General features: G+C 44.9%; 1 protein-coding gene across 1 annotated transcript; it reads left to right on the forward strand.

Moving 5' to 3' along the window:
* Positions 1-21,705: 21,705 nt before the first annotated feature.
* LOC147738000 (uncharacterized) lies at positions 21,706-23,178 on the forward strand. The gene has a single exon (XM_086925012.1). It carries the CDS (start codon positions 21,706-21,708, stop codon positions 23,176-23,178), a length of 1,473 nt encoding a protein of 490 aa, XP_086781138.1.
* Positions 23,179-72,089: the final 48,911 nt, after the last annotated feature.

Here is a 72,089-nt window from a genome sequence, read left to right on the forward strand (position 1 = left end):
TTGTTTAATGTACCCTGGAAGGCTTTTGTGAGCTTCGTCAAGATAAAGGGTGGAACATGCGAGAATGTAGAGGGGAAGTGGGAACTCCTTTCTGCCCCGAAATGCTTGCTTGGGAGCTGGCCAGTCTTAGTAAGATTCCTTTGGCATGGGCGGGGGGGACTCTTGAACCTTCTAGTGTGTGTTTTGAGACTATAAAGCTGAGGTTTGTTGACAGTTGAGTTGGGAGCTCACTTACAGAGTAGACGTACTGTTATAAGACCAACAGAACTTGACTCCCGGTTGAGAGTCCGAGCCATGTATGAACGGGCCCCCCAGCGAGAATTGGCAGCGAGTGAACGATCGGTGAGGTGATTTGTTTCTGAACACTGCCATTGTGATGCCTGGTTCCGGTGGCTGTGGTCATTTGAGGTGTTTGAGCTTTGATTATTGCCATTGTGATGTGTGGCCACTGGCTTTGAGCATTTGTGGTGTTTTGTTTGTGATATGTGAATGAGTGAGGTGCACATCCAAAGTAAAATTTTGATGTATTCAGTGTATATATCTTTCTGATTATTGTTTTGAGGACGTCCATTATATCTGCTTGAGTTTTATCTCATATTATTTGCTGCTTGTTTATTCATGCTAGTATTCATGCATTTAACTGTTTCATTTACCAAGTGTGTTATTATTGCTCGCATATAAATATATATAAATATATATATCCATATGTAGTTGAATGTTGTGCATTTGGCATCTGGGAATGTCTTTCTGTTAGAGAGCATTGTGTAAAATAAAACCTCAAGCCTTATTCTAAAAAGAGAGTCTTTGCATTCTGTAAAATAAAACGCTTTTCTAAAGGTGTTGTGTTTTATGTCTCCTGCTTCACTGGTGGTTTGAGCCACCGTGTTGGATATTCTGTATTATCTGAAAGGCAAAGCAAGGTGCTCTAAGTGTGATAAAAGTCAAAGTCAAAGAATCTTGTAAAGCGCACATTTCACCGTTAGGTCTCAGGGCGCGTGCAGACAGCTCAACAACCAAGATCTATAACACATCATTTGGAAAACAGCCATGTTTTTAGTTCTCTGCGAAAGTGCAAGTTGTATGAAATAGATGAGATGTATGACGGAAGCTTATTCCAGAGATGGGGGGCAAGATAGGAAAAAGAGCGGCCGCCATTTCGCAAAGTGCGCACTCGCAGAGGCGTTAAAAGAAGTTTAGAACTGAATCTCAGCGTTCTAGTGGGCTGGTATTTTTTCAGTTTCTTTCCTAGATAGCCAGGGCCCATAGCATGGATGCTTTTGTGTGAGAGGCACAAAATATTGTATTGTCCTCCCAACCTGATTGGCAACCAATGAAGGGTTTTTAAGTTGGGACGTGACGGTAATCTTGAGGGTAGGTCCAGATTTAATCTGGCCGCGGTGTTCTGCAGGGTCTGTAATTTGGAGAAAACGTCTTCGTTTATAGAGGCCAATAGAGCGTGGTCGTAATCCATACGACTAACAATTAGGCCCTGTACAAGTGGCTTCCGGGTTTCAATTGGTAGCCATTTGAAGATCTTCCGCAGTTTCCGCAGAATTCCATAGCAGGTGCCTAGTACACGGTTCACATGCGCTCTCATCGAGAGCTCATTGTGGATGGTAATCTCCAGATTGCAGATGGTTTGTTTAGGAGAAGGACAGGGGCCCAGTGTCCGGGGCCACTAGTCGCTAGACCAATAGTCTTTGGCCCTGCCGAACAGAATGATTTTGGTTTTGCTGTTATTCAACTGTAGTTTATTTTTCCCCATCCAGCTGTTGATGTGGGTTGTACAGTTTCTAAACCGGATCATAGTCTCTGCAGGGTCCTGGCCAAAGGTAATCAGCAACTGGGTATTGTCGGCATACGATACTGTGTCAAACCCGTAAGACCTGATTATCTTAGCCAGAGGGGTGACATAGAGATTAAAGAGCATAGGGCTCAAAATAGACCCCTGCGGTACTCCCATACATACTGGCCTGCTGTACGCCACCATCCAACCTAGGTGCACTGTAGTGAACCGATCATTTAGATAATTGTTAAACCAGTCCAGGGCCTTCCCTTGAACCCCCATCGCCCAGAGCCGCTTGATTCCTTTTTATCTAAGGCACACCTGATGTTGTCTACCATTTCAACTACCGTTGTTTCGGTACTGTGTGCTGCTCGGTACCCAGATTGAGAAGAGTCAAGGAGTTTGTGGCTTTCTAGATGGCTGGTGAGTTGTTTATTTACCAGGGCTTTGAGGACTTCCCGAAATAAGGCAGCAGCGAGATGGGACGGTAGTTAACTGGCTCACTGGCATCTAGGGTGGACTTCTTAAGAATGGGCCTAACTTGCGCTTTCTTCCAGCTGACTGGTATAACTGCTTGGTCCAAAGAGAGATTAAAAATCACTGTTAACTTTGGTATCAGCTGGGATGCTAATTTCCCAAAGATCCGAGGAGGAAGGGGATCTGAAAGGGAGCCGGATTTAATCTTGACAATAACTTCTGACACCTTATCCCAAGTTACTGATTGAAATGTAATCAATGGAGGGATCAATGGTTGGCTATTCCTAACTAACTGTACACCAGTCTCTTTCTCTTGCGGAAAGGAACTATAAATAGCTTTTATTTTATCATCGAAGAGAAGAGATATTTTGTCAACCCAGTCTTGTGTAGTGACAACAGAGGATTGAATAGCTTCCGGGATGGTAAACACTTTCAAGATTTTATATAACTCTTTACTGGAGTTGGCTGCATTCTAGATCCTTCCTGTTAGGTGCATGTTTTTTGTCTTTTTGATATTATTTAAATATGAGTGATGGCTTTCTTTGTATTTAGCTCGGTCCCTGGCAGTTTTTCTCCAGAGACGTTCAGCCTCTCTATTAGACAGCTTCTCCTTTTTAAGTGCTGTAGTAAACCAGGGACAAGGTTTCCTCTTGATTTTTACTATTGAAAAAGGCGCTATTATATACAGGGTTGATATTATTGCCTGTTCAAACTCCACGATTGCTTCCTCTACGTTGTTGGTGTTCAATACCTCATCAAGACTGAAGTGGTCAGAAAAAGAGGTGGGCGTAACTTTGCGCCACGGTCTGATAATGGCGCTTTCTTTATCACGACTGGTTATGGGATCATTTATACAGAAACTGAAATTTATTAAATAATAATCCGTCCAAAGAAGCGGTAAGGGTTGTCCAACTACCAGCTTGGTAGAGTTCGTGAACAAGAGGTCAAGAGTGTGACCAGCCTGGTGTGTTGGCCCAACTACCAATTCCTCCAACCCTAGGGACTGCATAGATGTAATGAGTTGGTTGGTGTCAGGGTCAAGTGCTAGATCAGCATGATAATTAAAATCCCCAATAAGAATAAAATTATCTGCACTCAAGACACAAGGCGCAATAAGTTCTACTAGCCAATTTACAAAATTGGCTTTGTATCCAGGAGGTCTATAAACTAAGGCTCCTGTTCATATTTTAGAAGATTGCAGCACAAGTTTAAAAATCAGAATTTCTGCTTTGTCTGAGTGCAAAGAATCCACAAAGGGTGGCTCTAATATGCCTGTTGTGGCAATTGCTAAACCCCCTCCTCTCCCAACGGCTCTGTCCAACCTTACCAGCTTATATGATGGTGGAAAGGCAATGGCTATATCAGGATATGCCTGTTCATGAAGCCACGTTTCAGTTATGAAACAGACATCTGGTTTCTCTTGATCTAGGAGAGCCCATATTTCCAATGCATGCTTTGGAATTGACCGAGCATTAAAGTACATAACATTCAGATATTTAAAGGCAGCTACTGGGGTCTTCGCCCTTGTAGGGCTCAGAAGAAGTGTTTCAAATGAGGGCTGCACTCGAGAGGGAATGGGCTTGTTGCCAAGAGATATGTGCAAGGGTTCATCCATGAGAGGGGACTTATTTAAAGCAACAAGCTCTACTCTAGAGTAATATATTTTAGACATTGTGAAAGTGTTGAAATCCTTAAGTTACAAATAACAATACGTTAGTGGAGGACCTGAGGGATATTTATAGACCAGCCTAGGTTGTACCCCTCTTCAGAGCTAAATAAACAACAAGGAAACCTAGGGGTCTCTACAGGAAAATATCTTGGAAATTCCTTATTAACTACCCTGATGTCTAACATAGTACATCAAGATAGCGTCACGACTAGATAGTTCTGACAGAAGACAAGAAATGTTCAGCAGAGGGCCACCTGTGATTGTAGATGAAAACTCTTGTAGGATTCCCATCAAAGACTTGTAATGATCAATGTTATTATTTGGTCATCCTTAGGGATCATTGAGACATAGATCGTACCCTATGGTGGAATAGGGTTCCGACCCACAATCACTGTTGGACCATGTGGTATTGATCTGATGGAATCAAGTGCAGTGCAAAAAATAATAAAGGTGGTGAATTAAAATAGGATAGAGGACCAAAATAGGAACTTTATATTAGAGAAGGCCTCTTCCTGTTAAAACCAAGAACAGCGCAAAATTATATATCATAGCAGTTTAACCAAATATCTGCATGGGAGCCAACATGTTTCAGCCTGATGGGAAAAAGGGACCCAGGCTTTCTTCAGGGCCTCTGTTCTCATTAATAATGCTGCTGCATATAGTGCAAACAATGTACCAACACAAAATGTAATAATACGAAAGTGAATATAAATCTGTAACAGCAAAGGATATATTTTCCGTTGTCTGTTAAATCTCCTCGGTGACACCTGGTGTGTTTGTTACATCTACAATGGAAAAATCACACGGTGATCCCGCTGTAAAAACTAATTGTCTAAGATAACATGTCCAAAGTATTACAATGTAAAGGACAGTACCTAGTACCTACTCACCCAGAATGCCCGGGTACCAGACCTCACCTCTCCTGGACCTGGCTCAGGAACTGTGAGACCCCGCTCTGTGGAAGTAAGACTACCTGACCTTAAATACAGCAGAGAGAATAAGCCTATCCTGCTCTGTCATGTATATGCCTAGCCCAGGCTATCACGCAGCTTACTCCCAGAGCCAACTTCCTATCATAGTCCTGTCTATCCACCAAGACACAGCACACTTCCCCTCCAGTGTAGCAGCTTGTAACTGTCTTTTACAAGCCAATATTAAAAACCACACATAGTGGGAAAACAAATGAATTGCTTACCTGTCCGTCGTTGCCTCTGGCCGGTACTGAGTCAGGGGGAGGTAACGAACAGGACAGGTACAGCCTTTAAGAATGTTCAGGAACATTCATGGTCGGCCAATCAGCGTGGGTTGCATATCGAAAAAATCCTTCGTTTTTTATGATGATAAAAAGGAAGGTGTTATAAAATGAGCAAGCCCTACCTGATATTTCATATAATATGCCCACGCGCCTGGAAAGTATTTCAATTGATACGAAAGAAAACAAACAAACAAACAGAGCCGGTATCTCAGGCCCTCGAAAGAACGCACAGCATGTTCGTTTATGCCAATGCGTAAAACCTCCTCAGTAGTTCAAAGCTATTTGCGTATAGCGAGTGGTCACCGCATCTAGAACAAAATATTGGCTCTCGCTTGGCGTCTACAAAAAACTACAGAATGACGTCACGGATGAAGTTATTGTAGTCCTAAAACTGCGGCGAAGATATGTGCCGACAATAAATCATAGGAAACACGCTCTATAGAGAGTAGAGCTTAGTAAAGAGGAAGGCACTAGTCATGCCCAGTAACAGAGGCCCTGAAGAAAGCCTGGGTCCCTTTTTCTCATTAGGCTGAAACATGTTGGCCCCCATGCAGATATTTGGTTAAACTGCTATGATATATAATTTTGCGCTGTTGTTGGTTTTAACAGGAAGAGGCCTTCTCTAATAAAAAGTTCCTATTTTGGTCCTCTATCCTATTTTAATTCACCACCTTTATTATTTTTTGCACTGCACTTGATTCCATCAGATCAATACCACACGGTCCAATAGTGATTGTGGGTCGGAACCCTATTCCACCATAGGGTACGATCTACCAACATCTACCCTACTATTACACCCCCCTGGAGTTAGAATAGTAATTTTAACCCCTACACCATCCAAAACTTACCCTACTATAACACCCCCCTATTAAATTTAATGTAATTAATATTAATTTAATTTCATTGTAAATTAATTATAATGTTTAAATTAATTATATATATTTTTTTTAATTAGTTTAATTACATTTAAATATATTTTATTAAATTAAAACCATACACTCATTTCAATAAAAAAATACTTCTCGGTCGGGACAAAAGTTACATTCCCTAAAGCTACATGAATAGCTGCTCACTTTTAACATTTAATACGTATTCTATTTTATTTGAGGACAAATTTCCATTATCTCATGATAATCTCACGCAAAAGATTTGAAATGAAGGAATCCTACTCTTTATCGAACCATTAATTCAGTGGTCTTCTCTGTAATATGCTGCAAGAATGCTTCTGCATCCTCCACCCGTCTAAACATGTGCATTTTATTTTTAAACATCACTTTCAAAGTGGCTGGAAATTTAAGTTGTGCGGTTGCTCCCGACTGAATAAATGGTTCTAATAGCTTACCCAGCTCCCACTGTTTAGAAGCAGTTATAGAGGAGACAAAATCCTTCTGTACTCAATGTATTCAATGTTAAAGCCTTACTTAAAATCTCAACTTTTAAGTTGTAATTCAAGAAATGAATCAAGATTTTCCTAGGTCTCTTCTTGGTCGGGTTAAGCCTAAAAGGATCTCTATGGACTCTTTGAATGTCAGCACTTAGAGCTTGTTCTGAGCATTCTATGTTAGTCGTTTGCTTAATTAGCTTAACTACAAACTCTTTTATATTTTCTCCTTCAGATCCCTCCGGCACTTTAAGTAGACGTAAATTATTCCTTCTTTGAGAATTTTCGATGGATTCTAGCTTGTCTTGGAAGACGCTCTACTGTTCTTTTGTTTTAGCGATGTCTCTCACATTTTTATCCACCTTTCTTGTTAACTCAACCACCGTCGTTTCTAATGCTTCTGCTCTAGCTGTTAATGAGTCCAACTTATTTTCCTTTTTTTCGCAGAAGACTTTAATTTCAGCCTGGTTTTTCTCTGAGACCTGAAACCTGTTCCTCATTTTGTCGGTAAGAGCATGGAGGAGATCTAAAGTTCTTTGAGTGTTAAAATCACTAGCTCCTTTGCTTGATGTCTCCTGTGGTTTGTTCTCCTTCTCTTTTCTCCCTTTTTCAGAAACAACTGAAAGGGTCCCATCCTTTCCCAAATCTGATGTAACATCTTGGTTTGTAACTTTTGTCCCGACCGAGGGGTAGACTCAAAGGCCAGGGTAGGGCCATTAGAGAGAAATAGTGGGGGGTTTCCAGGGGAGCACAGGGGTGGGAGGCGGGATCAGGGAAGGGCACTAGGTGAGGAGCATAGGGTAAAAAAAACCACCATTTTTTGTCCAAGTCGTCATGAAAAATCTTTTGAAAGGCCATCATTCAGTTTAATGATTAATGACACAGGTCTTAGGTGATCAAGCTGGTTATCTGAAGATGTTGACGTGGAATGTAAATGGGTTAAGGGTAAAATATAGGATGGAAAGGATATTCCAGTATTTCAAAGATGCCCCAGAACAAATTTTAATATTGCAAGAAGCACACTTAGTGGAGGAAGAGATGAGGTCTATATGCTAAACCAAAAATTGAATCAAGGAGGTTATTTGTACCTCACAGCATATCACAATGAAGGACGTTGCAATAATTTTAAAGAAACATCCTGCTTTAACAGGTGAAGGGTCGATAAACTGGGAAGATGGGCCATAGTAAATATAAAGTTCTACTCTCATAAATTTACGATAGCAGAATACTATGGTCCTAATTTGGATGATATAGTCCCTCTGAAGAATCTTTGTGTACAGCTGCTTCCTTTCCAAGATCCATTATTGCTTGCAGGAGACTTTATTTTAGTCTTGGATCCTGTAATGGATAGATCTCGAAACAGCAGGGCATCACTAAATTGCAGAATGAGGTCCTTATTGAAAAGTACGATGAAGCAATTAGGCTGGACGGATATATGGAGAGAGAGAAAAGGATGTAGTAGAGGCTACACGTTTCACAATAAGAAGCATGGCCATAGATCCAGGCTAGACTTTTTTTTCATTAGCGAGACCCTTAGAACTTGGGTGACAGAAGTGAAACATTTAGGAGGCCATTTATCTGACCATATTGCTGAAACCTAAACCTAAACTCTGAGACTTCCTAGCAAACCAAGAAGTAAAAGATGGACGTTAGATCGAGCTATTTTGTGCGAGGTGGAAATAGTAGAAAGATTGGTGGGAGAGACGAATGCCTTTTTCTCACAAAATATTGGTAGTGCCCCTATAGAAATTATATGGGACGTCTATAAGGCTTTCTTAAGAGGCTGTATTACTTCTATCCAGTATGCTAGGCAAAGGAAATATAAAGCAGAGATAAAAGAGATAGAAGATAAAATTCAAGAGTTAGAACAAACCTGTATGGCAAAGGGGAAAGCATTGATAGATAGACTACTATCCTACAGATTGAATTTGGCAGGGGTACTTGATGCTAGATTGAAGAAGAAGTGGGAGGCCAGTAAAATGGCGCACTTCAAATACGGGGAAGGCTCCGGCAAACTAAGCAAGAATTAGTAAGAAACAATATAAGAGAAGTAATGTGTAACGTTACGGGAAACGTGTGCCAGGATTCAGTAGACATTGAAGAAGCTTTTCGGAGCATTTTGAGAAGTTTATAGAGAGGAACTTATGCCTCAGGACAGCACATTAGAAGCTAGGCTACAGAGTTATCCTATAGAAACAGCAAGTGATGAGGCCTCCAGTAATATAAGTAAATCAATATCTCAGGCTGAGATTAGGAAGGCAATAGTGTCGGGTAAGAAAGGTAAGGGGCCAGGGCCAGAGGGCCTTCCGGCTGAGCTTTATAAATCTCTGGTTGAAGTTTTGATTCCAATAATGTGAAATTTGTTCTCCCATATTTTTGATAAGGATGGGAACATGCCTCCCTCATGGAATGAGGCCACGCTAGTTTTGATTTTAAAGCCAACTAAGCCTGCGTACCAGAGTGATTCGTATAGACCAATCTCTCTGCTTAACCTTGACTACAAGATCTTTGTTAAGGTTTTTGCAGAGAGATTGAATAGTATTATGAGTAGTTTGTTACATCAGGACCAAAAGGGCTTTGTCAGAGGAAGAGGTATTCAAGATCTAACCTATAATTTGATTGGCGCTATCGATCTTGCAACAGTTTACAAGATACGCTTGGCCGTTATCACGCTGGATGCCACCAAGGCATTTGATTGGGTCAATTGGATCTACTTGAGTAAAGTATTAGAGAAATCAAAGTTGGGGGAAAAATTTTGTAGGGTTATTTCAGCCATCTATCATGCCCCAGTAGTCAGGATTTTGATCAATGGTAATCTTTCTTCTTCAATACAAGTTCAAAGAGGCACAAGGCAAGGGTGTCCCCTCTCACCATTATTATTTAATTTATACATAGAGTCCTTTGCAGAAAGTATAAGGAGGCACGATCATATTTTGCCATTTAGATTTGGCATTTGGGTGAAAAAGGTCTCGCTATATGCCGACAATATCATGATATATACAGCAGATCTCGAGAAAACCATTCCTATTATATACAGTTTAGCTGAGAAGTTTGGTAATATCTCTGGATATGAGATAAACCAATCAAAAACTGAATGTATGGTCTGGAATTACACAGTCTGTTCTCTTCAACCAAAGAAAGCAATGAGATATTTAGGTATAAAAATCACCCTGTATATTAATGATATACAGATTACAAATCTACGAATAATAGAGAAAGAAATTGCTGACTCTTTAAAAAGTTGGACATACTTACCTTTAACGTTAATAGGGAGAGTGAATTTAGTAAAAATGATGCTCTTACCCAAATTGATTTTTATCTTTCAAAATATACCGTTAGCCTTCAAAGAAGAAAGCTTGAGGAAAATTTAATCAAAAATTAACTCTTTCATATGGGCCTACAACGGAACTAGAACTTCCTGGAAGAAACTTTGGAGAATGAAAAGTAAGGGAGGTTTAAATACATTGTACATAATTATTTATGCATGGATCTTCTTAATGAAGGCGGGTAAGATGCTGATGGATGAGCCCAATCTTTCAGATATAGGAATAATGTATAGGAAAATGCTGCAGAACCCAAAAGGAGTGGAATTTGCATATCTTTATAAATTTGGAGATCCTCGTTACTTCAAGAAAGTCTGATTAAAAACGTTAAGGGACATAACAACTATTTTGAGCAAAATCAGAAAGCTTTTAAAAATCACCTATTACAGCGCTAAGGCGTCTATATGGGACACACCGGGCTCACCTGAGTGGACCAAAGACTCATTAGCAATCCCGTTAAAATTGTCTGGTGTAAACCGCTGTGAACAACTTATTCCAGAGTGCACTTTGCTATCCTGGCAAGACTTAAAGTCTATAACAGATAATCGATTAGCAAAATTTTTATATTTACAGATAAAAAGCTGGTCCCAAGTGGTTGGTATTGCAGCTGGTGCCGCAAATGAGTTTGAGAATGTTTTAAGATTTACACAACGGAACAAGAAAGAAATCACAAATCTTTACTGGCTTCTGATGGAATTGGCAGATGGGGAATTCATCCTGCCAGTACAACTATGTGGCGAGTGCTTGCCTGGCGCAAGTATAGAAGATACATGGCAAGTATCTTTTGAACTATTATGCTCTACAGTCCAAGCTGCCAATTTAAGGAGGAACCACCTTTTTTCTCTTCACAGAGTATATTGGTCTCTCCTTAAATTATCAAAGTTTGCAAAAGGCACAATTCCATGCTGTCAAAAATGCCGGATGGGTAAAGAGGATGATGAGCATATGTTCGCAAGCTGCCCTAGTTAACAGCAATTTTGGGGACTGGTAATAAAAGGTATGGAAGATATATTTGGGTTCGATATTCAGGTGAGCATTATCTTAATATTTTTTGGCATCTTCCCGAACTATAATCTGTTGTCATTGGATACCAATAAGCTGTGTGCGCGCAGAGAAATTTGTAAATGTTGGATTAAATGTACCCCTCCGATCTAATTAGATTGGCTTAACTCTCTAAAATATGTAATGAAATTGGATATAGCCACACGTAAAGAAAGCAATAAGAAGAGGGCCTTTTGGACTCCATGTATAGAATGGCTGGATGGATAAAGTGGATAAAGAGGGGTTTGTTTGTCCAATGATTATGCCTCTACATGGAATTACTCCACCCCTCGGGTCAGTTCTGGGGCTCACAGATAGAAGTAAAGAAAGACAAATTACGAGAGGTTCTGTGTAAAGTGCAAACCATTAAATGAGAGCTCTTGCGCTGGTTCCAGTAGACAGCTGACAAAATTAAGCTGGCTCTGTTAATATTTAATGACGTATGAGGACAAGAATTTTCTTTTTATAAATAAATACTTACCAATACTTACGTTGGAATGGTATGCGTTGTAATAGCACCTGCGTTGTAATGGCATGCGTTGTAATAGCATGCGTTGTAATGGATTTGGTTTTGTAAAAGTTTTGTTGCAATGGTATGCGTTGTGAATGTATGCGTTGTAACATCATACATTCCACTTAAATACTGACTTTAGGGGCATTAAGGGGAATGAAGTTTAGTAGACAATGGGCTACTTACCCTTGGGATCACTACACCCCCATATGAACACTTCCTGTGGAGAGAGGCAGAATGCTTTTTCAGAGTTCCTAATTCCACCAAAAACAAGATGGTGGAATCCTTCTTTTGTGGAGCACATCAGGTAGTCCTCCTTAGGGGTGCGACTAGCCTTGTGATGCATCACAAGACTAGTCTACTTGATATGCTAAATCACTAGCCATCCTTCTGGGTGAGGCTTGAACACCTTCCTCAAGAGCAGCCATTGTTTCTGGCCACAGAGCGTGGATTCTCACCTTCAGGGGGTCAGAAGCTTGTCTGTGGTGGCAGGCTGGACAGGAGCAGTAAGTGGGGCACCCTAGAGGACTAATAGGTTTCAGGGAGCACCTCTAAGGTACCCTCTGACTGAATGTCATAATAAATCCAATAATGGAATCAGTATGGATTTAATAAGACACGATGTTTGATACCAAATGTAGGATAGTGCCCCATTTTCTCATGGTCACCCCCACTCTTTTTTATATTGGTACTGATGTTTTTCAACTGATGTGCACTGAGTCCTTGCTAACCAGCCCCAGTGCCAGTGCTCTTTCCCTAAAACCAGGTAAAATGTTCTACTTGGCCCACAATTTTCCCCCCACTGTAAGTCCATGGTAAGTGGTACCCCTGGTACCTAGGTCATGGGTACCAAAGAGGGCCCCTAAGGGCTGCAGCATTCATTATCACACCATAAAAGTCACATGCAGTCTCTTTATCTGCGGATGACATGATTGTCTATGTTCGAGACCTCGAAATGGTTTTTACACCAGTCTCCAGCATACGTCACATGTTTGGCACCATTTTACACTAAATCACACGCCTTCCCTTTCCGTAACAGTTTGCGCCTAAACTCAATCTCCCTAGGCGACCAGAGACCAGACCATACTGGTGGCACACTACATATTTAAATATCTAGGGAATCGGGTTGACACATCGCACGTGAACTTACTTGTTCGGAATTTGCTTAAGGTCGTCTTAGCACTTCATGCACAAGTGCAGTTCTGTATCACATCACCCATCTCATTGACTGGCGGGTTGGCCCTCTCCAAAATGGCAATCTTGCCCAGTATATTATTTTATGAATCTACCAATAATTATCCCTCAATAGGTTTTTAAGACGTTGGATTCCCTATTACTAGACCTTACCTGGGGCACCGGTTGGCGGCGGTAGTCTCCTTAAAATGCAACAACCAGCAGAGAGCGGAGGACTTGAAGCCCCCTTCTTCAGATCCTACTGCATCACTGCCGAATTATAATGGCTCTCTTACTGGTTAGCAGGGATACATTTACAGGAAATTAGTTACACGCAAGGGAGAGGTGTGGCGCCGCGGCCAGGGCGACTGACGCTGGAATCTGCGGATCACGGTTCGATCGCCGGTGGTATATTTGCCCAGCACCTTGTGACTCTGTGCAATAGCTTGCTTAATCTTCCCGACGGCCCCCAGCGCCTGGAGACCCTTACAGGTGATTGTTTGCGCTTTACAAATGTGGATTATTATTATTATGCTACGTGCCAGTGGTTTATGTAAATTGTTACTGCTGGGAACAGTATGACCCAATAAACTCCCTCTACTTTTACACAATGCCATAACATATTGGAGACATGATCTCCATTACACACACCACACAAAGCCTTATGCCCCAAACATTAGTTTGTGTAGAACACCTACCCCAATGGGTACACTCCCGTCCTCCAGCTTGGCACCCTGGGAAATAGCGGAATCACCATTATCGGCGAATTCTTCGATAATGGGAAACTATTGCCCTGCCAAGACTTATTGCAGGTGCTTGGGTTGTGTGGAGCCCACTTTGTCACACATACCATTATCTCAAAATGCACCTGTCTGCACTGGTCACCGCTGGTCTCAGACCTGTACGCATGCATCCGTTCAGGCAACATATGTATGTTAACTGGAAGACACTTGTGGTAGAGTGAACTGAACAACTGCCGTAGTCATATCAGATATCCCATCCATCATATTACAAGTGCCATAGGCTGTATGCACTTGTGGTAGAATGAACGGGGCATCTGCCATGATCGTGACAGATATCTCATCCATCGTATTACAAATGTCATAGGCTGTATGCACTTGTAGTAGAATGAATGGGACATCCGCCATGGTCGTGACAGATATCTCATCCATTGTATTACAAGTGTCATAGGCTGTATGCACTTGTAGTAGGATAAATGGGACATTTGCCATGGTCGTGACAGATATCCCATCCATCGTATTACAAGTTCCATAGGCTGTATGCACTTGTGGTAGAGTGAACGGGACATATGCCGTGGTTGTGACAGATATCCCATCCGTCGTATTACAAGTGCCATAGACTGTATGCACTTGTGGTAGCATGAACAGGACATCTCCCATGGTCATGTCAGGTATCCCATCCATCGTATTACCAGTTCCATAGGCTGTATGCACTTGTGGTAGAGTGAACGGGACATATGCCGTGGTTGTGACAGATATCCCATCCTTTGTATTACAAGTTCCGTAGGCTGTATGCACTTGTGGTAGAATGAATGGGACCTCTGCCATGGTTGTGACAGATATCCCATCCATTGTATAACAACTGCCATACACTACCACTTGTGGTAGAATAAACGGGACATCTGCCATGGTTGTGACAGATATCCCATCCATTCTATTACAAGTGCCAAATGCTACCACTTGTGGTAGAATGAACGGGACATCTGCCATGGTCATGACAGATATCCCATCCTTTGTATTACAAGTTCCGTAGGCTGTATGCACTTGTGGTAGAATCAACGGGACATCTGCCATGGTCATGACAGATATGCCATCTGTAGTTTTACAAGAGCCATAGGCTACCACTTGTAGTAGAATGAACGGGACATCTGCCATTTCGTGACAGATATTTCATCCGTCGTATTACAAGTGCCATACGCTATCACTTGTGGTAGAATGAACAGGACGTTTGCCATGGTTGTGACAGATATCCCATCTGTCGTATTACAAGTTCCGTAGGCTGTATGCACTTGTGTTAGAATGAACGAGACATCTGCCTTGGTTGTGTCCCATCCGCCAGATTTAAAAATCCACCCAATCCGGCCTCATTATACTGAATGAGTCCAAAGCATATTCACCATTGCCACTTAACTGAACCATGTTCAGTAAGCGGCATTTTTGATTTCACTCCTTGTGCTCGGAATTTTCCATGCATTGTCGCGGAGTAAAGTTACTCACGGTCACCTTTTCTTGTGGAAACAGCATGGATTGTGAAAAATGTACTAGAGAGAGACATTACCAGTGGAGAAATGCCTAAAAGGCCTTGATCAGTTTGTTTTCTTAGAGCACTTGTACAGCCCATAAGGCACAGCAGAAAGTTTTTGATGCCATTAACAGGGCCAGAGCTGAGTTGGGCATTTTGACCCTTTTACATGTTAACAAAAAATGTTTATAACTGTGGATGCCAGTGCAACTGGGATCAGGTCAATGCTCTCCCATCTCCAAGGCAGCAAAGAAAATAGTGTTAACATGGCCTCTCGCTCGTTCATGAAAATAAAAAGGAATTATTAATTTATCAAGAGAGAAGTATTGATGGCAGCCTGGGGAACTGAGTATTTCAAAACATATATTTGGAGTGCCAGGATGATTTTTCGGGCGGACACAGCTCCGAGCCCTGAAACATGTTGGTGCAGACTATAGTTCTGCTAGGCGGGTTTGGTATGCAGCCACATTACAACATTTCACCTATTAAGTCCTATCTAGTGGGATAGAGCAGGGGTTGAAAATGGATGAGATGTGTTTGACTTGGCATCTTTTGGCGTGTTTCCCCCGAGTTTTTGCTTTCTGCCCTCCCTTTTTTGACTCTGTTGTTACTGTTATAACATTTCTGCGTGCTTTTCGCACTGCTGATCTGTGGTAAAGTGCTGGTGCTCCTGTGGTAAATTGTGTTATGATTGGATGTATGACTTACTTTTCAGTTCCCAGTAAAGGGCACTGCGGGTGCTGGGGCTTGTGAGTCAACCGCTTCTCGTGAGCCTGCAGCACGGATTGTGCAACCCACATATGTAGCCTGAAAAAGCTATAAGTGAATGAAGTTTGGTATGCCTGAACTCAGCATCTAATGACGCAGCCTTTAGCTATGGTGCCCTTTTGATTCTGAGTTCATAGAGGCCACTTTTAGAAAGTGGGTATTATTGTGCTTGGTCATCCCGTGTGCCTCTGCTGGACTGTGGTTTGCCTGTCTGGTTTTTGGACAGCAGATGGCTAGGAAGCAGGATGGCTCCCAATATTCTAGGTAGGTCAGAAAAGGGCTAAACAGACCTGGGTTACAATGGGGGGAAGAGGGTAGAGATTTCCTTGCACCTCAAAGGGCCTGGTCTGCCTCTGACAAATCCGTCTCCACCTCCTGCCAGGAATTCACACCAGAGAAGGCCCAACTGGTTCTGGCCGTACACCGACACCCTCTGCCTGGAAGATCAAAGTAGTTTTGTGTACAAATACTGGGTCCCAGGCACCTGAACTTTAGAACTCATCTGGATCAAGAAGAAGAGCCGATTTTCATTCATTTTTGGTCTTGTTTTAATTATATTTAAAAAAAATATATTTTTCTAAACTTGTGTGGTTTCCTTTTGTGATGCATACACTGTCTTACTGTTGGTTATGTTCAAATGATTTACACACTGCCTCTAAGATTAGCCTACACAATTCCCAAAGGGATACTCCCCAAACTCAGTCAAAAATAACGGGGCAGTGAAGGCACAGAACTCGGGACCACCAGTCTCCTGAAGCCTCCTTATTCACACAATCGCATAATGAGGAAAAAAAAGTTTTAAAAAATTACTGATTCGGTATTTATCGATTCGGTAATTGCCATTGCCTCAAGGCCCATAGGAATGAATGTCAATTACCGAATCAGTAAATACGGATATGGTAAAATAGGGAAAGAGTCAAGGGTGACAGGGTGACACCCTGTTCCACCCCTGATTAGTCTAAGGGCATGTATGTCTGCTATATGGCACAGTTGAAAATGCATTGATTTGCATTTTCAAAGGTATTCCTTATTTACCACCAACTAATAGTTGGTGGTAAATAATGAATCCTTAAAGCACATGAGCACTGTTTAAAGTGCTTCCTACATGTCATTCACCGATTCAGTAAATGCCGAATCGGTAAATGATGATTCGGTAAATACCAAATCGGTAAATACCGCTTCGGTATTTACCAAATCTGTAAATTGCCCCCCTACATCACAAAAGCCTATTACCGGTCGGTAACGGACGATTTCGTCCGTTACCGACCGGTAATACCCTTCCTACATCTGGCCCATAGTCCCTTGTTACAAGTTGCACAGTACTGGGGTGGCAGAAAAATCTCACGTAATAGTTTTCTGTTACTTTGTGATAGGTTTGTCCAGTAACGTACAGTTGCAAGGTTGACGCCATGGAATGGGATTTTTCTGGTCGTCAAACCACACGCAATTTGCCATTTCATAGGGTTTTTCTTGCTAATATTTTCCACCTGTTTCCAGCAGGTGGTCGATATATTCATGTAGTTGGTTTGGGGTTGGCAAGAGTAGGTGCGGGAAGGGGAATCTTTTTCTAACAGGGCGAAGCATTGTGTGTTCCCCCAGTTAGAAAAAAAGACAGCACAAGTCTTGGCTGCTACTGCTGCAGACAAAGTCTTATGCAGCTTTTCCATCAAATGTTTCCGTCTTGAAAAATTGTGTCAGAAAAACGTAACAACTGATAATGAGCTGGAATGAAATTAACAAATGAAAGTACGCTTTAATGCTTCATGCAGCCCTTGCATCTGGTATCCAGAAACACTGGAGAGAAGGGCTATCGAAACCGCAGACGTCCTTGACGTGCCAATATGTTGTAATGGCAGCGGGAACTGTGAAGGCGGATGGTGAAATGAAAGGAAATGAAATTAATGAAATGAAAAGGGGTTTTATTGAGCGCGACTGCTGCCCTTAGGTGTCAAAGCGCTAGGAAAGAAGGGATCGTCCCTCAAGAAGCACCAGCTTGGAGAAGAGTTCAGTTGGTGAAAAGGAAGGTTTTAAGCTGTTTGCGGAAGGATAGCAGATTGGAATTCGATCTTAGATGTACAGGGAGTGAATTCCACAACTTAGCCGTGTTGAGCGTAAAGGATCTTCCTCCTGCTCTTGACCTATTGATCCGGGGGACTACAGCTAAAAAAGCGTGAGTAGAACGAAGTTGTTTGCTGGGGCAGTAAGGGGAGAGGAGGGAATGGTTGATCTTGGGACCGGTTCTCCAAAAGGCTTGATGGGACACGCACAGGGCTTTGAATTTTATTCTCTCCCTAACGGGGAGCCAATGTAGAGTTCTCAACCCGGATTCTATTGATGCTGTACGTGGAATCTGAAGCAGCGTGCGTGCAGCACAATTCTGGACCCGCTGGAGTTTTTGCAGCACATATTCCGGTGCCCCCAAGTACAGGGCGTTGCTGAAATCGAGTCGGGATTGTATTAGGCCCTGTATCACAATCTGTTTGGCTTCAAAAGGCAAGAGTGGAAGGATTTTTTTGAGCATCCTGATGAGCCCGAAGCAGATTGCAGATGTTTTAGTTGCTTGGGTGTTGAGAGTTAGAGATTTGTCCAGCCAAACCCCTAGACTTTTTATGTTATCTTTCGGGGTAGGCGGTGTGCCCAAGCTGGTGGGCCATAAGCGATCGATAGTGAGCAGCGTTGGGGGACCGAGTAGCATAAGCTCGGTTTTATCCCGGTTGAGCTTAAGAGAGGATGTAGTCATCCATCTCCTGACCTATTCCATGCATGCCACCAGGTTGGTCTGTGCCAGCTCACTGTTCTTCTGTGCAAGGGATACCACTAACTGAGTATCGTCCGCATATGTAATGATCTTAATGTCATATGGGCGGACGATCTCAGCCAGTGGTCCCATGTACACATTGAACAGCGTGTGGCTCAGCGACGAGCCCTGTGGTACCCCACAGTCCAAAGGCTTGCTTGTGGAGGTGGAATCTCCCTCAAAGACTTGCAAGGTCCTTCCACTCAGAAAGGATCCCAGCCAGGCCAAAGCATCCCCGGACACTCCTAAATTGGAGAGTCGACACAGCAGAGTTTTGTGACATACCGTGTCGAATGCGGCACTCAGATCGAGGAGGATGACTGCCACTGATCCTCCTTGATCCAGAATCTGCCTGGTTTCTTCTGTCATGGCTAACAAGGCCGTTTCCGTCCCATGTTTGGGACGGAACCCTGTCTGCGAGGCATCAAGTAGATGGTTGCACTTGAGAAACCTTGTTAGGTGGAGGTTGATGTGTTTGGTGATGGAGGGTACGGCAGCCATTGACTAGGTTGCGTGAAAGGTGGGAGACGGACTTGGGTAAGGAGATACCTGAAACGACCTGGAATAGGATTGTGGAAAGGGCGTGGAGGGGAACAAGGAATGCCAGATTCCAACTCATTCATTTTTACATTCTACACGGCCTATTTAACCCCAGACTGTATAACTTAATATTTCCATGTGGACTCGGCGTGTTACCCAAGATGTAACACGAGGGCAGCGGACTTCCAACATATGATTTGGAGTTGCCCACAGCTAGGAACATAATGGGAGGAGGTGGTCCAGGTGCTATGTGGAGTAACAGACAGGCAGATAGAGCAGGGCATGCATACTGCACTGGTTTCCGCATTCAGCGCACACTAAGATCATAAGCAAATTTATTGGTTTGGGGCTGTTGTTGGCCAAACGAGAACTAACAAGACAGTGGAAATCTCAACTGGGGCCCAGCATGGCGAGATGGAGGGTGGAATTCAAGAAATGGGCGGCTAGTGGGAGTATGGCCAGGTTCCAACAGGCCAGGAGAGCGAATAACGAAAAGGCAATGGAAACTGCACGGGCATGGGTAGCATTGGTAGCGCTAATGAGACACCCGGAGTCGGATTCAGACACTGATTAACTGAAGGAGCCTTTGGAATGTCATGGGGTATGCAGAGCATGGATAAGGTGAGGTGAAATGAGGGAGTATAGGAGTAGAAGGGGAGGCAGCAGATGAGGGAGGAGAGATCACATGTAATGGGAAACCCGCACACCCTAGCACAATGTTGATGATTGGTTATCCTAGTTTATAGTGCATGGAGCACACCAGTGGGGGAGTTAATGGGGGGGGAGGGAGAGGTTAGTATGTATGAGGGGCACCAAGTTTCGAGATCAATGTGATGCGGGATGATTTGGCATGGCTACACTGAAGACGGTACGAGCGGGTGCTGAACAGGATTACTAGCTTCATGCAGATCTGCCTAAGATACGAATGTTAATTTGAAGATGGACAGCTAATATAAATGCAATGTAACAAGGAATGTACCCCATGTATAAATGAGTCGTGTATCGGGGGGGGGGGGGGGGGGCTTGTGTGTGTTTAAAAAATAATTAAAATATTTTACGCAAAAAAAATGAAAGTACACTTTAATTACTTTGCGCTTGAGTTAGTTGAGGGATAGATCTAGGCAAAGGGCCAAATATCAAAAGTCAGGATACCAGATACATGCAGTTGGCAACTCGACAGGGGAAAACGCCCGTTGTCAATGTAGGGTACATTCCCATCCCAGAAATTCACATTACAAACGAATGAATATTATTTTTCTTTAAATAGATGTTTTGTGCCAGTCCATATAACTCTGGGATACTGCGTTACAACTCCACAGAGTACATGTAAGTTATGCGAGTCTATTGAAATTTTACAAATTCTCACTCTTACATCCGAGTGCTCTCAGTTTACAAATCTTTGCTCTGCTGTGTCAGAAAACAGCTAAAAAATTTCAAAATTCTACAAATCTGCATTCATTTGACTTGTAATTTATATTTTTGGAAATTTACTTCTATTAACTGTTTAATTTTAAATCTACAGGTGATTGAAATTACGTGCAAAGAATGCAAGGTTTAGTGCTAGGCAACTGAATGTCAGTGCCATAAGGAGGATTATTTTGAAAAAAATGGAAGGACATCCAGCATTTTAAGTTTGAAGAATTTCTAAAATCTAGGTGTGGCGCGGACTGGGAGCTGAAAAAAGTACTATACCTGTAAGTGAAGTCTCTAACTTTGCATTTCATTAACCCTGAGCAAAGTCATATCCGTGCACACAGCATCAGAAATAATGTTGAAAGACCACTTCATCATCCTCATCTGAAATATTTTCAGAAAGACGAGTAGCCTCAGCATGACAGAAGAACATTCATCTAAAGCCTCATCTAATTCCTGAGAGGAAGCACACACTGCATAAAAGAAAGTTATTGCAAAAGGTTTCTTATGCAGACCAACAAAGAAAAGACGCTGAAAGAAGACTTTGAAGCCGACACATCCGACAGAAAAAAGCACTGAGATTAAAAATCACTCTTGCTCAACAACCGTTTTTAACCAGTGAAAACTTCAAGACTATCTGCCTCTGGATATAACACCTCAAACCGCTCGCCTCTCTTTTGCAATTCCCTTAAAGATACACCACTTCATTGTGTCCATGACCATCTCAAATAAATGTTTCCTTTTTATTGTGTACTGTTCTGTGATGAATTCTATGTAAATTGGCTTAGCATTATCTGTTGTGCAGGAGTATATGTAGAAGTGTTAAATATAAAAACTGATTAAGTGAACACTGGGGAGCTATATCTAATGTGAATCCCTGTCATCAGAACTACAAACTTTGCTCAATGTATAAGAAGGTTAAAAGGAACTGATGTTCTGCGACTGGTGATCCACAATAGTACTGTGCACGTTCTAACGCCCTCAGTTACTGCCATTACGTCAGTGCAAAATGGAACTTAACATTTAATCATTAAATATCCAACTAACACCTTTATCACTGCTTTGCTAAGAACCTATACAAATGAATGTGAGAAAAACATTATTCACATAATAAGTTGCTGCCGGAGAGGCCATAACCTGAAGACCATTATCTGCAAGAAACCTTTCAACAGGTTTATATAGGGCAGCTTCCAGACAAATTTTGCTCAATTCAAGTGTTAAGGAGATTGCCCATGATTTTTTTCAGAGATTAATGCTGACCATTTTCTAAACAAGCCGGACTCTAGGAAGGATCTGGTTCACTCCTAGCATGGCATATGAGCAAAAGAAAAACAAACTTGGTGATATTAGCTCTAGAAATAAATCTTGTAAAAACACAGACTATGAGAACAAATTCAGTGTTCAAACCAACCTCACTCAACACAAAATAACACAAGCTGGGGAAGAAAGATTCAGCCATAAATCTCATGTCACTGAACATGTGAGATTGCTCACTAGGGATAAACCCTATCAGTGTTCTGAATGCCAAAAATGTTTCCGCAATAAATCACATCTAATTGAACATGTGAGAATCCACACAGGGGAAAAACCTTTTCAGCGTTCTGAATGCCAGCAAAGATTCTGTAGCAAATTGAGACTTTCTCGACATGCAAGAACCCACTCTGGGGAAAAACCTTATCAGTGTTCTGAATGCCAAAAATGTTTCTGCGATAAATCATATCTAACTGAACATGTGAGAATCCACACAGAGGAAAAACCTTATCAGTGTTCTGAATGCCAGCAAAGATTTTGTAACAAATCGAGTCTTTCTCGACATGCAAGAACACACTCTGGGGAAAAACCTTATCAGTGCTCTGAGTGCCAGAAATGTTTCAGTGGCCAAAGCACTCTCACTCGGCATACAAGAACCCACACTGGGGAAAAACCTTATCAGTGCACGGAATGCCAGAAATGTTTCATTGACAAAAACACTCTCACTTGGCATACAATAACCCACACTGGAGAGAAACCTTATCAGTGCCCTGAATGCCAGAAATGTTTCAGTTACAACAGCAGACTCACTGAACATACAAGAACCCACACTGGGGAAAAACCTTATCAGTGTTCTAAATGCCAGCAAAGGTTTTGTAACAAACCGAGTCTTTCTCGACATGCCATAACACACTCTTTGGTAAAACCTAATCAGTGCTCTGAATGCCAGATATGTTTTACTGTAAAAAGCAGTCTCACTCGGCACGTAAGAATCCACACTGGGGAAAAACCTTATCAGTGCTCTGAATTCCAGAAATGTTTCAGTGAAAAAAGCAATCTCACTAATCATACAAGAACCCACACTGGGGAAAAACCTTATCAGTGCTCTGAATGCCAGCAAAGGTTTCGTAACAAACCGAGTCTTACTCGACATGCAATAACCCACTCTTTGGAAAAACCTTATCCGTGCTCCGAATGTCAGAAATGTTTCTGTGAAAAAAGAAGACTCACTGAACATACAAGAACCCACACTGGGGAAAAACCTCATCAGTGCTCTGAATGCCAGCAAAGGTTTCGTAACAAATCGAGACTTACTCGACATGCAATAACCCATTCTTTGGAAAAACCTTATTTGTGCCCCGAATGCCAGAAATGTTTCAGTGAAAAAAGAAGACTTACTATACATACAAGAACCCACACTGGGCAATACCGCTATCAGTGCTCTGAATGCCCAAAACGTTTCAGCCGTAAATCTTTTCTTACTGAACATGTGAGAATCCACACTGGGGCAAAACCGTTATCAGTGCAATGAATTCTCAAAACGTTTCAGCCGTAAATCTTTTCTTACTGAACATGTGAGAATCCACACTGGGGAAAAACCTTATCTGTGCTCTAAGTGCCAGAAACGTTTCAGAGGTAGAGACTGTTACAAGCGCCATAAGTAAACACACACCGTCCAAAATAATTTTCAGTGCTCTGATTGCCAGAAAAGATTCAATTTTAAACGCAGTTTCACACTACATGAGCAAACACACCCAGGAATAAAACTTTACAAGTGCTCTGAATGGCAGAAATGCCTCTTTGATAGGTACAGCCTCACTAACCATGAGAGACTCCACACTGGGAAAAACCATATGAGTGCTCCGAATGGAAGAAAAACTTCAGAGAAAAACGCTTCCTCACTCAGCATGAGAAACTCCACACTGGAGAAAATCCTTATGCCGGAAAAGCTTTTATCTGAAAGACACTGTTACATGTCATGAGAGATCCCATACTGGGGAAAAACCTTATGAGTGCTTGTAATGCAAGCAAATCTTTGGTTACAAACTGCTTTTCATTCGACATGAGTGTACTCACACGGGGGGAAAAAGCCTTAGGGTGTTCTGAATGTCAGAAAAGGTTTATTGACAAATACAATCTAATTCAACATGAGAGAACCCACACTGGACTAAAGCCTTATATGTGCTCTGAATGCAAGAAATATTTTAGTCATAATAGAAAGTCAGTCTCACTAAACATGAGAAATGCATCCACACCAGGGGAATAGGAACCCAAATCAATCCTGAGTTGCAGAAAAGCTTCTAATGCAACCTGACTTTACATAAAAGAGCAAAAATTGTAGTTGCAATAGGATTTATCAAAAAAATCTTGCAGTATAACGAGGCTGCTGGTGTGCAACCTCCAAAGAAATTTGTGGGATTGAAAATAGTCAACAAATTGCCAAAAAATGAGCAGTTTGAGTACCTGAAAGTTACAAAACTCTCAAGGTCACTACTCGACTCAGAGAAAGTCAACTAATTGCCACAAAATTCACAATATGAATGTCTTAAATGTACTAGACCCAAAAGGTTTCTTTGCACCCTTGTTTGTTAGCATGTGATTGAAATATATATTTTGGGTGCAGTGTTTTGTACACTTTGTTAACTTTATTGAATACAGAATTTTCTTGATAAGATACAACAGCAGTAAAAGTAATGAACAAGTTACTTACCTTTGGTAACGCTGTTTCTGGTGAATACTCCTTTACCTGCTAATTCCTCACCTTGGGAATATTCCCCAGGTGTCAGACTGGATCCTGAAACTTTAAAGCAGTATTGCTGCACGCCGGTAGGAGACATCGCGCAGCTCAGTGTCAAAGTCTTTCTGCTCCAGAGTGACGAGCAGAGCTGCATATGAGCTCTAACCATTCTCATTGTGAACAAACTCAGGGGTTCGTGGGTTCATTATCTCACAGGAATGTATCACATATGCAGGCCATGTGTAGAGGTTAATTCACCTTTTTTGAATGAATAAAATTCAGATGAGTCCTTTTCCATTACCAAAAATTAAAATTGTATTCTCAGCAACAAATGTATATATACATTTCTGAGTGATATCAGCGCAGTGCTCAAGCTGAAAGTGATACAATGATAAAACAATCAGATCCATATATTATACACAGAAACAGGACTGTGAATTACTTTTGTACAATACAAGTTAAGCAAAGCTGATTCTCAGGAGACATATTTCATGTGAAACAGTCCCTGCATAGTCGATATTTCGACTGTTTTAGTTAATTATCATGGTCTAACCAGGACAGTACATCGCTGCCTCTTCCGTATACTTATCACTCTGTATCCTGTACACCTTAGTAAGGAATCTTCTGTTTCACAGGCCAGCGTACTCAGTAGGAAGGCAAATTCAACTAAGCAGTTACAGAGCCCCATTCGCCTGACCAAACACCTGCAGCCAGTGAATGCTCTGCTCGCTGTCAAAAGAGTTCAAGTCCTGATGAGGCCCTCATAATTGACTGTGTTGTCCGTGAGAAGCTGCACCAGCCCTCTTCTGTTGGTAACTCCAACAGATTGATGTGGAGTCGCGCCTCTGACGGTGACGAGGGTTCCCTAATATCCATCTCTCCCATATGGCCTCTCCAACCCAGAAGGGATACATTCGTCTCCACTGTTAAGTCTGGGTAGAGTAAGGAGAGGGGTCTGCTACTAACACAATCTATGTCGCTGGAGGAAATGTTGGATCATTCCTCGAACAGGGTGACTCAGTGTCCGAAAGTACACAATAAAGAAGCATTGCAGCTGCGCCAGCTCTAGTAGCAGATGACTCAGTGGCATGTTGTCCCCAGTGTCTTTGTGTGTCATGCCATGAAAGAACTGGAAGACATCTTGGGTTTGCAGCGGGGTCTGGCGTTGGCAGTATTGAAAAGTACTCCCGTAGCCACAGAGGGGACAACATTTTTGATGAAGTTGCCTAGCGGAGGTGGACGGACTGAAGGAATGTGCTATGGCTCTGCTTTCTGTCTGGGTTGAGTCTTTTTTGATTGCTTATGAGGCGAGAGCCATCGCATGGCATGTCCATTAACAATGCTTGGATATATGTAGAGATCGTCCATAGACTTAATCCAGGCGCTGCACCAAAGTGCCACAGTTGTGTTATCCACTGACCCAGTGTCGAGCCACAACGAATTCCAAACTTTGCAGCAACACATCCATCCTGAATAGCTTTTGTTACAGACACCGGCAGAGTTTAGGCCACTGTATCCCACAGAGCATGATTATATTGGGGAGCATACCATTCAGATCCTCTAGGATTTAGTGATATGGAAAAATACATCATTAAATCACCAGTTTTGTAAGAAGCCTGCGCTTTTTACAAAAATACCAGTGAATGTGATCTCCTTGTTGTATTGGTTCAGCACTCGCAAATAATAGGAGGGGTCTGAGCAGCAGGCAGGTGAGGTGTTCTTTGTTTATTTACTCCTCACCTTCCTGGCTGCAGCACAGACTCTTCTACAGCCAGAGGAGAGAACCGACTGCACATCTGAAAGCAAGGCACTAAAAAGATCAGGTAGGTTATCCTGGCCTGTTGCAGCAGTGTGCATCGGTCTTCTCCAGTCCTACAGCTTGCATGTGCTTCCCGTACCTCGCCTAGGGTGGCAAAAAAATAGTTACATTGGGCCCAAAGGGTATGTGGTGGCCCCTGGGGGGGCCAGTATATTAATTCAGGGGTCTGCCTCCCACAGAGGGACCATGAGCAAGGCAAGATTTTAATGCAGGGGCACGCCATCCACGGGCACACACAGCAGGCCCAAGGGGCCCACAGGTCACGTGGCGGTCCCAAAGGGGCAATATTTTACCTTAGGTCTGTAAAATATTTTACTTTAGGTCAGGTCCACTCAAAGCACCAGTGCCCGCTCCACTGCTTAAAAACACAGGTTGAGCCAGCTGGCACCAGGCCCTTTAGTGGCTCCCACTCTCCCCTTTTCATCTAGCTGTCCCTCGCCAGTGTTTTGGGGGTCAAGATACAGTAGTGAGGGTAGAGGCTGGTGTTTGGCAGGAGAGTCAGTGATAACATGGGGTTCAGTTTGTTGGGTGGGTGTGGCAGAATAGAGGGCAGTGTTATGGCAGAAGTATACAGGGTAGCCGTGTGTTGTTTTGAGGGTAAGTGGCAATGTGGGGGTAGTTTTATGGCAGGTGGAAAGGGCCAGTGTTTTGTGGTAACGCAGGGCAGCAGTGTTTTGGGGAAAGGGGTTATAGTTTTTAGAGTTAGTGTGGTGGGTGGGGTAGGTGGGGTAGGTGGCAGTGCTCCAGGTTAGGGTGGCATGGAAAAGGACTAGTCTGTTCTAACTCCTTTTTGTTCTTGTGTATAGTCTTGGAGGGTAGATTCTGCTGGTTCTAGAGCTCTTGAACTGTCTGGTAACTATATGCTTGATGCTTTAAGGCTCCGGTCAGTCTGGGGTTCAGTACACTTCTGGGTAGATAGTACATACGATAAAACTCAGAACCTTGTGGGCTGAATCCATTAATTTGAAGTCCCACTTGCAAAGAGTGGAGGTAACATGGTGCCCCTCCCCGTCCCAGTTTGCATCATGCCTACCCTATCTATCTTGCAGTCCTTGCAAGTGTTACAAGCATTGGCATAGCCAATAGGTCTCTCCTTTGGAACCTTATAAGTATTTAGCCATGCAGCACATTATCTTGGGTGCTACAACATCCACTGTTACTTCACGTGTCACTGGTGATTGGCCATGCTGTGGCTAGAAGCACTGCATCTCTCGCAATGGCAAACTATTTAGTGCTAAATATTATCATTAGCCGGAACAAGAAAGGAATCAACATAATGAAATATTCTACTGTTTTTACATTATTTACTCTTTGTTTAGTCATAGTTGTCACACCACTTACTTGATATCAAAAGTGAAATGCTTGCATATATTCTGAAGTAGATCGCATTGAAATAAAGTCTTGTGATATACTGGTCCAGATTTCTCTGTGTTTTATGAAAAAAGGTGCAGAGACACCACTTAAATACATGTGTCTCTGGTAAAGTTCATTGACGAGTATTTCCGGCTCCCACTGGTGGGTTAGGTGTCGTCTACTGCTGACGTAGTATTACCAAGCCCAGAGCCCCAGCAGCCTAGGGTAGCCCTAATTTACCCAAAACAGATAACAGCTCTCCAATCACTTTAGAGGGCCCTTTGGTTAACTAAGCGCTTTGTCTGGTGCTAGGATTACGGAATTACAAAACATAGTGGTAGGAAACGTTGGCAGGCAAAGCTGGTGTCTGGGCATACATTACTAACTCGCCTTCCTTGAGTGCCATCCTATCCACCACAGGGTAATGTGAGAGCAGCCTGAAGGTCTTTACACCACGTGGAGCCAAACAGCAAATTCTTCAAGGCTAGAAGCCCAATAAAGACGGAATAGCACAAAAACCTGCTGTTCCATGCAAAGTGCTATCAATTTAAGAAGCGTGACCGGGCTCCACACGAATATAAGGCCCAATCAGCTCTCTCTTTCTCCTTTCGCTCTCCGACTCCTCTCTCTGTCTTCTCCATTGAAGTGGGGAGGTGTTGAGTGCTTTCGGGAAGCAGGGCAGTAAGTTGGGAACTCGACTCCGGGAGCTACTGAGGCTCGATGGGGCAAGGAAGGATCGGGAGGGAGGTCGGCGGCAGAGAAAAGGAGGAAGTAGAGAAAGGGGTGCAAAAACTTCACAAAATGAGGGAACGTCCTTCTAATTACTGCTCTCTGCGGATTCCACGCTGAAGAAAGTGAAAGCGACAAATTATCGAATTATCTGCAAAAAAAAGTCAGCATGGGGTCTTCAACCCACTTTGTTGCTCGCACCCAGTGCCAGAGTCACTGAAACCGAAGGCCAGACACACCACAGCATGATTGACACATTGTATCAGTTTTGATTTGCACCTCTGATCCATTGACGGGACCATGAAAGGTTTCTCTACTGCTGTAAACACTGAAATGCCCACAAAATTAAATAATTTGAAAAACACAAAAAGATACAGAACTCAACCACAGAACGAAGCGTTTCCGTTGTGCTGCTTCTGTGAAAGGGGGCCCGTTTTTAGGTCGAGCCTAGCGCTGCTCTAGGAGATAACCTTTAGAAATTGGTCAGTTCTTTTCCACACATTCGTGCACCTTGCGGGAGTGAGCAGCGGTGCGCAGGGGCCATCTGTTTGTAATTAGCGCGGCTTGTTTACATTTGCCTGCTCGTGGTCGTTTAGCTATGCATTTAAATCATGAGTCATTATAATAGTGAGGCCACTTTCCCAGGAGATGATGTGATTGTAATGAGACAATTATCTAAGCACTCCGTGAGTCCAGACTCTCCTGAGAAAGCAAATCTTGTGCTATATTCAGTACATCTAACATGAGCATGCATTGAATTCACGTTTATAACTTAATTGCTGGTTATGAAAAGATATGATGTTGAACCCTATGAGGTGGTTCCTCTCCAGAAAGTTTCATGACAGTAATCAAAAGTCAAATAACGCTGATGAAGTCAAAAAGCCTCCTTGAATATTCTAATTGAATATGAATTACAACATAAAATGTTTGTTTACGATATTTCTTAGTATTTAAATTTTTGTACTATATTGCGTAAGATAAATTATTAGTATTTGTTTTTCTATATGTAGGAAGCATTACGTAAATGAAATCCCTGTACCCCACCTTCTTTCTTTTCTTTCCTTTCTTCTCTTCATGAACATTTCCATTGTTGAACTTTTCAGGTTGCCTGATATTAAGAATTTTGCTCTTCATAACTATGCTGTGTTACAGAATGCTATATTACAATATGTTGAATTGTATGTACCACATTTGTCTATAATATGTATGGCAGCTCGTGTTTAGTTAGGCTTTATTAATTAGCTTATGTTTATTAGGTTTGATTATTCAATAAAATGTTTCAAACGTACAAAATGAAAAGTGATATGTATTTACAACTGCAGCATTTTTTTATTGTATCGGTGTTCTCAAACATTTTCCCAGGGGCCAAAAATATGGTCTGCGGGATGACAGAGGGCCACATTGGCATCAGTAGGGAGGGTCGGGCATGGGATTTGAGGTATACATAAGGTTGGAAGTAGAGGGAACAAAGCATGCACATTGTGTGGACTGTGACCAATGGAGGTTTTGAGGGCACACCATACGTTTGTCAAAAATAATCCCCTACTGTTTAGAAGAAACGTGGATTTGACAGTGCTCTGTTGTGCTGTATCTCAGCTGCTATCTTTATACTGTATCCTGAAGTAAGTCTTTTCTGTCTGCTAGTGCTACGTTTGGTGAATTAAGGAATGAATTACACAAGGAACTGATGGACTACATTCACCTTCTTGAATAGAACGTTGTTCATTTTGAGAGTGCATGGGTGAACCCTCAAACACTGAGGATCTAGGCCTAATTTAGCTGTTTTAGAAGCATTTCCTGAAGGTTGTAAATTCTGATAATCTATTGGTGAACCCTCAAAAGCTGAAATTCTTATAGATACATCCAACTGCTGATTTCTCACCTTTAGAATATTCCTCAACATCAGACTTCATCTTGAAAATCTTCAGCAGCACCTCAGCTTCCCTGTAGGTGCCACTGTGCAGCTCTGCACCAATGTTGTTCTACTCCCGAGGTGTCATAATAGTAAGGAGTAGGTGAATGGAAGGATGCTAGGTGGGGGAAAACATGGCGGCCGGCTAATCAGCGGGTCGCGGGTGTTTGGAGGTGTGGCGGTGTAAGCTACCGTAGGCGAGCATAGGCGGCGGCTTTCGGAGCGATTTTGCTCTTTTCTTAGTTCAGGGTGCGGGTACGGAGACGCTGAGGTCCCGGCGGCTGGAGTTTCTAAGTCGGTGGAGGCGGCGTCCGTGGCAGCGTTTACTGTGGCGTTCCTACTGCAGAGAGGGAGCGCGCTGCCACGGATCTGTGTGGCGGCAGGAGAGACTGCAGATAGCGGTCTCTCAATCAGGCTCAGAGGCGCGGAGGCTTGGAGAAGCAAAAACACAAGCGGAGGCAGCCTCGGAAGTGTCTCCGCCCGTTTTTTCCCAAAGTGCCTGAAATCTCCAGACTTTCAGCGGAGTTGTATGGCGGCAGAGGGCTCAGATAGCCCTCGATGTGAGGACAGCCTGGGTGTGTTGGAGGAAGCAGTGGAGGAGCGTGGTGTGGGTTCGGTCGAGCCCACGAAGGTAGCTGGGTGCTGGGGGAGAGCAGCACATGAGCTTGGGAGGGGGCGCCGAGCAGCAGCAAGAGTTGGATATAAAGGGAGAGGTGATATTGGTAGAGGTATTGAATCGGGGGCTGCGCTAGGCAACTCTAACTCACTGATTAACAAAGGCTCTTCAGACTACAATGAGGAGTCTGGGGATGTGTTAGAAAATAAGCAAGCAGCAGACCTAGCAGTAATCCAGGTGTCCGGATATAAGTTGAGGAGTGCGGCAAAAATCACTGTGGTTCCGGATACTGTTAGGGCGCAAGGGGAGGATAAGGCTCTCACCCATATCAAGGAAAAAAACAAAACCTCACACGAGGCCAATTCTAAGAAAACCACAAAGAAAAAAACAGGTAGTAAAAAAAATAACAAGAAAACTAGCATTTTGGAGAAGAAAATCAAGACAACACCTTCACTAAACTCTTTTTTTAAAGTTATTCCCAAAACTTTAAGACTGAAGCCCAATTTGGCAAACTCTGCTGAAAGTGTGACATCAGTGTCAGGGGACGAGGGGGTCAGTGCTTCACCGATAGAAACTCCTGCTTTAGATTGGTCTGGTGTTTTAAGTCCTAATCGCTATCAGCTTCTTATGGCCGATATGGAAGGGGAAGACCTGGCGGACTCGAGTAAAGCACCAGCAGTGTTAAGACCTGAGGAAGTGAGTGAGTTGACTTTGTCAGATTCGAATTCGGGGGCAGTGAATGAGTTGACCTCCTCAGACCTGAATATGGGGGGAAATTCTGATATGGCAATAATAGCCCTTCTGAAGAAACTGGATTTGGACATGCACAAGGGGTTTGAGGAGTCTAAGGCGATTCAGGAGAATATACGTGCTTCCTGTACTAGTCTGGAGGTCAAATTCAGTGAATTGAGCTCACGTATGGTAGTCCTAGAGGTGGAGGCAAAGGACCTCCGAGACTCAGTTGCAGATAACTGTAGAGAGATTGAAGAAATTAAGTTTAGAGAAAGGGCACAGGAAGAGCGAATGGAGAGACTTGAAAATATGCAGAGGCGAAACAACTTAAAAATACTGAAACTGCCGGAAGGAAAAGAAGGGGCTGACATTAAAAGATTTGTAGCCCATCTTTTTAAATCTGAGCTGGAACTGGAAGAGGACGAAGAGACGATTTATGCAGATATACAGAGGGTCCACCGAGATCCTTTCAGATTAAATGCTAATCGTACCAAGCCAAGAAAAGTTTTGATAAATTTCCTGACATTTAGTTTAAAAGAAAAAATTTTGTCAGCTGCCTTGAAGAAAAAGAATGTCTTGGTGGACGGGGTAAAAATTGATGTGAGGTCTGATTTGTCACCGGTCACAGCTAATAGGCAATGGGAGCTAGGTAAACGCATAGAACCACTTAGGGCACTGGGGGCTACAGTTCAATTAAAATTTCCAGCCTTTTTAAAAGTAATGTGGCGGAACAAGATGCATAATTTCCGAGCAGTAGAGGAGGTCGATGCGTTTATTGTACTATGTCAAGAAATGACCCGGCAAGCTGCCGTATAAGTCAAATATTCGATACGATGTTCACTATTAAGCCTGTGTTTATTGGTGTAAGATGTTTAATAAAATATGAAGCACCGCCACGAAAAAGCACCCACATGGCCTAGGCCAAAAGGGAGGATGGTAGGGTTTTCCACGGGAGGGTTGGGTAGGGGTAGTTGGGTGGGTAGGGAGGGCAGGGGGGGGGGGAAGGGGTGGGAATAGGGAAGAAAAAGTCCTTAGAAGCTTAGCGACCACCAAAATGTATGTAATGTTTTTTAGAGATCGATATGAGTGGGACTAGTACAGGTGACTTAAAATTTCTGTCATGGAATGTTAAAGGACTACGTACAAAATCTAGGAGACGAGTAATATTAAAATATTTAGAGGATTCTAAGGGCCATATCATAATTTTGCAAGAGACGCATTTGACTGCAATAGAGTGTAAGGAGGTTATGCTAGGTCAAAGATGGGTTGCCCATGGGTTTTGTACTCCACAGACCATAGTTACAAAGGGTGTTGCTGTTTTGGTTAGACAGGGGGTTCATTTTTGCCTGGAAAATTTTGTTGCAGACCCAAAAGGTAGATGGCTTATTTTAAGTGCAAGAATTGATTCTGACTTACTAATCATAGTCGGATATTATGGCCCAAATCTTGATGAGGTAGATTCTCTGGACACTCTGGCTAGAGAATTGCTAGGCTCTGCTGGCAAAATTATAATGGCAGGGGATTTTAATGCAGTTTTGGATTATAAATTAGATCGATCTGTAAACTCGCATGGGCGTATGAATCCCAAAATGTCAAACAGAATTAGGATGTTGATGACTCAATTTGGGCTGTGTGATATCTGGAGATTTAATCATGGGCAACAGTTGGGATTTACATACTATAACAAGAAATATAAGCATAAATCTCGGATCGATTATGTGTTGCTGGACTTAAGGTTAAAAGATTCTGTTACAGAAGTGGGGCATGTAGGCGTTCATATCTCTGATCATTCAGCCATCACACTTAGTATAAAAATTCAAGCATCTGAAGCAGAAACAATCTGGAGGCTGGATCGCACAGTACTTTTAGATCAAGAGTGTTTGCAATTTATCAATTCAGAGTTAGAGGTTTTTTTGGATGCAAATGCAGGCACTGTAAAGATAGAAACAGTTTGGGAGACTTGTAAAGCCTTTTTGAGGGGTAGGCTGGGTGCCCAGGGAGCAAAAAAACGAAGAATCTATTTTAATAAAATTACCGATTTGGAAAAGAATATTCGAGATTTGGAATCCAGCATTAATTCCTGTGAAGGTTCAATGGTAGAGCAGATGCTGAAAGATCTTGAGCTGTTAAAATTGGATTTAATAGCAGTTATTAACAACAGAATTAGAGAGAAATGGGAATCAAGCCAGCTGGCACACTTTAGCTATAGTGAAGGGTGCGGAAAGCTACTGGCCTGGAAGGCCAAAAAAGATCTAGTACGAAATTTTATTAAAGAATTAAATCTGCCGGGTAGGAGTGAGGCCATTACGGAGAGCAAGGGAATTGCGGATGCATTCTTTGAGTACTTTTCAGATGGGTATAAGGAAGATTTGAATCCTGATACTCTGGAAATAGCGAAATGGTTGAAGATGGTGGACCCGCTTCCAACTGATTTAAAACAGGTTTTGAATGGGGAGATTCTCTTAACTGAGGTAGAAAAGGCTATAAGATCAGCTAAGAGAGGGAAGGCTCCTGGGCCTGATGGTCTACCAGTTGAGGTCTACAAAGTATTTATGGAAAAAATCTTGCCTCTATTGGTTCAGTTATTCAATGATATCTTGCAAGGAAAGGCGGAGTTGCCGGACTCTTGGAACGAGGCAACTATTGTTCTAATTGCAAAAACTGGGAAACCACCAAGTGATCCGAATTCGTATAGACCTATTTCGCTGTTAAATTGCGATTATAAAGTTTTTGCAAAGATAATGGCGGATAGACTTAGTCTGGTTATTCCTAAACTAGTGCAGGAAGATCAGAAGGGTTTTATTAAAGGTAGGTTCCTAAAGGAACTTACTTTTTCTCTAATAGGTACAATAGATTTGGCCTCTACACATAAAATTCCATTAGCAGTAATAGCGCTGGACGCTGCTAAGGCGTTTGACCGAGTAAATTGGATATTTCTAAAAGCACTTTTGACCCATTTAGACCTGGGTTTATTTTTTACTAATACACTTTTATCACTGTACAATTCTCCTACTTCTAGAGTATTGATTAATGGGATTCTAACTAATTCAATTAAAGTAATGCGGGGCACCAGGCAGGGTTGTCCCTTATCCCCTTTATTGTTCGATCTGTATATAGAGCCTTTGGCCTGTAAGATTAGGGGTTCTGAGAAGATCCTCCCTTTCTCTGTAGAAGCTTGGTCCAAGAAAATAGGTCTATACGCTGACGATATTATAATTTATACTTCTAACCCTCAGCAGACATTGGAGAATATATCTATAATAACTAAAGAATTTGGAGCTGTCTCAGGGTACAAAATAAACGAGGATAAAACGGAAATTATGAGTTGGAATTTGGATCCGGGCCCTATAAAATGCAAATCAGAAATGAGGTATCTGGGGGTCAGGATTACTCAGAACTTGGATGACTTGGCAAAAATTAATTTTGTAAGAGTTAAGAGAGAAATAGGAGGAATGCTTCGAGGATGGAGTCATTTGTGTCTTAATCTGTATGGCCGTACAAATCTGATAAAAATGATGGTTCTTCCAAAACTAACTTTTCTATTTGAGACAATCCCTCTTGCATTCAAAAGAGAATGGTTGAAGAAGCTTCAGAGCGAAGTCAGTACATTTATATGGGCCTCAAAAGGATCTCGTCTCTCATGGACTAAGATAAGGAGAAAACTGCTTAAAGGGGGGCTGTCAGCCCCGGATTTTCAGTTATATTGTTGGGCTTTTCAGTTAAAAAATCTTAGAATTCTTGTAAATACTCCACCGACTTCGGGTATTGGTGTATTGTTGGCAGTAATGCTAAAAAGCTGCCAATATAAGGAATCTGGTTTTCTTTGTAAATTTGCGGATCCAAAGTATTTTAAAAAAGTGCGTCTTAAGCTACTGCGGGAAGCAGCGGAACTTTGGTACTGGATTAGGAGGATACTAAAAATCCCCTATTATGGGTATTATACTTCCATTTGGGACAGCCCAGGATCTCCTGCTTGGACTAAAGATGCATTAGCTATTCCTCTAAGAACTGCAGGGGTAGAAATATGGGGAAAGCTGGTTGGGTGGAGTCAGGGAGTGGACATCTGGGGGCAGGCTATATCGAAATTTAAATATCTGCAAATCCATAGTTGGGCTGGTAAAGCTGAAACTATCGTGGGACTTCAGAATGAATTGGAAGAGAAGATCCACTCAAGCCAAGTGTATAAAAAAGAAGTAGGACTCTGGTACTGGTCAATATTGGAGACGACGGATGGTCAGTTTATACTGCCAGAAACGCTGTGGAGTGATTGCTTGCCGGACATCGCATCTGACACTCAATGGCAAGTAACTATGGCTATGTTGTATAAAGTTGTCAAACCCGCAAATTTAAGGCGAAATCATCTTTTTACACTCCACAGAGCGTATTGGTCTCCATATAGACTTTCAAAGTTCAAGTCTGGAGGGCTGGTGGAATGCCCAAAGTGCAGAAGTCCCAATGAGAAAGATATACACATGTTCGTGGAGTGTCCAAATATTAAAGAGTTTTGGGAGGAAGTAAGTAGCTGTTTATCCCAAGCTATCGACCAGACTGTCAAGGTAAGCCCTGAACTTATTATAACTGGAAGGTTGAATTTGCAGATAAAAAGCATAGATGATAAAGCTAAACTTGTCTTTTATGGGATACTCTTGGCCCGCAGAGAGATATGTAAACTTTGGGTCTCCCCTTTATCTCCCGGGATTTTAGACTGGTTGCGAGCTATGAGATTTACAGCTAAAATGGATACTCTGGGTCCGACAAAAGTTAAATGCAAATTTTGGACATTATTTTTGGCACACTTTGGGTGATGAGTGTTTCTCTTAGAGTAAAGGGATAGGTGGATTTGTAAGTAATTTCAGTCCAATGATTAAGGTCTTGGCCTATCTCGCCGGTGGTGCTTTTTCAACGTGACGGTGGAGTTCACCCATGTACCAACCTCCTACAAAGGGTGGCATATATAGAGAGGCGGTCATGGACTGACACTACTAGTGAGGTTGTTAATGGTCCCGGCATATGAGATAAAAAACCCATGGGCGGTATCGTTTGGTTAGAAATGGGTGGCGTAAAGGCTAATGAGGACAAAAAAAAAAAAATGAAAAAAAAAGGAGTAGGTGAATGGCCCCCTAACTGTGTCCAGGAATTTGTTTATTAAAACATTTGAATATACTACTCTTGAATATATAATTCATTAGTAGTCTGGTAAACCAGACTGAGGGTCTGATAAAGATTGTGGCAGGCAGGGTTACTCTCTCACAAACTTGAAGGATATCCCTTTCGCCAAATTACAATTCTATAGAATATATTGGCACTGTAATTTGGCAGACTGGATATCCGTCAAGTTTTTCACAGAGTGATCCTGTCTGTCTAGATCCTATTCAGGCCCTAAGTGAGTAGGAGAGGTAATGAGATGTGAGAAGGTAATGAGATGTGCATGTGAGTAACCGTTCAATACACAGACTTTCTATCCTCAAGAGTCTTTCATAGATCCATTGAATACACAGCCAATGGAAATACACTACATACCCTGCATTACTTATCCTTTAAATTACATATGTGCTTTATAACAATCACTACAAAGACATGTTTTGTAAACACTGGAAAAACATAGGTTTTGTCTTGTATGGGGGACAGGCAGCTAAGAAACACTGATAAGCACTGAATTCAAAAGGTTTGTAAAACACCACTGGAATCCACCATAAATAAACACTGTTGGCAGGACAACCTAATCACATGAATGACCTGATGGATTTTGTGATTGTTGGGCAAGATGAGTTTCATGGTTCCCAGATTGATGATCTGTGAAATTGAGTAAGAACCCACATAATGGGGGAAAGATGGAGGATAAGGACCAAGAGGTAGAGATCGTAAATCTAGAAAGGGGATCTGTATCTCTTGTTGGTGCCATCTGCCCAAACCTCGGACAAAAGACTTTGACGAGATTTTGAAATTCCTCCGACTTTCGACCTAGTCCTGTAACCTTGAGTGCCATGAGGAGGTGTTACTCCTCCAGGACTAGAGGGTGATTCCCCAGCAGGTCCCTCAGAATGTGTTGTATCTCTGGCAGATGGATTAGAAATTCCCAAGAAAGTTCCATCATCACTGAAAACTAGACTTGCGATCTCCAAATCACCACCAGGTTGGCCTTCTGCTGCTGGCTTTGCATGGCCACTCACATCAACATCACAAAAGGGGGGTAAACATATCTTCTTTCGCACTGTAGCCCTGCTGGAAGGCCTCCGTCGCCTCTGCTTGCGGATCGGGCCTCCAACAGAAGAACCTAACCAGTTGAGATGAAAGGAAAAGAGATCGACCAAGAAAAGCCGCCATATTCTCTGAAGCATCTGGCACACCTCCGAATGAAGTTGCCATGTACTGAGATCCTGAAGCTGACTGGAATTCCAGTCGGCAACTTCGTTGGATTTTCCAGGAAGCCATTCCACAGTCAGCAAGATGTTTCGTTTCAGGCAGTAATGCCACAATCCTTTTGCCAGCTCCTCTTGCATCTTGAATCATGGGCACCCCAAGCAGTTGATGTACCTCACTGCAGAGATGCTGTCCATCTTCAGCAGCACTAAGCAACTCAGTTTGTCCGGCGTCTAACATTGGACCTCAAAGGAGTGGCCCCCTACCCGGTTTTGCTGGCATCAGATTCAATCACGATGTCCAGACAGAAACTGAAGATGGTTCTCCCATTCCAATCCTCCATCTGAGTCAACCACCTCCGCATTTCCTATTACTATTTCCATTTCCTACTCCGATAGCCGAATCATTGCCAAATAAGTTGAGCCTTCCTGAAGGTGATGAGTCTTCAGTCATTTTAAAGCCCTGTTGTGAAGCGGGCCTGGGAAGATCACCTGACTGGAGGATGCTAACAGTCCCACCAGATGGTCCAGAGGGACGTGTGCGGCCAGGCTATGGTCTGGATGAGTTTGGGGGTTATACACCTGGTGTGAAATTTTTTGCTGTACCAATCAGAACCTGGCGTGAATTGCAATTTTGCGGAGGCTGTGTAGTGCACCCTGCCAGTTGTCATCCTCCAGGGCCCCTACGTCACCCTCCCATCTTTCCCACAGGGACTAGGGCATCAGGCATGTTGTTACTAAGTTTACGATAAATTGTGGAAGTGGGTTTTTCCACTATGGGATCTAGGAAAAGCTGGTCTTCCATAGGGGATCGACAAACATCTTGAGGTAAAGTTTGTTAATAGATGGCTGCACTTTATCCAAATTTGCTGAGTTCCTTTATAAAAGAGTCCCTGAACAACACCTTTTGCGTAGTGAGCCTGCTTCTGAGACCCCAAGCTTTGGATCCACTTTAATTAAGAGAGAACGCCGTCTCACCCCCGAGTGCACACACTTTGGTTGCCCAACAGGATTACAGCTCTTTGGGCCCATCCAGACAGAGACTTTGGAGATATAAGGTCCCCTGACTGATTGGCTTCTTCAGCCATATCTAAGATGTTTGTAATCGTTCCCATAAGATCCAATAACTTGTCTTGACATGACCACCACAAGCAAGCTATGCTTTTCTTTGGGTCCCTAGGATATATATTGTCAAGCAAGTAACATGTGCTCATCTAGCTCAGGAGTGAGGACCACCTTGCCCTCCAGGAACGGACAGGGACTCTTCGCCCACAGGAATTCCCTGGTAATCGTTGTCCCCTAAGGAGCTGGGGGTGAAGGGAGGCAGAACAAAGGGAGCAGGTGCTGGCATCTGTGGCTGGGCCTTTCTGAGGCACTCAAAAGCGTCTTTATCGACCCCCCTGGTCTGCAGGGCGCTTGTTGTGGTGTCTCTCTACCAGATTTCAATCTGGCAGAGAGACACCACAATTGTGGCTCAATGATTAGAGCAGCAGACCCTGATGCAGAGGTCTAGCCCGGGACCAGGGTTCAATTCCCTGCCTCGGCGGGTCTTGGGCTCAAAATTCCACGGACCTGATAATTCTCGCCTCGGTGCCTATTCCAATCATGGAGTCCCACTCTGCAACTCTGGGCAATAGCTTGCTTAATCTCCACAACGGCCCCCACAACGCTAAGGATGCCTGGCCTCCACCTTGGGGGTGCCCAGGAGTGGACGCCTCACAGGGAAAGCCAGGATGGGTTCCACAGAGGTATTCGTACAAGCGCCTTGAGACCCTTGCGGGTGAGTAGTGCGCTATACAAGTATCTATTTACATTTTTTACATTTTACATTTACAATCTTTCTTTCTAGGGGTGCCAAGGATACATCGTGCTGTATCGAAGCGTCTACTGCCTCACATAGTTCATCGTCCAAAGGCTGGAAGTAAACAGATTCCTCCTCCATATAATCAGCTTCTCCTGCGTGAAATATCTGAACTCTGTGGAGATTGGCAGCCTAGCTAGTAAAGAGAGTCAGGCTTTTAAGACAATGGGATTACACCCTAACTGTATTCAAAGGGTAGACAGCCTGTGCTGGTCCCAGCCGTGCTGGAGGGCTTGAGAGGGGATTGGAAGGCCTTAACTGGCCTCTTAGCCAGAACCCCAAACGCAGCTTGAGAAGGGCTTATGTGCCCAGAGTGGACACACACTGCCTGCAAAGAGGGATCTTTACCCCACTAAAGAAGCCAGCGCCAAAACACAGTGACCAGCCTCTGCCAACGTCTGCAGGCACACCTGCATAGTAATTTTACTTAGGGGCTTCATTTTACATACCTGACCGCGTGGGCGTGTCAGTCACTGCACTGTGTATTACTGACCCCAGATAGGGCATAGGGGCTTCAAGGCTGAATAAGGGGGACAGAAACAGCATGCGTCGCTCGGAGAGCCTGAGAAGCGCCTCACTCCCCTACTAGCGCCCTCTAGTGTCTAGTGCAGAGCACCGCACACATGCGACACCGTCAAATTTTGAAAGACGCGTGAGGAGCAGTGAGACGCACCTCGGTCCCCTACGAGCACCCTCTTGTGGCCGGTGCACAGCACCGCACACATGCAGCCCAGTCAAAGTTTGAAAGCCGCGTGAGGAGTGCTGAGATGCTCCTCGGTCAACTAAGAGTGCCCTCTAGTAGCCGGTGTGCAGCACTGCACACATGCGGCCCCCTCAAAGTTTGAAAGGAGCGCTGAAACAAGCCTCGGTCTCCTAAGATCGCCCTTTAGTGGCATGTGCACAGCACCACACACATGCAGCCCTGTCAAAGTTTGAAAGACGCGTGAGGAGCGGTGAGACACGCTCCATGGCTGCCTATGAAAAGAAAGGCATCGTTAGAGCGCGCAACAGCAAAAACGTCAAAATCACTATGTAGACACCAGAAAAATCACCAGTTAAGCATCTAACAATGAATTTAAGCGAGGAAACAATGAAACAAACTTAACTGATAAACAGAGATGATGGACTATATTATATGGAGTGTTTAATGATTGGGTACAATGTTTTCTCATTCCCTAATGGTTTTCTTGGGAAGGTAGTTGTTTGTTAAAGGCTGCTGTATGAATTAAAGTGGAGAAAGATGAACAGAAGCCTTGCCTCTGTTCCTGACATAGAATTTTTAGCATTCTAAAAGTAAAGATATCTCTGCAGTCATCCTCATGACAGAAAAGATGAAACACACATGAATGAATGAAATGCTTTACGAGGCTGAGCACTCTTAAGTAAGGAATCAAAGAAAGGTAAAAAGAAAGGAATAGAGAGAAACAGAAAAAGCAATAAGAAAAGAGCAAAAAGTAAAATAAAGATAACCAAATAAGAGAAATAGATAGACGAGCGATCGTAAAATGGCTGCGGTATATTATATTCAATGGCACTTGTAATACGGTGGCCAGGATATCTGTCACATTTGTGACGTAATATCCCAACCACCGAACGCTAAATCAGGCTCTTAATACTTTGCAATGATGCTGCTGTTAACTATGCAACATTACTCATGACAAGGAGACATCAGGTTGTGCGTAACACACTTTTTATAATTACAAGGGCGTGAACACACTGAATGAACAGCACGTGTAGATTAAAACGCAGGGTTTAAGTAACCTAAAAAAACACCCAGAGACTAAACCTGTACTCAACACACAAGCCTCAGTAACAGGCAGATCATACAAAGAATGATGGACAAAATGAAGCAGACCTACAGATATATGCATAACACAGAAAAGATAGGTCTTGATTTAGTGTTTGGTGAACTGGGTACTCCTTCGCAAACATAGTGGAGTACCCTGTCCGACAAACTGATGGTATGCCTGACCTAATGCAAGTCAGCTGGTTTGTTTTGTTTTGAATCCAGCCTGACTGTGGTGCCGTAAGTGTAAATACAAAAACAACAATTGATGTACAGAATGCCGACCAATGTCATACATTCACCCCCGTACAGAGACCTGGACCTAAATCCATTGTTTTTTTGCTCACCATGCCATTCCAGTTTAAAACCAGCCATATGCAAATCAGTCTTCACCTTGTGCCCAATGAGAACAGTCCAGCCCGAACTGCTAAGCCAGGTCCTCTCTGGACTGGAAACAAGCATCCTAGGACCGGTTTGGGGGTTTCATTCCTCTTTAGTCAGGATAGCTTGACTCTGGTGGTGTGGAGAGCACGGGACCCATGTCTGGGCATACCCGTCCCACCCGCGGTGACAAATGCAAAAAACAACAATTGATGGACAGAATGCAGACCAATGTCATACATTCACCCCAGTAGAGAGATCTGGGCCTAAATCCATTGTTTCTTTGCTTACCATGCCATTCCAGGTTGAACCCAGCCATACGCAAATCAGTCTTGACCCTGTGCCCAATGTTAATACATCAGACTGCTGATCTTCTTTAGATTTTTCTCTCATTGGGTACTGCCAGGGAAAACCCGTTAGTACTGAACAGAAAAAATGGACCCCTCTCCTTGGAAGAAAATGAATCCAGAAGAAAACTCCAAGGGTGTGAGGGTGATTAGTTATTTGTTTATAAAAACAATCTCCTGCTTTGGGAGCTTGTTTTTGAAAAACACAAAAGTTGGTCAATTGCCGCCTTAAACATGGCAGCCACTAACCAATCTTCTCGTGCCTGGAGACGAGGCACAAGGGCTGTGGCTCCGCTGAAGGTACGGAGCACCACAGAGCCCGCGGAAATCTTTAAACAAGGCGGGCGGCCCGTTGGACTTAAGATCAGACCCAGAGTCTTGATAATTGATAAGTAGAAGTGTGGAGAAAAGAGAAAAAGGTAATTAGAATGCTGCCTGTATGTGATTTATTGTATATGACAAGACGCTGCTGTGTCTTCTACCTTAATGCTGACTATTTAAAAAAAAATTGCTATGTGTGCTGCATTTGTTTATTTCTCCAAAGTCAGCTGAACAAGTTACTGGTTATGTTAAATCATGTCATACAGGACAAAAAATTGAGGTGAAAACAAACATCCTGTTGTCTAGAAAGATACAAGGACCAAACGCCGTAGCCTGTAATAAGAGTACCTTGCTAGGGTTGTGTTCAAACCAGGTCAGGGACCCACGGTGTAGTCAGGAGCTATTGGGTTGAGATAATTTTCCTTTGATGTCCCGAGACCTGTCCTAGAATGGCTGTACAAACCGGTCCAACACTGGCGTAACGAAAAGTGAGGGGGCCTCCCTGCACGGTACTTAGAGGTGCCCCCTCCGGGCTCAATCAGGAGCTCTCCGACCACAGTGCAGCGCCAAGGGGGTCCCTTGGAGCTTGAGCCCCCCGCGCACTGCGGGGGCTGCATGGGCCTGTGTTACGCCCCTGGGGTCCAAGTAAACCCTTTTTGTACTTGACTCTCAAGTTAATTCTCAGCTTCGTAGTGTTGGCTGCTCGAACTCAGAGCTCAACAACAATCCACCAGCCTCAATAGAATGAATGTCCAGCACACTGCTTATCTTGCTAAGAAAATGAACTTTACTCACTCAGTTGCACCTAACACTAGAATAATCAGAAACAACTCAATGTCTATGGCCTGTTAAGTTGGCAGGTGCTGCTCTCACTCATGTCTATCCCTCTCCCCCTATTATCAGGTTCCTTCTCCCTGTTCTGATCCCCTCTTCTCTAGTGGCTTTTAGGAGTAACATGAATACAGTACTGGTGTGGTTCATTCACCCCAATGCATATGTGCTCTAAGTCCTAAGTGTTTATCCCCATCATAGGATGAGTCAGTCCTGTCAAGGTCCCTTTCCAGCTGCCCAGCACTCGAAGGACACGCCTTCACACTCGAGAGAGCAGTGGCCCACCAGCAGGCTTTTGTCGAGCTCTTTCGTCCTGCGTGCATAGCTGCATGCAGTAGGGCACCAACTCACCCTTTTAGTTGCAGTTGCCTGAAGATCAGCAGTCCCAAGGTATCACGGTCACACCAGGCCTGTCGATAAGACTGGCCCTCTGGACCCTCCCCCCACAGGCGTAACCTCAGGCAGGGTTTTCGACACTTGGGCAGTTCTAACAGGGCGAAGCATTGTGTGTTCCCCCAGTTAGCACCAGGCAACTGAAGGTCAATGCCATAAGAAAGATTGTTTTGAAAAAATTAAGGACATCCAGCCTTCTGATTTTGAAACCGTTTCCAAAATCTAGGTGTGGTGAGGAACCTTTAGCTGATAAAAGTACTGTTCCTGTAAGTGAATTTTCCAACTCTGTGTTTCATTAACCCAGAACAGAACCATATCCGAGCACACAACCTCAGAAATAATATGGAAAGAGCAGTCACTTCAGCATCCTCATCTGAAATTTTCCCAGAAAGACAATTTGCCTCAGCATGACAGAATAATGTTCATCTAAAGACTCATCCAATTCCCGAGAGGAAGCACACACTGCATAAAAGAAAGTTATAACAAAAGGTTACTTCTGCAGACCATCAAAGAAAGACTCTGAAAGAAGACTCTGAAGCTTACACTTCCAACAGCCAAAAGCACAGAGATTCAAAATCACCCTTGCTCAACAACCAGTTTTAAATAATGGCACAACTTTGAGACTTTCTACCTCTGAAGATAACACGTCGACCAACATTGTCTAAACAAGCCCTTAATCTAGAATCTGGTTCACTCTTACCATTGCATATAAGCAAGAAAAAAACAAACTTGGAGCATTAACCCTAGAAAAAATATTATGAAAACATGGACTGCAAGAACTAAGTCGGTGTTTACACCAACTTTGCTCATCGCACAGTAACCCAACATGGGGAAAAAAGATATCAGTGCCTAAAAATATTTTGCTGAAAATCTCACCCTCACTGAACATGTGAGAATGCACACTAGGGAAAAACTCTCTCAGTGCTCTGAATGCCCAAAAAGTTTCAGCCGTAAATCTTATCTCACTGAGCATTTGAGAATCCACACTGGGGAAAAACCTTATCAGTGCTCTGAATGCCAGCAAAGGTTTTATATCAAACAGAGTCTTTTCCGACATGCAATAATCCACTCTAGGGAAAAACCTTATCAGTGCTCTGAATGCCAAAAGAATTTCAAACGTAATTTTGTTCTAACTGCATATCTGAAAATCTATGCTGGGGAAAAACCTTATCAGTGCTCTGAATGCCAGCAAAGGTTTAGTACTAAACAGAGTTTTTCTCGACATGCTGTAACCCACACTGGGGAAAAACCTTATCAGTGCTCTGAATGCCAGAAATGTTTTAGTGAAAAAAGAAGTCTCATCCTGCATACAAGAACGCACACTGGGGAAAAACCTTATCAATGCTCTGAATGCCAGAAATATTTCCGTGACCAAAGTAGTCTCTCTCAGCATACAAGGACCCACACTGGGAAAAAACCTTTTCAGTGCTCTGAATGGCAGAAATGTTTCAGTGACAAAAGAAGACTCACTAAACATACAAGAATCCACTCCGTGGAAAAACCTTACCAGTGCTCTGAATGCCAGAAATGTTTCAGTGAAAAAGGCACTCTTATTCAGCATACAAGAACTCACACTGGGGAAAAACCTTATCAGTGCTCTGAATGCCAGCAAAGGTTTTATATCAAACAGAGTCTTTTCCGACATGCAATAATCCACTCTAGGGAAAAACCTTATCAGTGCTCTGAATGCCAAAAGAATTTCAAACGTAATTTTGTTCTAACTGCATATCTGAAAATCTATGCTGGGGAAAAACCTTATCAGTGCTCTGAATGCCAGCAAAGGTTTAGTACTAAACAGAGTTTTTCTCGACATGCTGTAACCCACATTGGGGAAAAACCTTATCAGTGCTCTGAATGCCAGAAATGTTTTAGTGAAAAAAGAAGTCTCATCCTGCATACAAGAACGCACACTGGGGAAAAACCTTATCAATGCTCTGAATGCCAGAAATATTTCCGTGACCAAAGTAGTCTCTCTCAGCATACAAGGACCCACACTGGGAAAAAACCTTTTCAGTGCTCTGAATGGCAGAAATGTTTCAGTGACAAAAGAAGACTCACTAAACATACAAGAATCCACTCCGTGGAAAAACCTTACCAGTGCTCTGAATGCCAGAAATGTTTCAGTGAAAAAGGCACTCTTATTCAGCATACAAGAACTCACACTGGGAAAAACCTTATCAGTGCTCTGAATGCCAAAAATATTTTAGTACCCAAAGCAGTCTCGGTCAGCACACAAGAACCCATGCTCAGAAAAAACCTTATCAATGCTCTGAATGCCAAAAATGCTTCAGGGGAAAAAAAAAGTTTCACTCAACATACAAGAACCCACACTGGCTAAAAAGCCATAAAAGTGCTCTGAATACCAGAAATGTTTCCGTGTCCAAAGAAGTCTCACTCAGCCTACAGGGCCCCATACTGGGGAAAAACCTTATCAGTGCTCTGACTGCCATAAATGTTTCAGTGACAAAAGCAGTCTCACTCAGCATACAAGATCCGACACTGGAGAAACACCATAGGAGTGGTCTGAATGCCAGAAATATTTCAATGACCAAAGCGGTCTCACTAAACATACAAGAACCCATACTGGGGAGAACCATATCAGTGGTCTTAACGCCAAAAACGTTTTAGCCATACATTTCTTACTCAACATGTGAGAATCCACACTGAAGAAAAACCTTATCACTGCTCTGAAAGACAGACAAGATTAAGAGTTGAGATTGTTACAAGCACCATAAGCAAACACACACGATCCGAAATGATCATCAGTGCTCTGAATGCCAGAAAAGCTTCAATTATAAACACAATCTCACTCTACATTAGCAAACAGACACAGGGAAAAGTGAATGACAGAAATACCTCTCTAACCATGTGACACTCCATTCCGGGGACTGCCAGAAAAGATTCATTCAGAAAAGGTATCTCATTCTTCATCAGAGACTCCACAGTGGGGAAAAACATTTTCATTGCTCCGAATGCCAGAAAAGCTTCTATCTGAAAGCCATTCTTATGTAACGTGGGAGAATCCACACTGGGGATAATCCTTACGAGCCCTCAAAATACAAGTAAACTTGTGGTTACAAATTACTTCTCACTAGACATGATTAAACTCACACAGGAAAAAGCCTGATGGATGTTCTGAATGTCAGATAAGGTTTAGTTTCGAATACAGTCTCATTCCACGTGAGAGAATTTAACCTGGACTAATGCCTTATACATACTCTGAATTCCAGAAAGGTTTCAGTCAAAAAGTCAGTCTCACTATAAATGCATCCACACCGGTGAATAGGAACCCAGATCATGAGTTGCAGAACAGCTTCTAACACAACCTCACTTTACATAAAGAGCAAAAATTGTAGTTGCCGTAGGATTAAAAAAAAATAATCTTGCAGGATAACTTAGGCTGCCTGCATGCAACCTCCAGAGAAATATCAGGGTTTGAAACAATCAACTAAGTGCCACAAAATCAGTAATTTAAGTATCAGAAAGTTACAATACTCTCAAGGTCTCTACTCGACTCAGAAATGTTAGTGCTTAAAAAAAAATCTACAAATTGCCATAAAATTCACAATATGAATGTATTAAATGTTTTCAACCCCAATGGTTTCTACTTACGCTTCTTTGTTAACATATGATTAAAATATATATTTTGGGTGCAGTGTTTTGTACACTTGTTGACATTATTGAATATAGAATTTTCATCATACGATATAACAGCAGTAAAACGTAACAAACAAAGTACATTTGATAAGGCTCTTGCAGGTGGATACTCCTTTACCTGCAGATTTCTCACCTGGTGAATATTCCGCAGGAGCCAGACAGAATCCTGAAAGTTGAGAGCAGTATTGCTGCACCTTCGTAGATGACTTTGTGCAGCTCAGTGTTGACGTCCTTCTGCTCCAGAAGTGATGATCAGAGCCACATATAAGCACAACCCATAAGAATAAACACTGGGGTCCGAAGGTTTCATTATCTCACAGGCCTGTATCACATATGCAGGCCTGGGCAGTTGTTAATTCACCATTTGTATCATGAGTAGAAATCAGACAAGGCCTTTTCCTTTCTAATAACTCAAATTGTATTCTCAGCAGCAAGTGTATATGTACATTCGTGAGTGACGCAGGAGTGGTGCTCAAGGTGAAAGTGATATGATAGAAGAATCTGATCCACATATACACGGAAACAGGACTGCCCATTACTTTTGTACAATACAAGTTAAGCAAAGCTGATTCTTAGAAGACATAGTTCATGTGAAACAGTCCCTCTATAGTTGATGTTTCAACCATTCCAGTTAATCGGTTAATTATCATGGTCTCATCAGTACATTAGCTTGCCACCTCTCCTGTATACTGCTCACACTGTATTCATCACTCCTCAGTACGGGATCTTCTGTATCACAGGCCAGCATTCCCAGGAGGAAGTCAAATTCAACGAAGCAGTTCCAGCGGCCTGTTCGCTTGACCAAACACCTGAAGCCATTGAATCTTCTGCTTGCTGTCAAACAAGTTTGAGTCTGATACGTCCTGATGTGATCCTCGTAATGGACTATGTTGTCCGGGAGAAGCTGCACCAGCCCTCCTCTGATGATGGGCAGGAATGCCATGAGCACCAAGCAAAATGTTTGCATCTCCCTACAGATTGATGTGGAGTCAGGCTTCTGCCTGTGACGAGGGTCTTCCAATCTGCACCTCTCCTGTATGGCCTTCCCAACCAAGAAGTGGTGCATCCGCCACCACTGTTAAATCTGGGTGGAGTAAGGAGAGGAGTCTGTCGCTGGCACAATCTCAGTTGCTGGACAAAATGTTAGATTCTGAATCCAACAGGGTGACTCTGTGTCAGGAAGGACACAATAAAGAGGTTTTGCGGCTGCGCCCGCTGTAGCAGCAGGTGACTCAGTGGTGTGTTGTCCCTCATGTCGTGGACATTGTCTTTGTGCGCCATGTCCATGAAAGAACTAGGATGCCAGTTGGGTTTGCAGTGGGGTCTGGCATTTGCAGAGTTGAAAAACCCACCTGTATCCACTGAGGTGACAATATTTGTTATGAAATTCCTTGGCGGAGGCAAACAGGTCCAAGAAATGTGCTGTGGCTCTGCTTTCTTTAAATCTGTCTAGTGCTTAGTCCTCTTTCTTGTTTAAAAGACGACAGCCATGAACGGCAGGTTCATTAAAGATGCTTGGATGTCTTCAGAGAATCTTATATACCTAATCCAGTTGATGCACTGAAGTGCCACACTCGTGCCTATCTCCTTACCCAAGAAGTCAACCATGTCCAAGCCACAACGAATTACAAACTTTGCAGCAACGCGTCCATCTCGTATAGCTTTCATTAGGTTCACCTGCAGAGTTTGGCCAATGTAGCCCACAGGGCATGATTATATTAGGAAGCATAGTCATTCAGACCCTCTACGATTTGGTGATGTACTTAAAGAAATCTCTAAATTACCAGTTTTTTAACAAGCCTGCGCTTTCTACAAAAATGCCTGTGAATGCAACCTCCTCCTTGTATTGGTCAAGCGCTCAACACTGGGCCAATAAAAGAAGGGGTCTCAGCGGCAGGCAGGTGGTGCGTTCTTTTTTTACTTACTCCTCACCTGCCTGCCTGCTGTTTTGTATTCTTTTGGAGGGCCGCAGACACCACCACCTGCCGCCAGACTGGTGGACTTTCCTGGCTTCACCCTGGACTCTTCTTTAGCTGGAGGGGAGGAAAGAAGCACGTCTGAAACCGGGGCACTGAACAGATGATCACTTAGGTTTTCCCGGCCTGATGCAGCAAAGCGCATCTGTATCCTACAACTTGTCTGTGCTTCCCTTTCCTCGTCTGGGGCCATAGGTGACCTGAGTGAGAAAATAGAAGGGAGCATGGGCCTAATAAAGGGGGGCAGATATAATCAAAATCATGCCCGCCTGGCCTATGGTTGTTAAAAAACAATTGTGCCCAGAGGGCAGCTCTCTCTGGCTGGTAAATTAATGCAGGGGCCTGCCTCCGATGAGCACACGGCAGGCACATGGGGCTAATCATTTTTTTATTGAACCAACTGCTCATTGGGAACAAGGCTGGCCCAGAGGGGCAATATTTTACTGAAGGTTGGGCCTACCCAAAGTTTCAGTGCTCCCACCGCCCCTCAAAAAAGCCAGGTTGAGTCACTGGCACGAGGACCTTTGGTGGCTCCCGTTAACTTCTTTTTGTAGAGTGTTGGACGGTAGATTCTGGTGGTTGAGGAGCTCCTGGGCTGTCTGGTAACTACAATACACACATGCTGCTGAAAGGCTCAGGTCACTTCTCTACACTTCTGGGGAGATAGTGCATATGTTAAACTCAGAACCTTGTGGCCTTCAGTTGTATTTTTGAAGCCTGACTTGCAAACGGTGGAAGTAACATGGGTTGCCTCCCCCCCCACAGTTGGCATCATGTCGTAATTTTATTGTGTTTTCCAAATATTTAATTTTGGGTGTATTTAAGGGAGTATAATTTATAACTGTATTCCAAAAGCCATTCCAAATAATGTTTTTTTAAGGCGGGGGGAGTTGATTGCGGTTTTGAGCCCTTGCATTCATGCTTCATCCTTTTTACATCTTGGGTAAGTCCTATGCACACACTGCATTCCTGTTTAAACTGTATCCTGTTTTTGTGTTTCTAAAAACCTTTGTCAAGAACCTGAATTGACGAGGTTTCCCATCTCCATTGAGCTGTTTTAACCCTGCATTTGTGGATCTGTTGCAAATTGTTCTATGTTTTCCATTCTCTGCCACCACCAGAGTTGCATAGTGCTTATGTTTCAGTATTTATTTTCCGTTTTTGTTGAGGGTAATTTTGGTACGAAGTCGGAGACACTTCTACTCTGACATTGTTCTAATCACTTTGAGTTACCGTACAACAGACTTTGTATTTCAAATTCATCTTCCCCTGAGGCATTGTCACCTGATCTTATTCAGTTTTTTCCCCTTACTATCAACGGACTTGTATGCTAATGTATTTAAGCTTGGCTTGTCCTAATTTGCTTCAAAAAGGTTTTGGGTTTCCCTTTCTTTGTAGGTGGTTGATCTTGCCCTTTTTTCCTTTCTAAGCGTTCATGCAACATTCATTTGAAAAAAATGTAAAGTTTTTCATTGTGATTTCATTTCTGTTGCTTATTACGTTTTTTTTAGTTGCACATAATTTAGAGCAGACCTGGTTGCTTTTTTTAAAATAAGTTTTGTCATACATTTCTTTATGTTGTCGTTTTTTTCTGATTCCATTCTTTCTTTCTTTGAGTATGCGACGTAAGGATATATTAACTAGATAGTCCAGTGACACCCTCATATATCCCTTACACCTCTGCGCCCACAGACTACTCAAACTTGCCTGGAGAGATCAAAAACATGTGTGCCATCTTACTGCAGTGGAAGTCTGCCGTCCTCTATGTATTTTAACTCGACAATTAACTTGCATTTTGTGGCTGCTATGAAAAAATGGTGTAAATTGGTGGTGCTTAGATTTTAAAAAGTGCCCAGGATGGCCTGTGTATGCATATGAGTGATTGTGTCTGCCTCTGAGGGATTGTGTGTGCCTATGATTGCCCATGGGTGGCTATATGGGACTCTGTATTCCTATGAATGCCTGTGTGTGTGCCTGGTTTGCTTTTGGGTGCTTTTGAATGCCTGTGAGTGACTGTGTGTCTACCAGTGCCTGTTTGTGTCTGTATATGCCTGTGTATTCACATGTGTATGTCAGTGAGTGCCTATGTTCATATGGGTTCCTGGCTGTGCCTATGAGTACCTGTGGGTGCCTACATGTGTGCCTCTTTGGGCCTGTGTGTGTCCTTGTATACTGGGTATGGCTATGAGTTCCTGTGTGCCAATGAGTGACTGGATGCCTCTGTGTGCCTGCGTGTACCTGAGTCCCTGTGTGCCTATGAGTGCCTGTGTGAGCCTGTATGTGCCTGAGTGCCTGTGTGTGCCTCTGTGTATCCGTATACCCGTGTGTGACTATTACTGCCCATGTGCCGTCGGCCACCAGGAGTTGCCCAGGCGGAGGGGGTGGGCCGAAGATGAGGACCTCTGTCTTGTCAGAGTTCAGCTTCAGTCGGCTGTTCCTCATCCAGTCGGTGACATCCTTCATTCCTTCGTGGAGGTTGGTTTTGGTAGTGTGGGGGTCCTTGGTGAGCGAGAGGATCAGCTGGGTGTCGTCTGCCTATGAGATCATGTTTAGGTCGTGCTGTTGGGCGACGTGGGCGAGTGGTGCCATGGAGACGTTGAATAGCGTTGGGCTGAGAGATGAGCATTGGGGTATGCTGCAGATGATCTCGGTGGCTTTGGAGCGGAGGGGGGAAGGCGGACGCTCTGGGTTCTCCCAAAGAGGAAGGAGGTGGTCGAGTCTAGGTCCTTCTCCTGGATTCCAGCGTCATGGAGACATGCTCTCAGTGTGCAGGCAGACTGTGTCGAAAGCGGGTGACAGGTCCAGGAGGATGAGGGCGGCGGTTTCTCCATTGTCGAGCATGATCCTAATGTTGTCGGTGGCGGCGATGAGGGCAGTTCCGGTGCTGTGGGTTGCTGCGGAACCCGGACTGGGTTTGGGTCCAGGATTTTGTTCTCTTCGAGGAAGTTGGTTAGTTGTTTGTTGACGGCCTTTTCGTAAACGGAAGTTCTTGAGATCCTTGGGGTCCACCTTGGGTTTCTTTAGTAGGGCGTTGATCTATGTGTGCTTTCAGCTCCCCGGGAAGGTCACTGTCTCAAAGGAGATGTTGATGGTTTTCCGTAGGTTGGGTGCGATGTGCTGCTGGTTTTGTTGAAGATGTGGTGTGGGCATGGGTCTTCCGGGGATCCGAGACGGACGGTGTTCATGATCTTGATGTTGGTCCAGGCGAGCAGGCGGTTGTTGCGGGTGGTGGTCGTTGGAGCAGGGGTGTCGGATGTTGTCGAGGTGGTGACGGTGTCGAAGCTGTTGTGGATGTCTGCGATCTTGCGATGGAAGAAGGTGGCCAGCGAGTTGGCCAGGTCTTGTGATGGTGGAATTTCTTTGGTGTTGGAGCTGCGGTTGAAGAGTTCTTTCACGATGCTGAAGAGCTCTTTGCTGTTGTGTGCGTTGTTGTCTAGTCAGTCTCTGAAGGCGGTCCTTTTGGTGGATCTGATGAGTTGGTGGTGTTGGCGAGTGGCGTTCCTGTGGGCTATGTAGCTTTCCGGTGTTTTTCGCAGGTCCAGTTTTTCTCTAGTTTACGTCAGGCTCGCTTGGAGGTCCTGGAGGTCTTCGGTGAACCAGCTGGCTCTCTTGCTGGTGTGGGTGTTGGCGGGCTTCTTGAGCGGGGTGAGGGTGTTGACGCAGTCCTTGATCCATTGTCTGAGGCTGCGGGCTGCAGCGTCGGGGTCGGTCAGGTCTGCGGGTGGGCTCTGGGCGAGTTATCTGCTGAGTGCGGTGGTGTATGGTGGGTTTCTGGAAGGTGAAGTGGATGCAGCTGTGGTCAATCCAGTGGAGTTCGGTGGTTTGGCCGAAGAAGATGTGGGTGCTCGCAGAGAAGAAGGGGTCAAGCTTGTGGACGGCGGAGTGTGTTGGTGCTGTGACTAGTTGTCTGAGTCCGAGGTTGCTAAGGTTGTCGATCAGGGTGGAGGAGGTGGTGTCGTTGTTGTTATCGAGGTGGAAGTTCAGGTCCCCGAGGAGGATGTAGTCCGTAGAGGCGAGGGCGTGTGTGCTGATAAGGTCAGTGATGGAGACGCTGAACTGTGGTCGGGGCCCGTGGGGTTTGTAGATGAGGGTGCCTCTGAGGGTGGTGTTGGGGTCAGTGTGGATATAGAAGTGCAGGTGTTCAGCGGAGCTGAGGGTGTCGTCTGTGTTTGTCAACACTTTGAGAGTGCTTCTGTGGACGATGGCGATTCCTCCACCTGTCCCGTTGGTGCTGTCCTTGCGGGTGATCTTGTGGCCTTCCGGGATGGCCATGGCGATGTCAGGTGCTGAGGAGGGGGTTAGCCAGGTCTCCGTCAGGAAGGTGACGTCTGGGGCGTTGATGTTAAGTAGGTCCCAGAGATCTCCGGCGTGTTTGCGGGTGGATCGGGTGTTGAGCAGGATGTATCTGAGAAAGTTGGGTTCTTCTGTGGGTGGGTTGGCGGGCCAGATGCTGGTAAAGTTGCAGGTCCGGCAGGAGAAGGGTCCTTCGCTGCGTTTCGGCATGGCCCGGCAGCAGTTGCGTGATCATCCTGTGTTGAGTGCGTGGAGGGTGCTGGAGCTGTAGCAGAGGCAGACATTGTGGCGTTCATGGGGGCTAGAAGTTCTGGCTCTGGGCGCGGTCCTGTCATGGACAGGTGCACATGGGCTTACCTTTGGCACGCCTTCAGCGGGCCAGCGTGCACCCGCTGCACGCGTCTGCTGTGCGGCCTCCATATAAGGGGTTAAGGGAGGGAGGATCAGCTGGGAGGTGGGAGCGGGGCGGCGAATAGGCACTAAGGGGGCATGGCCAGAAGGGAAGGCAGCTGCGGGAAAAGAAACGGCGGGAGCGGGCACAGCGGATCACAGGACAGCATGGGAGAGAAAAAACACAGAAGGAATGAAGTTACAACAATGGCACTGGGAGGCAAGAACAGCAGTGGAAAAACAGCCGCGGTGGCGCAGAGGAGCAGCAGTGGGGAGCGGCCTACCCTGAACCAGGGTCAAGGGTCGTCACTGTCTGCTCAGCCCTGGTCAAGTGTCGTTCTGCGTCATCATCTGTTGTGGCCAGTATTGTCACTATCCGCTCCGCCCTAGTCAGGTGTTGTTCTGCGTCATCATCTGTTGTGGCCAGTATTGTCACTGCCCTGTCTGCACTGGTAAGGTGTTGTTCCGCATCATCATCTGTTGTGGCCAGTATGGTCACTGTCCAGTCTGCCCTGGTGAGGTTTCGTTCTGCATCATCATCTGTTGTGACCAGTATTGTCACTGTACACTCCGCCCTGGTCAGGTGTCGTTCTGCGTCATCATCTGTTGTGGCCAGTATTGTCACTATACACTCCGCCCTGGTCAGGTGTTGTTCCGCGTCATCACCTGCTGTGGCCAGTATTGTCACTGTCCGCTCTGCCCTGTTTGGGTGTTGTTCCGTGTCATTGTCTGCTGCGGCCCGTATTGTCACTATACACTCTGCCCCGGTCAGGTGTTGTTCCGCGTCATCCTCTGTTCTGGCCAGTATTGTCACTATACACTCCGTCTTGGTCAGGTGTCGTTTCGCGTCATCATCTGTTGTGTAAATGTGGTCAATGTAAGATGGCCCCTCTGGATCTCCATAATTGATTCTGCAAATAAACCAGGACTATTTTTATACTTATACTGGCAATCATGTATAACAGACTGAGAAAGAGGTTAGATACTCCCTTTCAGGCACTATGTTTTGTCAGGAAAGTCCATTGTACAGCATATGAAAGTGTGTGTGACTTTAATTTAAAACTATTCTGTATGTTCAATCAGGTTTTAAAACTGGAAAAAGAAGATTATTCAATGTACAACTACAAGGCATTATAATGCCATGATATTCAGCTGACGCCAGATTACTTTAATGTTGTGTTTGCTTCTGGCTTTGGAGGATATTGAGCCTGTGTTTGAGGCTCAGCAATGACATGTAGAATAGATTCTTTAACCCACCCTTCTTGGTTTCCATACAGCCCTGGAGCCTGCTTTAAAGCTCACTCACAGGCATACTTTTCCCTCAGGTCCTCGGGTTTGTAGGAGGAAAATGCTTACAATTTTACCTCCTCTTCTCCTGACGGCGCATCCCTTATAAACGCTGGATGACTGTGACCCTCTGCAAGAAGGATGTTGTCGGCAGCTGATAAATGCAGGTAGAATGTATGTGTATATCGCACTCAATTAGTATTTTTACAATCTGAACACTATCTGGAGGATTTACATGTCCATCAGAGTTTCAGACTGTATGTGATGCTTTTACTGACCAAGACCTGACTCATTTTGTATTTTTCTGTCCTTTTTTTGCGGAGGGGAGAGAAAAATATATTCTACCACTTCTGAGGAACAGGGGATTTATGCAAGTGAAACCCGCCCTGTTGTTTCTACAACTCATGGAGACCCCTATTGTAATGTTTGGGGTTGCCAACTTTTTGGTAGCAGCGATGAGAGCCAAACGGCTTAGATTATTGAATATCTCAATCACTGAATGTACTCTGTAAATAGCCAAGGTTTAGATCAACCTTTTCCCTTATGTGTCGTACATTTTTGTTCCCTGAAGAATCAAAGTAATATGGGAATGGCAATGAAATTATCTATAGAACCAAAAGTGATGTATTAATTAAGGTACATGACCTATTGTTTACAAGAAAAAAGTAATAATTGAACCTGACTTTTCCCTGCACAAATGTTCTTAACTGTTTTTAACGTTTTTACAAATGCTTGCTATGTATTGAACAGTATTGTCTTATAAATGTATGTATGTCTTTTCTATTTTAAATGTGTCTGTAGTATACTTTTATGATTTTAATTAATCGAATAAAGTATTTTTGACTCTGACTCTGACTCTGTATGTATTCTTCAGTCTGATTCGCCAACAGAAGTTCTCGAAGAGTCTGGTGCACTATTTTCACTTCAGCTGGGCTGTCCACCAGCGCCGTCATCCAAGTCCTGTTCCACAGAAGTATCCGTAGTTTGCAGGTCATTTTCTTTAGTTAATCAAATTTCTTTCTTTCTTTTCAAAGTGAGTTATAGAGTTCAACCTTTCTCTTCCTTCTTTACACTAACCTCAGAATCTTGTCCTGATTCGTCTTTCTGATTAGTACACTCACTTTTTCTGTGGTATTTGGTCCGTCCATTCCTCTTGGCTCAAAAAGAATGAGAAGTAATGCTATTAGAATACAGATGCCAGTGTGGCTTTTATATTTTTGTATGGTCCGTCAAATTATATCTACCTTGGCTGGACTTCATAGTTGATGGAAATCCAGTTCTTTTCTTTTTGTGTTACTGTCTTTTGTGTGTTTATATGTCCTTTCTATTCTCTGGTGTAGTTTTTTTCTCAACAGAACTCTCAGGCTTCATTTTTGGCTGTGAGGTGCGGTTTGATGACTCATGACCCCAAGGTGTCACGCCCACAGAAGTATATGTTTCAAAATTATTTCTGGAGGCTCCTGTTCACACTCTTGAACAGGGATTACTGTAGCCTCTGGCGCATAGCCAAAGCCGCTGCTTCTCGGCTCAGCATGATTGAGGAAAACTGTTATAAGATTTCCCATTCATTTAATTCCTAGATCTAGGGAGTGTGCAGCCTTGTACTCATTTGTTCTTGCCTTAGTACATCAGGTAGTACCGCCCATGACGGCGTGCCATGGGTAATGCGGTTGATACTTCATCTCATTCCTAGATCTAGGGAGGGTGCAGCCTTGTACTCATTTGTTCTTGCCTTAGTACATCGGGTACTAACACCCATGATAGCGTGCCATGGGTAGTACGGTTGATACTTCATCTCATACCTAGATGTAGGGCGGGGGCAGCCTTGTACTCATTTGTTCTTGCCGTAGTACATCGGGTACTAATACTCATGACGGCGTGCCATGGGTAGTACGGTTGATACTTCATCTCATACCTAGATCTAGGGCTGGTGCAGCCTTGTACTCATTTGTTCTTGCCTTAGTACATCGGGTACTAATACTCATGACGGTGTGCCATGGGTAGTACGGTTGATACTTCATCTCATTCCTAGATCTAGGGCTGGTGCAGCCTTGTACTCATTTGTACTTGCCTTGCGTTAGTGCATCAGGTAGTACCGCCCATGACAGCGTGCCATGGTCGATACTTCATTTAATTCCTAGACCTAGGGAGGGTGCAGCCTTGTACTCATTTGTACTTTCCTTAGTACAGCGGGTAGTACCGCCCATGACGGCGTGCCATGGGTAGTACGGTTGATACTTCAACTCATTCCTAGATCTAGGGAGGGTGCAGCCTTGTACTCATTTGTTCTTGCCTTAGTACATCAGGTAGTACCGCCCATGACGGCGTGCCATGGGTAATGCGGTTGATACTTCATCTCATTCCTAGATCTAGGGAGGGTGCAGCCTTGTACTCATTTGTACTTGCCTTAGTACATCGGGTACTAACACCCATGATGGCGTGCCATGGGTAGTACGGTTGATACTTCATCTCATACCTAGATGTAGGGCGGGGGCAGCCTTGTACTCATTTGTTCTTGCCTTAGTACATCGGGTACAAATACTCATGACGGCGTGCCATGGGTAATACGGTTGATACTTCATCTCATACCTAGATCTAGGGCTGGTGCAGCCTTGTACTCATTTGTTCTTGCCTTAGTACATCGGGTACTAATACTCATGACGGCGTGCCATGGGTAGTATGGTTGATACTTCATCTCATACCTAGATGTAGGGCGGGGGCAGCCTTGTACTCATTTGAACTTGCCTTAGTACATCAGGTAGTACCACCAATGAGGGTTTTCCATGGGTAGTATGGTTGATACTTCATCTCATTCGTAGATCTAGGGCTGGTGCAGCCTTGTACTCATTTGTACTTGCCTTGCGTTAGTACATCAGGTAGTACCGCCCATGACGGCGTGCCATGGGTAGTACGGTTGATACTTCATCTCATTCCTAGATCTAGGGCTGGTGCAGCCTTGTACTCATTTGTACTTGCCTTGCGTTAGTACATCAGGTAGTACCGCCCATGACGGCGTGCCATGGGTAGTACGGTCGATACTTCATTTAATTCCTAGACCTAGGGAGGGTGCAGCCTTGTACTCATTTGTACTTTCCTTAGTACATCGGGTAGTACCGCCCATGACGGCGTGCCATGGGTAGTACGGTTGATACTTCATCTCATTCCTAGATCTAGGGAGGGTGCAGCCTTGTACTCATTTGTTCTTTCCTTAGTACATCGGGTAGTACCGCCCATGACGGCGTGCCATGGGTAGTACGGTTGATACTTCATCTCATTCCTAGATCTAGGGAGGGTGCAGCCCTGTACTCATTTGTTCTTGCCTTAGTACATCGGGTAGAACCGCCCATGACAGCGTGCCATGGGTAGTACGGTTGATACTTCAACTCATTCCTAGATCTAGGGAGGGTGCAGCCCTGTACTCATTTGTTCTTGCCTTAGTACATCAGGTAGTTCGCCCATGACGGCGTGCCATGGGTTGTACGGGTGATACTTTATCTCATTCCTAGATCTAGGGCTGGTACAGCCTTGTACTCATTTGTTCTTTCCTTAGTACATCAGGTAGTACCGCCCATGACGGCGTGCCATGGGTAGTACGGTGGATACTTCTTTTCATTCCTAGATCTAGGGCTGGTACAGCCTTGTACTCATTTGTTCTTTCCTTAGTACATCGGGTAGTACCGCCCATGACAGCGTGCCATGGGTAGTATGGTCGATACTTCTTTTCATTCCTAGATCTAGGGCTGGTGCAGCCTTGTACTCATTTGTACTTTCCTTAGTACATCGGGTAGTACTGCCCATGACGGCATGCCATGGGTAGTACGGTTGATACTTCATCTCATTCCTAGATCTAGGGAGGGTCTAACCTTGTACTCATTTGTTCTTGCCTTAGTACATTGGGAAGTACCGCCCATGAGGTTGTGCCATGGGTAGTACAGTTGATACTTCTTTTTATTCCTAGATCTAGGGAGGGTGCAGCCTTGTACTCATTTGTTCTTGCCTTAGTACATCAGGTAGTACCGCCCATGACTGCGTGCCATGGGCAGTACGGTTGATACTTCATCTCATTCCTAGATCTAGGGAGGGTGCAGCCTTGTTCTTATTTGTACTTTCCTTAGTACATCGGGTAGTACTGCCCATGACGGCATGCCATGGGTAGTACGGTTGATACTTCATCTCATTCCTAGATATCGGGCTGGTGCAGCCTTGTTCTTATTTGTTCTTGCCTTAGTACATCGGGAAGTATCGCCCATGACAGCGTGCCATGGGTGGTATGGTTGATACTTCATCTCATTCCTAGATCTAGGGCTGGTGCAGCCTTGTACTCATTTGTACTTTCCTTAGTACATCGGGTAGTAGTGCCCATGACGGCATGCCATGGGTAGTACGGTTGATACTTCATCTCATTCCTAGATCTAGGGAGGGTGTAACCTTGTACTCATTTGTTGTTGCCTTAGTACATTGGGAAGTACCGCCCATGAGGTTGTGCCATGGGTAGTACAGTTGATACTTCTTTTTATTCCTAGATCTAGGGCTGGTGCAGCCTTGTACTCATATGTTCTTTCCTTGGTTCATCAGGTAGTACCGCCAATGAGGGTGTGCCATGGGTGGTATGGTTGATACTTCATCTCATTCCTATATCTAAGGCTGGTGCAGCCTTTTACTCATTTGTTCTTGCCTTAGTTCATCAGGTAGTACCGCCAATGAGGGTGTGCCTTGCGTAGCAGTGTAGATACTTTCCCAGGTGTTGTACACCTCTGAAGGTGGCACCATTCCGAGGGGACGTCTCATCACCACAATGCTGCTCGTGGGTTGGTGTTGCAAGCGATTCAAAAGGCAGTTTTGTTGCTTTTAACGGGTACTTTGCCCATAGTGGCACTACAAGTCCATGGACTGATTGATTGTATGGAACCCTGTGTCTTTGGTACATATCCTACTTGACACGCTCTGCCTGCTTTGTTCTGCAAAACATTCTGCCTGAGCCACCTATACAGGATACTGTGTGTACCGAGCCAGTACGGTATCAGGTGCCCTCCGCTTTAGGGAACCCTGTCTGACATTCTGAGGTATGTGGGGGCTAAGTGACCCACAAACCAATCTTGTGAACTGGAGGGGTGAAAGGGTCCTCCGGGCCATAATATGCTTGGGGCTGAGTAGGAACGGCTGCATCTTTGAAAGAGTGGAAAGCCCAGTACCGGCATCTATAGGATCAAAGTACACTCATGAATAATACATTTCAAAGACATACACTGCATGTACATGTACAACAAATGTTACTGTACCCCTATGCTCAGGGTTGCCTCTGTCTTCACAATGTTGTGTAACTTCTGCCCTGTAATTGATTCCAATCAAACCAGGAGCTCCCTGTTTAAAGAACCATTTCAACTAACGAAAGATCCAATGTGCAAATACTACAGATTTGTTTGGATTAGTAGTTGTGTGCTGAAAAATTCCCCTAATGGTCAGCTCTGGAAAAAAAATCTACATGAAATGTTTGTTGACAGCTCACATAAACCCCTTAAATGCTGGCCCTTTCTCCTCCTCTCGCCCACATGACGAGCACTTTTTTAGATATTTAGGGTAGCTCGTTGTTCTTTTTGCCTTGAACTCTGATATAATGGTAGTGATTTCTGGTCTCTGCGCACTTTAGCACTGTGGCTCAGTGTAAAGTGTGTGCGCTCTCTGAGTGTGTGTATGGGGGAATGCATGGGGGATATGTGTGTCCATGGTAGTTCCTGATGTGAGAGGAGTGCAGGGGCGAGTTTGGTATGTGTGAACTCGTGAGATTAAATGCTGCGCAACGTTGTGCGCGGATTTATTGTGACTAGTGTAGAATTGCCACTTTTTTTTCAAAGTTGGCATTTCTGTGTGCAGTGAATGGGAATTGGCTGTCTGGCTTGTGATTGACAGGAGCTGGCTGGTGTGCTTGGCTCCAGGAATCAGGATGGGTCTGCCCGGTGGTGAATGGCGAGATCTGCATGTAGATGGGAGGTAGGAGGTGCACCTGGGACCAGAATAGGGCTGGGCCTTCCCTCTACAATGCTGGCACCACCTCCTGTGGTGCGTCTGATGTCCCTGGCCTGTCCTGTGAATAGAGAGGGGAGCTGAGCAAAACAAAGTGCTCCAGAACCAGTTGCATCTGGTTCTCCCCTTTGTTGTAATTTGGCAGCGATGGGGTTAGCATTAGCTGAAGCCATCCTGTATTTAGAAGTTATCTTGTCCGTTTTGTGGAATCCATTTTGTATTTCTTGCAGCCATCTTGTTTGCCATGTGCTACCGTGTGCTCACCATGCGCTGTCCTACCTTGCTGTTGTCTGCCCTTGAAATCTGCCTAGAAACAGGTTATATTTAGCCTCTTCTGCTTCGCACATGCTCAGTTGAGCTTGCAGCTGTCCTTGCAGCTGTCCCTAGGTTGTAAATGGCAGCATGTGTTCACCACAATTAGCAACTGTTAGCTCCTCCCACTCGTTGACTGTGCATTTTCTGTATGACCTTATATGTACCTAAAACCAGCATTTTGTACTTGTACCGCCTTCTTTTGAGCCCCTGTGTGGGTATAAAAGGACCAAGCTCCTTCCATTCAGGGTGCTACTTCATACATTACTGAAGGGTGTTGTGTGAATGTAGTTCCACCTCATGAGGTTTATTGAATCTTGTATTTTTTATTCCAGTTTCTGTGCCAACTTCTATTCTATGGTCTGAGGACTAGGCCTTGCTGAGGCTTACTACTACAAATTGGCGCTCCAACGCGGGGCTCATTGGCGACTCGGATGCCCGAAGGAGTGGTCAAAACGAAGGATTGGAATCTCGCTTTGGACGCGATCGCTGCCCGAGGCGACCCGAGTCTTGGCAACCACGGCGTTTTTCCTTACATTCTGATCTGACCATCCAGGTGGTGCCGGTCCTCGACTGAGATCTCTTCTGTTGATTCACGTGCAGTGACCAGTTGGTCGATTTGAGAACTTGGCAGTTGGAATCTGGACACCAATTGATTGGTAAGAGTTGTTGGATGCAACACTTGCTGTTGGTTTTTTATGCCTTGGATTGGTAAGGTAGTTTAGTAACGCTTACTGTGGCTATTGATTTGTAGCATTGGCTAATATTTGTATTTGAAATTCATAATATATATATTGCAATTTATATAGTCAGGTAGTGATGAGATTTTTCCTCTACTTTGAATTGATTTGAACGGCGCAACGTACGAAGAGTACCTTAAGCGCTACTTTGATTATAATACTGCATATTCTGCACTACTTTTGGCATGCCTGTTTTTAGCACACTTCGTAGGATGTGTTGCTTTTGTAGTGGTACCAGTTTGAGACTCGATGAAGCACAACCGGCCCACCCGGAGGGGACGCCTAATAAGGACATGTATATTAAGTATGGTATTTCTTCTATAATGTACAGCACGTTATGGAATAAATATACTAGGAAGGATCCTGAGTTGCGTTGGCCTATGCATGGGTCATTTGATTTATGAAAGATTCAGTATGTGGAACAATGTAAGTTTAGGCGAAAGGCTAGGCACGATATGTTTGACTGTGTACGAATGTGGGAGACAGAAGTACGTGAACGAATGAAGCGTGAGCAAGCCTTGATTGAAAAAGAACAGCGAAAGAACATTTATGCGAAGGCATTAGATTTGAAAAATACAGAACTGAAAGAACTAAAAGAGAGGGAAGATAGGGAGCGCCATTTACAGGTAACTGGCCAATACGCTGTTAGGCAACCCCTTTATCCTATCCTTAATAAACCGCAAGGTGATTCCCTTTTATTAGATCGTTCTCTGCCTCCATATACTCTCCCTTCTGCACCTCATGAGTCGGATGAGTATTCCGCCACAGATCAGGACAAAACATGGGAAACTCGCTCTATGTTACCAGTAGCATGTTCCGGAGAGCTTAGATCGGATTCTCGTAAAGCCGCCCATAACACTGATTCTGCTTCTGATATATTAGATCACATAAAGGATTGGCAGGAAAGGGAGCAAATATATTTCACAGAGGTGTTTGCCGCGGAAGATGTTGAATGGTTTAGGAAACATTCAGAGGAATTGGAGCCTGTTGATGTAGCAAATGATTGTAAGCACATGTATGATGGTCTTTTTGTCTTTTCTCAGGTGGCTGACTATCAGGCGTTTGGTTAAATTACGTGTTGAGGCGGTCCGTTTGCGAGAGGAGAAAAAGGCAGCAGACGCAGCTGCACAATTGTCTCAGACCGGCGTGACACAAGCTCTATCTTCAGATCAGATAAGACTATGATAGTTCATGTGGAACCTATGCGGAAAGCCGCACCTTTGTATGTTTCTCCTAAAGGAGCGGGTATGAGTGATGATAAGACTTCCGCGGATGAAAAAGGCTATTTTATTTATAATTGGGTTTACACACCTTGGAATAGAGGGGATGTTATGGCTCTTAAAACTGCATTACCTGATCCGCGGAAAAAATCCAGCAGCTTTTTATGAGGAAGTTGAGGGTGCCATTGGTTCCTGTACTATGACTCTGCCTGATATTCATTTGTTTTTCGGATTGATATTACCCCCTGACATGTGGAGAACTGTTAGTAAAGTTGATGATAATGCGACTTTTGGGGCATTATAGAATCAATCAATCAATCAAGAAATGTATAGAGCGCGCTACTCACCCGTAGGGGTCTCAAGGCGCTGGGGGGAGGGTGGGTGGTGCTGCTACTGCTTCCGTTCTGGGAAGGACATGGCTTTTGTAGTTCGGACTGGACTGTTCCCATGGGGCACAGGGTCAGAGCTGATTTGCATATCGCCATTGTCTAACCCAGGGTGGTGTGGAGTGCAAAAAAACGATGGATTAGGACCCAGATCTTTTGACTGGGTTGAATGTGTGACATTGATCCTCATTCGGTCCATCACCTGTTGTTTTTGCAATTCCGCTATAAGTGTACTGAGGATGCCCAGAGTTGGGTCCCAGGCACTCCACACCACTGGAGTCTAGCTAGCCGGGCTGATGAGAGGTGTTACCTTGAAACCGGTCCGGTCCTCGGATGCTTGATTCCGTTCTGGGAAGGACATGGCTTTTGTAGTTCGGACTGGACTGTTCCCATGGGGCACAGGGTCAGAGCTGATTTGCATATCGCCATTGTCTAACCCAGGGTGGTGTGGAGGGCAAAAAAACGATGGATTAGGACCCAGATCTTTTGACTGGGTTGAATGTGTGACATAGATCCTCATTCGGTCCATCACCTGTTGTTTTTGCATTTCCGCTATAAGTGTACTGGGGATGCCCAGACGTGGGTCCCAGGCACTCCACACCACTGGAGTCTAGCTAGCCGGGCTGATGAGAGGTGTTACCTTGAAACCGGTCCGGTCCTCGGATGCTTGATTCCGTTCTGGGAAGGACATGGCTTTTGTAGTTCGGACTGGACTGTTCCCATGGGGCACAGGGTCAGAGCTGATTTGCATATCGCTATTGTCTAACCCAGGGTGGTGTGGAGTGCAAAAAAACGATGGATTAGGACCCAGATCTTTTGACTGGGTTGAATGTGTGACATTGATCCTCATTCGGTCCATCACCTGTTGTTTTTGCAATTCCGCTATAAGTGTACTGGGGATGCCCAGACGTGGGTCCCAGGCACTCCTCACCACTGGAGTCTAGCTAGCCGGGCTGATGAGAGGTGTTACCTTGAAACCGGTCCGGTCCTCGGATGCTTGATTCCGTTCTGGGAAGGACATGTCTTTTGTAGTTCGGACTGGACTGTTCCCATGGGGCACAGGGTCAGAGTTGATTTGCATATCGCCATTGTCTAACCCAGGGTGGTGTGGAGTGCAAAAAAACGATGGATTAGGACCCAGATCTTTTGACTGGGTTGAATGTGTGACATTGATCCTCATTCGGTCCATCACCTGTTGTTTTTGCAATTCCGCTATAAGTGTACTGGGGATGCCCAGACGTGGGTCCCAGGCACTCCACACCACTGGAGTCTAGCTAGCCGGGCTGATGAGAGGTGTTACCTTGAAACCGGTCCGGTCCTCGGATGCTTGATTCCGTTCTGGGAAGGACATGGCTTTTGTAGTTTGGACTGGACTGTTCCCATGGGGCACAGGGTCAGAGCTGATTTGCATATCGCCATTGTCTAACCCAGGGTGGTGTGGAGGGCAAAAAAACGATGGATTAGGACCCAGATCTTTTGACCGGGTTGAATGTGTGACATTGATCCTCATTCGGTCCATCACCTGTTGTTTTTGCAATTCCGCTATAAGTGTACTGGGGATGCCCAGACGTGGGTCCCAGGCACTCCACACCACTGGAGTCTAGCTAGCCGGGCTGATGAGAGGTGTTACCTTGAAACCGGTCCGGTCCTCGGATGCTTGATTCCGTTCTGGGAAGGATATGGCTTTTGTAGTTCGGACTGGACTGTTCCCATGGGGCACAGGGTCAGAGCTGATTTGCATATCGCCATTGTCTAACCCAGGGTGGTGTGGAGTGCAAAAAAACGATGGATTAGGACCCAGATCTTTTGACTGGGTTGAATGTGTGACATTGATCCTCATTCGGTCCATCACCTGTTGTTTTTGCAATTCCGCTATAAGTGTACTGGGGATGGCCAGATGTGGGTCCCAGGCACTCCACACCACTGGAGTCTAGCTAGCCGGGCTGATGAGAGGTGTTACCTTGAAACCGGTCCGGTCCTCGGATGCTTGATTCCGTTCTGGGAAGGACATGGCTTTTGTAGTTCGGACTGGACTGTTCCCATGGGGCACAGGGTCAGAGCTGATTTGCATATCGCCATTGTCTAACCCAGGGTGGTGTGGAGTGCAAAAAAACGATGGATTAGGACCCAGATCTTTTGACTGGGTTGAATGTGTGACATTGATCCTCATTCGGTCCATCACCTGTTGTTTTTGCAATTCCGCTATAAGTGTACTGGGGATGCCCAGACGTGGGTCCCAGGCACTCCACACCACTGGAGTCTAGCTAGCCGGGCTGATGAGAGGTGTTACCTTGAAACCGGTCCGGTCCTCGGATGCTTGATTCCGTTCTGGGAAGGACATGGCTTTTGTAGTTCGGACTGGACTGTTCCCATGGGGCACAGGGTCAGAGCTGATTTGCATATCGCCATTGTCTAAGCCAGGGTGGTGTGGAGTGCAAAAAAACGATGGATTAGGACCCAGATCTTTTGACTGGGTTGAATGTGTGACATTGATCCTCATTCGGTCCATCACCTGTTGTTTTTGCAATTCCGCTATAAGTGTAGTAGGGATGCCCAGACGTGGGTCCCAGGCACTCCACACCACTGGAGTCTAGCTAGCCGGGCTGATGAGAGGTATTACCTTGAAACCGGTCCGGTCCTCGGATGCTTGATTCCGTTCTGGGAAGGACATGGCTTTTGTAGTTCGGACTGGACTGTTCCCATGGGGCACAGGGTCAGAGCTGATTTGCATATCGCCATTGTCTAACCCAGGGTGGTGTGGAGTGCAAAAAAACGATGGATTAGGACCCAGATCTTTTGACTGGGTTGAATGTGTGACATTGATCCTCATTCGGTCCATCACCTGTTGTTTTTGCAATTCCGCTATAAGTGTACTGGGGATGCCCAGACCTGGGTCCCAGGCACTCCACACCACTGGAGTCTAGCTAGCCGGGCTGATGAGAGGTGTTACCTTGAAACCGGTCCGGTCCTCGGATGCTTGATTCCGTTCTGGGAAGGACATGGCTTTTGTAGTTCGGACTGGACTGTTCCCATGGGGCACAGGGTCAGAGCTGATTTGCATATCGCCATTGTCTAACCCAGGGTGGTGTGGAGTGCAAAAAAATGATGGATTAGGACCCAGATCTTTTGACTGGGTTGAATGTGTGACATTGATCCTCATTCGGTCCATCACCTGTTGTTTTTGCAATTCCGCTATAAGTGTACTGGGGATGCCCAGACCTGGGTCCCAGGCACTCCACACCACTGGAGTCTAGCTAGCCGGGCTGATGAGAGGTGTTACCTTGAAACCGGTCCGGTCCTCGGATGCTTGATTCCGTTCTGGGAAGGACATGGCTTTTGTAGTTCGGACTGGACTGTTCCCATGGGGCACAGGGTCAGAGCTGATTTGCATATCGCCATTGTCTAACCCAGGGTGGTGTGGAGTGCAAAAAAACGATGGATTAGGACCCAGATCTTTTGACTGGGTTGAATGTGTGACATTGATCCTCATTCGGTCCATCACCTGTTGTTTTTGCAATTCCGCTACTGCTCGAACAGCCAGGTCTTGAGGTGTCTCCTGGAGGTGATGTGGTCCTGGGTCAGACATAGGTCGGCGGGGAGAGAGTTCCATGTCTTGGCGGGCAGGTAGGAGAACGATCTTCCTCCGGTGGTGGTTCTGCGGATCCATAGGATGGCGGCGAGGGCGAGGGTGTCGGAGCGGAGCTGGCGGGTTGGAGTGTAGAAGGTGAGGCGTCTGTTGAGGTATTCAGGTCCGGCGTTGTGGAGTGCTTTGTGTGCGTGGGTGAGGAGCCTGAACATTATTCTTTTGTTGACGGGGAGCCAGTGCAGGTCTCTCAGGTGGGCGGTTATGTGGCTGTGTCAGGGGATGTCCAGGATGAGGCGTGCGGATGTGTTCTGTATGTGCTGGAGTCTGTTCTGAAGTTTTGCTGTGGTTCCTGCGTATAGGGCATTTCCATAGTCCAACCGGCTGGTGACAAGGGCCTGGGTGATCGTCCTTCTCGTTTCGGTGGGGATCCACCTTAAGATCTTTTGAAGCATGCGCAGGGTGTTGAAGCATGAGGACGAGATGGCGTTGACTTGTTGGGACATGGTGAGCAAGGAGTCCAAGATGAATCCTAGGTTGCGTGTATGGTCCATGGGTGTCGGTGGTGAGCCCAGCACGGTGGGCCGCTAGGAGTCGTTCCAGGCAGATTGTGATGTACCTAGGATGAGGACCTCCGTTTTGTCTGAGTTTAGCTTCAGGCAGATATATTTCATCCATTCCGCGACGCCTTTCATTCCTTTCTGGAGGTTGATTCTGGCGGTGGCTGGGTCTTTGGTGAGCGAGAGGATCAGCTGGGTGTCGTCGGTGTAGGTGATGATGTTGAGGTTGTGTTTGCGTACGATGGCGGCGAGGGGGCTCATGTAGACATTGAAGAGGGTCGGGCTGATTGAGGAGCCTTGGGGTACGCCGCAGATGATTTTGGTTGCCGCGGACCGAAAGGGAGGGAGGCCGACTCTCTGGGTTCTGTCGGAGAGAAATGAGGTGATCCATTCCAGGGCCTTTCCTTGGATCCCTGCGTTGTGGAGGCAGGATCTTAGAGTTCGGTGGCAGACGGTATCGAAGGCGGTAGAGAGGTCTAGAATGATGAGGGCGGCGGTTTCCCTGTTGTCGAGCATGGTCCTGATGACGTCGGTGGCTGCAATGAGGGTGGTCTCGGTGCTGTGGTTGGCTCGGAAGCCGGACTGGGAAGTGTTGAGGGAGCCATTAGCCTCGAGGAAGGTGGTCAGCTGTTTGTTGACGGTTTTCTCGATGATCTTCTCTGGGAAGGAAAGAAGGGAGATGGGCCGGAAGTTCTTTAGATCTTTTGGGTCCGCTGTGGGTTTCTTCAGTAGGGCGTTGATCTCGGCATGCTTCCAGCTCTCTGGGAAGGTGGCGGACAGGAAGGAGTTGTTCATGACGTTCCGGAGGTGGGGTGCGATGATGGTGTCTGCTTTGTTGAATATATGGTGAGGGCAGGGGTCTGATGGTGAGCCAGAGTGGATGGTGTTCATGACGTGGGTGGTGTCCTCGATGCTGAGGTAGATACAGGTGCTAAGAGTGTCGGTGGGGGGCGTTGGCTCGGTGGCTGGTAGCGGGGTCTGGGTTGAAGCTGTTGTGTATGTCGGTGATCTTGCGGTGGAAGTAGGTGGCGAGGGAGTCGCACATGTCTTGCAAGGGTGGGATGTCGTTGGAGTTGGCGCTGGGGTTGGAGAGTTCTTTCACGATGCTCAAGAACTCCTTGTTGTTGTGCACGTTGTTATCTACGCGTTCTTTGAAAGCGGTCCTTTTGGTGGTGCGGATCAGTTGGTGGTGTTTGCGGGTGGCGTTGTTGAGGGCTGTATTCTGTTTGGTCGTAGCGCCATGATTTCTTTGTGTTCTTGAGGTCGTCTGTGAACCAGGTGGCTTTCTTGTTGCTAGGCTTTACGGAGGTGTTTTTTAGTGGTGTGAGGGCGTAGGCGCAGTCACTGATCCACTGTGTGAGGTTGCGTGCGGCGGTGTTGGTGTCAGTTGTGTCATTTGGTGGGTTCTGGCTTAGTGATGTGGTCAGCTGGTCTGTGGTGACTTTGCTCCAGCATCTGCGGGGGATATGTTGTGGGTGGTGGTGGGATGTGGTCTTCTGGAAGGTGAAGTGGACGCAGCTGTGGTCTGTCCAGTGTAGGCCGGTGGTGCGGCTGAAGGAGACATTGTTGCTGGCGAAGAAAATGGGATCCAGCGTGTGACAGCGAGGTGGGTTGGGGTGGTCACCAGTTGCTTGAATCCGAGGTTGGCGAGGTTTTCAAGTAGGGTGGTGGTGTTCTTGTCGTTGTTGGTCTCCAGGTGGAAGTTCAGGTCGCCCAGGAGAATGTAGTCTGCGGAGGTGAGGGCATGAGCACTGATCAAATCGGCGATGGCTTCGCTGAATTGTGTGCGTGGTCCCAGGGGTCTGTAGATGAGGGTTCCTCTGAGGGTGGTCTTGGGGTCGGTGTGGATCTGGCAGTGTAGATGTTCGGCAGAGGGGAGAGCGTCCTCGGTGCTGGTCATGACTCTGATCGAGTTCCTGTGGATGATGGCGATTCCTCCTCCGGTTTGGTTGATGTGGTCCTTCCGGGTGATCTTGTAGCCGTCCGGGATGGCTACGGCGATGTCGGGGGCTGAGGAGGTGTTCATCCAGGTTTCTGTGAGGAAGGCGACTTCCGGTGCAGTTGTGTCGAGGAGGTCCTGGAGTTCGATGGCGTGTTTGTTGATGGAGCGGGTGTTGAGAAGGATGCACTTGAGGTGATTGTTGTTGCATGCTCCAGAGGGCGGGGTGGCGGTGCGGAGGCAGGTGAAGTTGCAAGTTCGGCAGGAGAAGGGTCCGTGGGTGCGCTTCGGGGTGGCTAGGTAGCAGGTGGATGATCGGCCTGTGTTGAGTGCGTGGAGGGTGGAGGTGTCGTAGCTCAGCCTGGTTGTATGGCTCCTGTGTGGGTCAGGGGTTATTGCACTGGGCCCGGTCCAGGCACGGACAGGCGCAGACGGGCTAGGCCTTCTAAATGGAAGGACTTAGAACGACTGGATGTAGAAATGGAACCTGCACAGAAACCGTGTCAGTTAATTCTAGATCTCCCCACAGCTATATTAGTTAAATTAAAGATGATTATCCCCCCTAAAAAGATAGATTGGACTATATTGGCATCATGTAAGCAAAAGGATTCTTTACACGCTTTGAGGAGGCATTCCACAATTTTAGTGGCCAGTCATTAATGGATGACACAGGCAGACATCTGTTCATAGATAAATATGTTGCCAACTTGTTGCCAGGAATAGCTAGTCGCCTAAAGGCCAGTGAGAGCTCATGGACTACCTCTTCTCCGGTTTCTCTTTTGACTATGGCTCAGTATTATGAACGCCAGGAGTTAGAGGCGAAGGGCTGTGAGGATTAAAAGACGAAAGACTTAAAAACTAAGGTTATGATGGCTCAGGCTTATGGTCCGCCTTTCAGAGGTAATGATAGAGGTAGATGTGGCTCTTATGGTTCGTCTTTTACTCGTTCGAATTTGTCCATTAGCTAGTGTGCATACTGCAGGCAGTTGGGACATTGGATTTCATATTGTCCGGTGCTGCGTGCTCAGCAGTGTCCACGTGGTCAGGAACAAATGAGAAATCGCTCAGGATATTCAGGGCCTAGAGAAAGCACAGGTGATTGTGCTAGGTTTGATGCTAATACACATGGGCAGGATGGGTTTAACACGTTTGATAGGCAAAATCAATATCAAATGTCCGACTATGTGCCGTCTGATTTTCAAGATTCTGCTTATGCATAGGATTGCCTAGGATGGGGTAAGGAATCAGTTGAAGTTCCAGTAGATCAGAAGGGTCCCTATGTTACAGCACATTTTTTAGAATTGGGGTCTCTGGTTGGCACAGGTAAGTACTTGTGACAAGCAGGGACCCTCTCCTCTAGTCAGGGTAAGGGGATTACCCTCTAAAATAACCCCTGCTCACCCTCTAGGCAGTGTGGCGCAAGCAGACAAGGCTTATCTCAGAGCGTTATGGGTTAAGCATTTGTGAACACATACAGTAATTCCGTGACAACACCACACATGGACACCACACCAGGTTTTGTATAAAAATAAGTATCTTTTATATAAAGGCCAAGCACAAGACCAAATAACGTAAAAATAGGCCACAATACTGTTAGGAATGCAGTTCTTAGTTAAAAATGTGCAGTTTTTCAGTTCTGTGCACTTCGCGCTGTCTGTGCGTCTCTCACGGGGACGAAACTTACCTAGGTAGAGTCAAATAGGCGCCGCGGACTCTCGGGTCCGGTGCGTATAGAACCGCAGTGCGAGGCGTACAGTTACCTTATAACGATGCGGACGAGGCACTGTGGAAGTGGAGGCGAACCAGGAGCGTTGTTGGCCCTGCTGCGGTGCGGACCCCGGCTCTCTGTCGGCGTCTCGTGTGAGGCATAGAGCAGGGGCCACGGGGAGCGAGTCGGACAG

The sequence above is a fragment of the Lissotriton vulgaris genome, chromosome 1_1 (assembly GCF_964263255.1).
Source record: "Lissotriton vulgaris chromosome 1_1, aLisVul1.2, whole genome shotgun sequence".
Classification (NCBI taxonomy): Eukaryota; Metazoa; Chordata; class Amphibia; order Caudata; family Salamandridae; genus Lissotriton; species Lissotriton vulgaris.

Excerpts from the sequence above, each read along its gene's own strand:
- LOC147738000 (XM_086925012.1), top strand. The coding sequence starts at position 21,706 with ATGGCATATGAGCAAAAGAAAAACAAACTTGGTGATATTAGCTCTAGA.